Consider the following 72089-nt stretch of genomic DNA (forward strand, 5'->3'; position numbering starts at 1 on the left):
CTAGAGGCTTCTCTCTCTTGCATAGTAAAACCTTGAGTGGTTCGACCCACTCGCCCCTTAGATTCTATACTCTGGCCTTTGGGGCAGGAACTACAATGTAGAGAAAACTCTTGTAGACCAAGTTTGATGAAACGAAATGAAATTTTATTGCATATGGAAAAACAAATCAAATGCAAACAGATAAGAGAGTACATGGGAGGGAAAAACACAAACAAATCATAATGATACAACACTAACTAAGGCAAATACAGGCATCTTATACTCTACAAAAATCATCATGAAATAAGGAAACACACGGAATATCGAGGGACAACAACTCATGTTAATTGTATCCTTAAATCCACCCCCTTAAACCTATCTAGATCTGATTGTGAAGGGCCAGGAACATGCTCACCAATCCAACTAGGAAGTGCAAGGTTTTGAACCGGTCTGCATTTGGTCCTTTCAGGCATCTCGTCTCCACGTGGATCGTGGAGCCCCAGCGAGCTCCGCCACACCTCTCCTGAGGTGGGGGTCGGGAGCAGCTGGACACCGGCTGGTTCTGGATGTCGGCGGGGTCGAGGATCGTCGGCTCGACCCTGGTCAGAGGAGCCTTGGGCTGGCCTTCGTACAGGTTTCTTCAGTTTGTTTTAGTCTCTTCTCCCGAGTTGGGAGAAGGCCTCTCGTTTTCGTCAATGGCCCGGGGTTGGTCGATGATCTCCCGATGTTTGACCCCGGGGTGGGATGCCAGCTCGAACGGTCTTCTTGATGGCGGTTTGGTCTTCTTCTCCTTCCTCTCCATCGATGGAGAGGAGTCCCGCTGATCTTCTCCCGAAGCGACTCCTCTTCACCCAGCTCAAAAGCTGGGCAGGCCTGCAAGCTGGAAAGCTGGAAAGCCAACCAACTGGCTGAATTCCTCCCCGAGTGTCTTCCAATTATACTTTTCCTTCAGAAGCTTCCACTTCCCGGCCAAAATCAGGTTAGTCTTTGTTTAACTTTTGGCGGGCTGGGAGCACAGCGGGGTAGTTATTATATTTTAAAATATTTTAGATGGCCGGTAAAGGCCCATCTCTGGTCTGGAATGACCTTCATTGTTTTTAATGTCCTGCTGATCTCATTATCTAATCCTTGGTGCCGTTCTCATGAATATGAAATTGTCCCCTTTTGTCTGGGTCAACATTTAGATGGCCTCTGTCTCCAGGCCGATCTTGACTGTATATGTGGGGGTCTGGTTTCGTTCTCTCAGAAACGGCTTCCAGAACTTACTGTGGGTTGAATCCACAAAGCTGTCTGAGGTTTCGCAGCAACCATTTTAAAATGTCCCAATAAGCCGGTCACGTGGTATGGTGGCCATTTTGTATGCACCCTTTTCTGGGCTGCTTTTTAAAACAGTCTTTAAAAATCATGGCCTCTTCTGCCATTTGACCCTTTATAATATAAAGTTCAATTTTGCGAATCCTACAGGATTACAGCCCATATTGGGCCTGGCATTAGGAGCTCGCAAAAAAGCTGTGTAGGAGGGGCAAATTTAAAGGGATGTGGCTACTTAAAGGTAACTGGCCACATATTGTGGTAAAATTGTTGGTAAACTTTACAGGGCCTGGTAAAATTTTCAATGCATATTTCAGTCTTTGGGTAACAAAAGTGCCTGGAAAATCCCAGTGGCAGCAAAATACATTTGAAGGCAAGAATCCAAGTCTATGTTCAAGTGATGGAACAGCACAACACTCCAACCCCTCATTTGATGGCTGGCGAAGTGGGATGGTGCAAAATGAAGTGTTAGTGAGGTTGGTGCCCGATTTTCTGTCTAGGTCACCACCCCGATAGGACAGCATTGCAGCATCCATGGAAGAAGGCTCCAGCTGACCATTACTGCCATGAACACTGCTGCAATTTAGTTCTGCACCGGGCTCTCTGCTGACCCAGAGTCTGTGGAGCTGATTCAGCAAGGGAAGGTCAGCACTCCTCGGTGTCCAAATGTTGGTCGGAGGATATCAGCAGGCGGGCACATTCTGTCCGGCATCTCCCCATTACTCCACCTCTTCTTCCTCCAAAATCATTAATAAAGGAGAATTCCCATTGGGAAACCCACTGCCCCAATATTGGGGGATGCACCAAAGCAATGGCAGTGCCGGAAGTCTTGGCACAAAATTTCTTGACTAACTAAGTGGAAACGATAAAACAAGTTAAAGAAAGCGATTGAAAGGTTCAGCAATAGCCTCAAGATGCAGCTTATTAAATGCACATCTGCAAGCAGGACACCTTAGCAGGGGTGGCTCGTGAGATGGGGAAGTGATAATGTAGAGAGAGAGGGTTGGGTGGAGGTGCAAGGTAAGTTGGTAAGCAATCAACTGATGCTGCACAGGACACAGTGCATCAGCACCCGACCACATTGCAGCCCGGGACGCCAGGGATGGCCTCACCATAGCCAGATTTACTTCACTTGACACTGCAGTCCCTGGCTGCCACATGTTACAGCAGGTTGGCACCACCCCACACCAACACCATAAACCATCCCTACAATGCCCAAGCCATTCCTTTCACACTCATCGCCATTGTGGGGGGAGGGGGGGTACCGTTATGTCTCACCATTCACTGCAACTCACTAATCCACTTCCAAAGGTGCACACAAATCTGACAAGAAGGCAAAGTGTTGAAAATAAAGATTTCAATGTTTGACAGCACATTACCAGAAACTTCACATGAACATTAGCTAAACCGTCCAAATGCCTATCCTTGTGTGTTATTAGTTGGTATGCTTGCAGTAGGATGAGGGTGAGTGTGAGGGGTGGCTAGTGAAATGGGGAAGTGATAATGTAGAGAGAGAGGGATGGGTGGAGGTGCAAGGTAAGTTGGTGTGAGTAAGGGTGTGCAGGAGTAGGGTAGGGAAGGCAGAGTGATGGGGATGTGATGAGTGGCAGGGTGAGGTTGAGTATGGTATTGCAGTAACGTTTCGTGATCTGCTGAGATCATTTAAAGGTTGGGGCCGCTGCAGCCTTGTCCTCCTGATGGCATCCCTGCTTGTGCCCTCCTGTGCAACGTGCAACCAGACTGTGTTGGTCTCCTGGGGAAGAAACCGGCTGATCACACATCATCAAATGATGTCATCAGCACCGCTTCCTGTTAACTGGCTGAGAACCCCGCAGGGCGGCCTTAGCAACGCCAATCAAGGGAAAATCTTTTTGCGAGAGCGGCTGTGGATGGGAGTGGGTCCGGAACCCACCATCCAGCTCTCCCGCTGCCATCCCGCCTCCGCAGGGAATATCCTGCCCTTTGCGTCCTCCTCATATATTGTACCCAAAATACTGCTAGACTTCTCTACACATATAAAGCTGGATGTGACCCACTTGGAAACAACCTAGTGCATCCTACCCCACCATGTAATGTCCTCCCTCAAATTAGAGACTGCAGTCTGTTGCCCATTTCGGAATATCTCCCTGGTTATAATCTACATACACTTCACTTGGAATGTATGAGAGAACATTGAGCAACAGAAACTGTTACTCCATCCAACTCCTTACTAGATAGGGAGATGACTCAACTAATGATTGAAGATGTCCAGATAATGCTGTCAGTAATGAAAATTTCCTATGTCTCAGCAGGAGAAGGCTGCTTTTAACAGAAGGCAGGTCACCGATATCGGAAGTGGAGCTGCTACAGCTTGTACATGACCTGTGACCTTCGCAAAACCCAGAAATGAAAGCGTGGGTCATCGTGATGTCAGAGCACGACAAAAAGGATCGATTCATTTGAATGCAAATTAGATAGATATTTTTCTGGAAACAGTCATTTGGGATACAATATATAATTACGTATAGGAGTGTCAGCCAGTGGCTCAGTTGATAGCACCCTCGCCTCTGAGTCAAGAAGGTTGTGAGTTCAGGTCCCACTCCAGAGACTTGAGCACAATAAATCTAGGCTGCCGCTCCAGTGCAGTGCTGAGGGAGTGCTGCACTGTCGGAGGTGCCGTCCTTAGGATGAGATGTTAAACCGAGGCCCTGTCTGCCCTCTCCGGTGGAAGTAAAAGTTCCCATGGCACTATTTCAAAGAAGAGCAGGGGAGTTATCCCCGGTGTCCTGGCCAATATTTATCCCTCAACCAATGTCACTAAAGCAGATTATCTGGTCACTATCACATCGCTGTTTGTGGGAGCTTGCTGTCTGCAAATAGGCTGCCGCATTTCCTACATTACAACAGTGACTACACTTCAAAAAGTACTTCATTGGCTGTGAAGCACTTTGTTACGTCCGGAGGTCGTGAAAGGTGCTGTATAAATGCAAGTCTTCCCTTTCTGTCTTTTAATTTGAGACATGAGATGGTAAGTCTAGCATGCTTTGGGTGACTTTGGACTTCTGGGGTTAGAATATGGGCCGTGTTGCGCCTATTTTACGCCCATAAAGAGGACGCAACGAGGCCCAATTTTGGGGACCAATGTCCTGGGCCCCAAGGAGGGCTGGAAATCATCCCACCCAAACTTGGGCCAAGCCATTTCGCGGTCGTCCCTGGTTTCTGCCTGAAACTGGCGGTAAGCCCCATACGTAAGTCAATGAGGGCGAGACAGTCGTTGACAGCTCGCTCAGATTTTCCAGCTGAGGCCCGAGGGCTAATGAGTTTGTAAATGAAGTGTGCAATCAGAGCTAAAAAAACAGAAACAACAGAAAAAATGTTTGCAATACTTCTAGGTTTATTGTCTTTTTGCTTTTGCTGAGCTGCTGCAATCAAGAAATGAAAGTTCCCTCCAAAAAAGACAGAAAATACCTGACATACACCAACAAGGTGAAATCACGCTGCGTAATATTAGTAACAACACAATGGGGATAATTGTCACCTTCACTCTCTGGGCGGGTAAACTCCCACCCGCCATTTCTGCAAATCGGGCAGGTTCTATAGCGAAGGGCAATGCCGTACGCCAATCTACCACCCAAGCCGTGCAGGTGGAAAGTCCCCGCCATGTGCTCACGTGAAGATCCTTTATCTGCTACTTAAAGAGTGATTAACACGTCTGTTCATAATGGACAGAGGAATTTCATACAAACACATTCATGTGTTTTACTAACACCATACAGCGTGCTTTCCACCCACAAGTCTGGATTCACCACAGAGGCAAACACCTAAAATGGAGATGTCTTTTGACTCTGGAATGGACCATCACTCATACAATCAATTGCACATAGCAGTGAAAGGTTCAGTCCAACGCTCAGGCAGGTCCTCAATTAGGGTTCTAGGCAAGAGAAAGGAGAAAAAAATATTGGAGTGCATCTACAAAGCAGTTTGTCATCCAAGGTTGACTTTGCAAGATTATCAATTTAAAGCACATTTTGATGAGCCATTCATTGGATTTGTAGGTCAGTTTGGTCTGATTTAATTAAAAGATTTCAGTTCATTGACTTTATTCTAGGGATTTTTCTTTGCTGCATCTCATGCAAAATCAGATGAGCTTGAGTACTCTTTAACCAGAGGCTCGCCAGGGTTTTATTTGAATTCTTGTTACCTTATGGTCCAGTGCTTCAATCATGGCGGATGATTGAGCGAAGGCCACAAAATGGGATCTGAATGTGCCTCAAATGAATAAATGAAATCTTGGATGATCAAATTAGACAGCTTGGGCAAAGGCCATTCGGTTGTTTCCTCTGTCAAAGATGGAATAGTATGACCCAATGAAGACATCTCCCAGAATCCAGAGTTCTCCAGAAGAGGATGGAAGATAAAATCCTTCAAATCCACTTAAGCAGCCATATTGCTCCTGGAAGAAATGCAAAGTGTGAGAGTCAGTTCCCTAGAACTACTTTGTTGCCAATTCTGATTCTTCTGTGTGTATATTAATAAAAAATGAAAAGAATTTCCATGTTTTCCTCTTTAGTGATCACTATGCTATGTTAAATCACAAAATTCACAAAAATGTAAATTCTTTGCTCCATCAGTCTCTCAATCGGTCCACCGATGTGCCACAGACACTATTCTACATTACACATTCATGGGTGCAGTACTGTCAACAGTCAAGAAGTTCGACAGCATCCAGAACAAAGCATTCCGCATGATCGACAGGCCATCCAGCACCTTAAACACCCACTCCCTCCATCACCGGCACACCCGGACTGCAGTGTGTACTATCTACAGGATGCACTGCAGCAACTCGCCAACATTGCTTCAACAGCACCTCCCAATCCCGAATCCTCCACCACCTAGAAGGACGAGAGCAGCAGGTGCAAGGGGGAGGGATTCAAATTCCTGGGACATTGGAACCGGTTCTGGGGGAGGTGGGACCAGTACAAACTGGACGGTTTGCACCTGGGCAGGACCCGGACCGATATCCTAGGGGGAGTGCTTGCTAGTGCTGTTGGGGAGGGTTAAAAATGCAAACCTGAAGGCTTTGTGTCTTAATGCGAGGAGCATTCATAATAAGGTGGATGAATTAGCTGCAGAAATAGATGTAAATGGATATGATATGATGGGAATTATGGAAACATGGCTCCAGGGTGACCAAGGCTGGGAACTCAACCAAGGGTATTCAATATTCAAGAAAGACAGGCAAATAGGAAAAGGAGGTGGGGTAACATTGCTGGTTAAAGAGGAGATTAACACAATAGTAAGGAAGAATATTGCTCTGATGATGTGGTATCCGTATGAGTAGAGCTGGGAAATACCAAGGGGCAGAAAACGTTAGTGGGAGTTGTATACAGACCCCCAAACATTAATGCTGAGGTTGTGGATGGCACTAAATGGGAAATTAGAGATGCGTGCAATAAGGGCACAGCAATTATCATGGGTGACTTTAATCTACATATAGATTGGGCTAACCAAATTAGTAACAATACTGTGGAGGAGGAATTCCTGGCGTGTATACGGGATGGTTTCCTGGACCAATATGTCGAGGATTAGAATTTGTTCATCCCTGTTTGGCATAAAAATAAAACAAAGAAGGTGACTCAACCGTGGCTAACAAGGGAAATTAGGGATAGCTCAAGATCCAAGGAGAGGACATATAAATTGGCCAGAAAAAGCAGCAAACCTGAGGATTGGGAGCAGTTTAGGATTCAGCAAAGGAAGGCAAAGGGATTAATTAAGAGGGGGAAAAGAGAGTATGAGAGTAAGCTTGCGGGAACATAAAAACTGACTGTAAAAGCTTCTATAGATATGTGAAGAGAAAAAGATTGGTGAAGTCAAGCATAGGTCCCTTGCAGTCAGAATCAGGGGAATTTATAATGGGGAACAAAGAAATGACAGACCAATTAAATACATACTTTGGTTCTGTCTTCACAAAGGAGGACACAAATAACCTCCCAGAGATGTCGGGCAACATAGGCTCTAATGAGAGGGAGGAACTGAATGAAATCAGTATTTGTAGGGAAATGGTGTTAGGGAAATTGATGGGATTGAAGGCAGATAAATCCCCAGGGTCTGATAATCTACATCCTCGGGTACTTAAGGAAGTGGCCCTAGAAATAGTAGATGCATTGCTGGTCATCTTCCAAAATTCTATAGACTCTGGAACAGTTTCCATGGATTGGAGGGTGGCTAATGTAACCCCACTATTCAAAAAAGGTGGTAGAGAGAAAATGGGGAAGTATAGACCGGTAAGCCTGACATCGGCAGTGGGGAAAATGCTAGAGACCTGTGAGGGTGCCTGTCAGTTCCTTCAGTAACCCCTAGATGGCACCTTCACTTTTTTGTTCCTCTTTTTAAAGAACCAAATAATATCAACAAATAAAACTGTAAATAAACCATTAAAACTTCAACAGAACCCTTGGAAATCAAATTAAAATTTGGTTCTCCAGCCCAATTATGCACTCCAGTCCCCGCGGCGCCCACCGGTCACGGAAATGATCGAGCGCGCCGGCGGACACCGCGTGCTCCATCTCCAGGGCCACCCGGGCGCGAACATAGCCGCGGAAGAGAGGGAGGCAATCCGGCTGGACGTCCCCCTTGACCGCCCGCTGCCTGGACCAATTAATGACTTTCTTAGCCAGGCCCAGGAGCAGACCCACGAGGAGGTCCTCCAACCTGCCCGCTCCCCTCCGCACCGGGTGACCGTAGATCAAGAGCGTGGGACTGAAGTGCAGCCAAAACTTGAGGAGCAGCCCCTTCAAATAATGAAAGAGGGGCTGCAACCTCTCACACTCAATGTATACATGGAACACGGACTCCTCCAGACCGCAGAATAAACAGGCGGTCTGGGAGTCCGTGAACCTACTTAAGAACCTATTGCACGGGACTGCCCTGTGCAACACCCTCCAGGCCAAGTCCCCAATAGAACAAGGGAGGACTCCCGCATAGAGAGCCCCCCATTGGGGACCTCCGCCTCCGTCGGAAGGCAAAACGGCACGCCACGGCGTGTCCGTACGGCAGGCGAAGATGACAAAGTGGAAGGTGTGCAGGAGCAGCCCGTACAGGAAACCCCTCCATGCGGAATGAAAAGGCACGAAGGGTATTTCCTCGATGCGGCTCAAGTTGTGAGGCGCCGGTTCCCGAGGGGGGGCACGGGGCTGGGCGCCGACAAGGAATTCCGTCCGAACGGGGGAAAGCTCAGACGGGATCGCCCCACACGTTTGAGCCGCCTCGATACGCCTAGTGGTGCCCGGGGGCACTTTCACCTTTATCGACTCGATGGCATCGGCCGCGAACCGGACGTTGACCCAAGACATGCGCCTTGCCAACTCCTCCGGCGCCATCCAGCCCGCTCCTCCACCATCGAGCAGGTCCCCGACTCGAGTCACCTTGCCAGACACAGCTCTGCGCTCCGCCAGCCGCCCGAACCTGCGGACGCGGAGGTGCGGATTCCTGAACAGCGGCTCCCGAAGGACAGCCACCATTCCTATCGGAGGAGAGCTCCGCCTGGAGGCGACTACGTTCCAAACCCATAGCAGTTCCTGGTAGAAGACAGGCAGCCCCCGCAGGCTGGCATGCGTGTCACCCACTTTCACAAACAGGAGCTACGTGTCATAATTGAGGCCGCGCAGCTGGCGGAAAAAATACGTCGTCAGCACACACCATCTGGGAGGAATCTCAACGTACAGGTATCTCTGCAGCGTCTGAAGACGGAAAGTCGCAGCCTGGGTGCGAAGGCACACCAGCGCCTGACCGCCCTCCCTAAGCGGGAGACTCAGAACCGCGGCAGCGACCCAGTGCATCCTGTTGTCCCAGAAGAAGTCGACGAGCTTCTTCTGTATCTTGGCGACAAACGCAGGGGGAGGGATCAGAGTAACCAACCGGTACCACAACATGGCGGCCACCAGTTGGTTTATGACCAACGCCCGACCCCTGTAGGACAACACTCGGAGCAATCCTGTCCAGCGTCCTAAGCGAGCGGTGACCTTGGCCTCCAACTCGTGCCAGTTCGCCGGCCAGGCGTTCTCGGCAGGGCTGAGGTAGACTCCCAAGTAGAGGAGGTGCGTGGTGCTCCAGGTGAAAGGCCTGAACTCCTCCGGCAGGGAGTCCACCCGCCACTGACCCACCAGGAGTCCGGAACATTTCTCCCAGTTGATCCTGGCGGAGGATGCGTCCGAGTAAATCTGCTGGCATTCCCGCATCCTCCGCAAGTCAACGGGATCCATGTCCATGAGGAGCACGTCATCGGCGTAAGCCGAGAGGACCACCTCCACGCCCGGCCCTTGCAGAGCCAGTCCCGCCAACCTCTTCCGCAAGAGGCGCAGGAAAGGCTCTACGCAAATGGCATATAACTGGCCGGACATGGGGCATCCCTGACGCACCCCCCTCCCGAAGCGAAGGGGCGCCGTCAAGGACCCGTTAACCTTAATCAGACACTCTGCGGCAGCGTACAGAAGTCGGATCCGGGCGACAGCCTGCGTCCCGAACCCGAAAGCGCGCAGAGTCCCGAAGAGATACTCGTGATCCACCCTGTCGAACGCCTTCTCCTGATCCAGGGAAAGGAAGGCAACCGACAGACCAGCCCTCTGGGAATGGTGGACCAGGTCCCGGACCAGATGGACGTTGTCATGGATAGACCGGCCCGGGAACGTGTAGGACTGGTCGGGGTGGATCATGTGGGCCAGCACGGCGCCAAGGCGAGCAGACATAGCCCTGGCAAAGAGTTTGTAGTCCGTGCTGAGGAGGGAGACTGGGCGCCAGTTCTTAAGGAGGCGGAGATCGCCCTTCTTAGGCAGCAGGACAATCACCGCCCTGTGCCAAGAGAGGGGCATCTCCCCGGTCGCCAAACTTTCCCCCAGGACCCGCGCGTAGTCGCCCCCCAAGACGTCCCAGAACGCCCTGTGGAACTCCACGGTCAGCCCGTCCAGCCCCGGGGACTTTCCCCTGGAGAGCTGGCGGAGGGCGCCGGTCAGCTCCTCCAGACTCAGGGGAGCGTCCAATTTATCGGCGTCCTCCAGGCCGACCTTCGGCAGGTCCTCCCACAAAACTCTGCGCGCATCCTCGCTGGACGGATCCGGAGAGAACAGAGCCCCGTAATAAGCGCGGGTCTCCGCACGGATTCCCTCCGGATCCGAGACCAGAGATCCGTCATCGGCCAGCAGCCCCAAGAGCTGCTTACGGACCCCCCGTCTTTTTTCCAGCGAGTAGAAGAAGGGGGAGCCGCGGTCCAGGTCCCGCAGGAACTGGATCCGCGACCTCACGTACGTGCCTCGGGACCCGACAAGCTGCAGGTCCTTCAGCACGCCCTTCTTCTCTTCGTACACCTTCCGCAGGGCCGGGTCCTCGACAACTTGACCGAGGCGGGATTCCAGGTCGAGCACCTCCTTCTCCAACCGCCCGACCCGGGCCTCCCGCCTCTTGGTCGACCCCCTCGCATACTCCTGACAGAAGAGACGGACGTGAGCCTTGCCCACGTCCCACCATAGCCTCAAGGAGGGGAAGCCCCCCCGCTTCCTTCTCCAGCCGGCCCAGAACCGACTAAACGAATCCCGGAACCGCGCGTCCTCCAGCAGCAGGTTGTTAAAGTGCCAATACGCGGACCCCACCCCGTGCGCGCAGTGGAACGAGCTCCGCCCACACCAGATGGTGGTCCGTGCACGGTACCGGCCGCATGGAAGCCGCCGGAACGCAGGAGACGTATGCCCGGGAAATGTAGAGGCGGTCGATTCTGGACGCTCCTCTCCCAGACCTCACGCAAGGTGAAGGCGCTGGAGTTGGGATGGAGATTTCGCCAGACGTCCACCAAGTCGAGGGACCCGACCAGGTCCCTCAACTTCTCCATCGCCGCCGGGCATGGCAGGGTGCCCGTGCGGTCCCTTGCCTCGAGGGTGCAATTAAAATCCCCCCCGAGGATGACGCACTCGCCCGCGTCGATGGAGCCCAGAAGAGTGGACACTTCTTCAAAGAAGCGCGCTTGCTGCACACCGGCCCCAGGGGCGTACACGTTCACTAGATGGAGCGGCACGCCCCCCAGGCGAACAGTGACCTGGAGCAAGCGGCCCGGCACGAGCTCCTTGACCCCCAAGATCTCCGGCTGAAAATGCGGGGCCAGCAAGATAGCCACCCCACTGGAAGCACTGGAGAGGTGACTCATGCTGACCCCTCCTTGCCACTCCAGGAGCCACATGCCTCGTCTCCCAGAACGGTGTGGGTTTCTTGCAGGAAGCACACCGCATACTTCCCGTCCTGAAGGACCGAAAAGTTATTAAATCTGCGGCTAGCTTCCCTGCTGCCGTTGATGTTGAGGCTGGCTATGGTTATCTTCATTTCAGAAGCATAATTCACCCTCTACTTAAGACTAACGGGGGAAGGGAGAGGGCGGCCGCTGGTCAACCGCCACTCCCTTAGCAGCCCAGTGAGGAACGACCGGAGCTGACGCCGCCCGAGCAGGCTTACGGCCGCGTCCGCGCCCACGGCTCTGACGACGACGCGGGCCGACCCGATGAGCAGCGCCAGTCCCGACCATCTTTCGAGGGCCAGCCGGATCCTGTGACGACCCTGGCACGTGGCCACAAAGTCCCGGAGTTCCCCGATGGAAATGAGGGAGGTCCCAGCGAGGGGCACGAGGTCATCCATCGCCTGATCGGCGATGGATTCCCAGTCATCCTCCGCCCCCTCCACCGAGTCCCCGTCCTCCTCCGGGGGGTCGCCACCGGCAGCCGACCCGTCCGTCACGCAATGCGCAGTGAACGGCTCGGCCGCGGCGGCCTGCCCTGCCTCCGCCCGGATCCCACCCCCAGGATCGGTGGCGGAGGATTCCTCCCTGGGCTCCTCTAGGGGCACCGGGCCAGAAGACGGCGGCGGTTCAGAGGCCCCCTCCGCCCCAGGCGCCGGAACGACCAGAGAGACCGGAGAATGTGTAAAACCGAGCTCCTCCAAGTCGCCCGGCGCCGGAGACACAGACAGAGGGCCTTCCACTACCGCGCCACCGGCCTCCGCCCCAGCAGAAGGGGTATTTCTTGCTAAATCCTCGACGAAGTCGAGCAGCACCTGGGAAATGTCCGGGCCGCTTTGGGCGAGCTCATTTTCCGCGAGCTCGCCCGACCCAGACTCCAGGCCGCCCAACTCGTCGAGGGGTAACGCCACCGAAAGGGGATTGATTTCGTCCGTGGGTTGTTCCGCGAACCCCCCCACGGGCAGGGTCTCGTCCCCATCCCCGGGAGGCACGAGCTGGACAGACACCTCTGCCTCAGCCTCCCTAGGGACAGGCAACCCCTGCCGATCGCCCACGATGGTGACAGCGGTGGGGAGGGGTGCAGCACCCGTGGCAGGCGATGACTCCCCCTGTCCGGAGGGACCTTCCTCCTCCTGGTCCTCCTCCTCGTCCTGGGGGTCGCGCCTTCTTTTTAGAGCGGAGGAATAGTGGGAGAACTCCATTTCCGCAGGGGCCTCCCCCGCTCCCTCCGGTGGAGCAGGTTTGTTGGGTCCCCCGGGCCCGAGCCTGGCCGCAGGTTTTGATGCTCCCGCCTCGGCGGTCGCGGCCACAGGCTCGGGCACGGGGTCCCCCCCGCTCTCGCCCTCCCTGATCAACTCGGCGATGCCTTCGGGTGACAGGGGCGCCAAGTCCAGGGGCACGCCCTCCATGGGGGGACCCACCCCACGGTGTTTATTTTTCTGCGCCCTCTTCCCGACCGGACGCACTTCCTCCCCCTCGCCGGAGGCCTGGATGGCATCGACCTCCGACGACGACCGCACCTCGGTAGTATTTGTTTGGGGGGGGGGCGCGGCCAGACCCGGGGGGAGGAGCGGCGGCGGCGCCAGCCTCGGCCACGCCAGACGACCTGGCGGCCTTGGAGGCGGGGCAGTTTTTTCGTATATGCCCCACCTCCTTGCAGGCGTGGCACCGCACGCCGTCCGTCGTCCAGAAGACGCGGTGAGGGGTCCCCTCGTGGAGGACCGAGAAAACCCTGTCGGTCTCCCCCTCCCGCGCCAGCTGAACGAAGGCCTGGCGCCGGAAGGAGAAGACATGGCGAAGGCTGGCTTCCCGGAATCCGAGCAGGATCGGCGTGATCCCCGACCTCACCTCCCCAAGTTGGAGCAAGTGGGGGAGGAGGAGCTCACTCGAGATGTAGGGCAGGACGTTCGATAATACGACCCTCTGCGCGGTGGCCTCTAGAGGGTCCACTGGCAGGAAGGTCCCGCCCACGGTGAGCCCCTTGGTGATGGCCAGGGCCACCGCCCGCTCCGACTCCAGGAAGAACACAGCCTTCCCATACATTTTCGAGGTGGCGAGTATGGCTGGAGGGCCGACAACCCCAGCCATGGCCTTCACACACGCCTCAATGGTCATGTTGGGGTGGGTGTAGCTCTTCACCCCAAGCTTCTTTGTTGTAAGTCGGAACGGCGACGGGGCAGCAGAAGAAGCGGGAGCAGCTGTGGCGTTGGCTGCCACCGCCGCATAGGTTCTTGCTGGCCCCATCACCGCCGCAGATGTGGAAGCCATAATGGGGTGGTTCTTTAAAGAGCTACACACACCCCAAGTCACAGGCCCTACGGTGTCAATGGCCTTGGTAAGGTGAAAAGTCTTCCCTTGAGCAGAGGGAGTTTAAAGTAACTGGCCCGCCTCTCCCCTTGATGGAATTAATTGGGAGAGGGGCCTTCCTTCCCTCTGCTCAAGTGGCAATTAATAGATTTAAAAGGAGGTGCCTTTTCAGAGAGGCAAAGAGAGGACAAAGAGAGAGAGAGAGGGGGAGGGGTGGGAAGGAGGGGGGCCGCTCAAGGTGGTATTTGGTGGGTGGGTGTCAGCAGGGTGCACCCCCCGATGGAAAAACAAAGTCTTATGCAGATGGTCTTCGGGCAGGGGGAGAAGATGTCTTCGCCTGGGTAGGCTGGAGAAAGCCCAGGCTCAGCCCCACACCAGGTCTTCTCAATGTAAGGGAAAAAGCTTCTCCTGGGCAGCTCCAGCCGACCCAGGCCAGGCTTTCCGGCCCGTCTTCTTTTCTCCCCCCGCCTAGAATACAAAGTCTTTAGGGGAATGCACAAAAGACACCCACCTGCAGATGTTGAAGGATGCAGCTCCTCCCCTCCTTCCAAGTTGGAGCTGAGTGGTGTTCCTCTCCCCTCTCTCCCTCTCCTGGACTGGAGGCCAATTTGGGGAGGCAGTGATGGAAGGCCTCTCCAGTTGTAATGCTGGCCTCCTCTGTCCTCTCCTCCTCTCTCCCCAGGCACCTCGGTAGATGATGTTGAAGTTGTAGATGGTAGGTTGCTGGTAGTGGTGGCCTGGGGTCTCTCCTTCCCCTCCACTCCCAGGCCAAGGTGACCACCACTCTCCACACAGCAGCAGCAGCACAACCTGCTCCTCAGAGTGCAAGGTCTGGAATGGGGTCCTGTGAGGGTGCCAGTCAGTTCCTTCTGTAGCCTCTAGATGGCACCTTCACTTGTTTGTTTCCCATTGTTACTTGTTTCTCCTCTTTATTACTTAACTGCCTTTCATCTGGTTTATTGGTTCCACCTGTTTTTGCTTGTATTTAAGTTCTGTGGTTTCTTCCCTCTGGGCTCAGTCCTGACAAGGGAGTTAGTCTTGACTAGGTGCTCAGTCTCGACAAGCCTATTGCCTATGTGGTAGCTTGCCTTGACAAGCCGGTTGCCTTAGTGGTTGCTTGTCTTGAGCTCCTATGTCTATAACTTTTTATCTGTGTTATGTTTTGCTTGTATTTAAGTTCTGTGGTTTTTCCCTTTGTTCTCGGTCTTGACAAGGTGCTGACAAGTTGCTCAGTCTTGAGAGGGTGCTCAGTTTGGACAAGCCTGTTGCCCTGTGGTAGCTTGACTTGAGCTCAGCCTTGACGAGCCGGTTGCCCTGGGGTAGCTTGTCTTGAGCTCTTATGTTTTGTAACTGTTTCCCTGTGTGATTCTAGTAAAGTACTGTTATTTAAGGCTGCATATCTGCTTCTCGCCTCGTCTGTCTGCACTTGGGTCCAGAACCAGCCTCGCCCAGACAGCACGGCCCCATGTCTACACGGCCCCTGCGACCTCAACCCTGACAGAGTCCATTATAAAAGATGTAATAGCAGAGCAGTTGGAAAACAGTGACAGAATCGGACAAAGCCAACATGGATTTACAAAAGGTAAATCGTGCTTCACTAATCTATAGGAATTTTTTGAGGATGTAACTGGTAGAATAGATAAGGGAGAACCAGTGGAGGTGGTGTATTTAGACTTTCAGAAAGCTTTCGATAAGGTCCCGCATAAGAGATTAGCGTGTAATTTAAAGCACATTGGATTGCGGGTAAGATACTAACTTGGATAGAGAACTGTTTGCCAGACAGGAAGCAAAGAGTTGGAATAAACGGGCCTTTTTCCGAGTGGCAGGCAGTGACTAGTGGGGTACCGCAGGGATCGGTGCTAGGACCCCAGCTATTCACAATATATATTAATGACCTAGACGAGGGAACTAGATGTAATATCTCCAAGTTTGCAGACAACACAAAGCTGGGTGGGCGTGTGTGCTGTGAGGAGGATGCCGAGAAACTCCATTATGATTTGGACAAGTTAGGTGATTGGGCAGATGCATGGCAGATGCAGTATAATGTGGATAAATGCAAGGTTATCCACTTTGGTGGCAAAAACAGGAAGACAGATAATTATCTGAACGCAATAGATTGTGAGAAGGGGAAGTGCATCGAGACCTGGGTGTCCTTGTGCACCAGTTGCTGAAGGTAAGCATACAAGTGCAGCAGGCGGTTAAGAAGGCAAATGGTATGTTGCCCTTCGTAGCGAGATGATTCGAGTGCAGGAGCAAGGATGTCTTGCTGCAGTTGTACAGGGCCTTGGTGAGACCACACCTTGAGTATTCTGTGCAGTTTTGGTCGCCTTCTGAGGAAGGATGTTCTTGCCATAGAGGGAGTGCAGCGAAGATTCACCAGACTGATATCTGAGATGGCAGGAATGACGTATGAGGAGAGATTGGGTTGACTGGGCTTATACTTGCTAGAGTTTTAGAAGAATGAGAGGGGATCTCATTGAAACTTTTAAAATTCTAACAGGACTAGACAGACTAGGTGCAGGAAGGATGTTCCCAATTGCGGGGGGAGTCCACAACCAGGGGTCACAGTCTAAAGATAAGGGGTAAGCCATTTAGGACTGAGATGAGGAGGAATTTCTTCACCCAGAGAGTGGTGAACCTGTGGAATTCTCTACCACAGAAGGCAGTTGAGGCCAACTTATTAAATATTTTCAAGGAGTTAGATATATTTCTTAAGGCTAAAGGGATATGGGGAGAAAGCAGGGACAGGGTACTGAATTTGGATGATCAGCCATGATCTCATTAAATGGCGGAGCAGACTCGAGGGGCTGAATGGCCTACTCCTGCTCCTATCTTCTATGTTTCTTGGTCCATGGAACACCATCACTTCCAAGTTCCCCTACAAGTCACATACCATTTGGACATGGACATATATCACCACTACTTCATTGTTGCTGGGTCAAAATCTTGGAACTTCTTTCCTAACAGAATTGTGGGTGTACGTTCACCTCACGGACAGCAGCGATTCAAGAAGTTGGCTCACCACCACCTTCTCAAGAGCAACTAGGGATAGGCAATAAATGCTGGCCTTGATAGTGACGCCCATATCCAAAGAATGAATAAATAAAACATTAAAATCTTCTCTTGCCTTATTAATTGATATGGAAGTTCATTTTTTAACTAAATGTAGTATAGTTACTCAATCTTACCACTTTGTACATTTTCATTAATTTTCTGCTCATTTTCTTATCTTAGTTCGCTGAGAAGTAATCTTACTGGATACTGAAGTCAGAGAACATAGTCAAACCATTCAAAGTCAGGTTTATCAAATTAAAACAAAAACATACCTTGACTGTGTACTCAGATGGAGAAAGGGGATAGTCAATTCCATTGATTGTGAAGACCACATCAGGCATGTTGGACAGATTGTTGCAGTTGATTAAGTACTGTAAAAAGGGTGAAGTATTTAACAATGGTCGTCAGTAGAATGTTCAGAGAAGCATTGCAGGAAATACTTGTATAAATAATAAAATCAATGATGTAATCATTGGATGTACAGTTGGTCACGTTTAAAAGCAGCTGTGGCTACATTCCAACACAAGTGCCAAGATGGTCCCGCGAGGAACCTGCGTCATCGATCCCGGTGGATATTCCGAGGTTTGTGGGGAGGTTCCCTGCAACCTAAGAGTGTATGGAGGCCATCTACCTGCCCCCAGAGGCTGTAAAAATGGCCGTTAATTGCTGGGCTTGTGGAGGAGAAACTGATGGGGGAACCCCCCAGGATGAGGGTTAAAATGCCTCCACTGGCCCCATTCGTAAGGGGGTCAAATTAAAAAAATATATTTTTACCCTTTCTTTGGGGGTGCAGGCTGCAACCCAGTTCCCTCGGTGGGACTCACATCCACCATTTAGCAGCCTGGTTTCACCAGGTGTCCCGGCATTGATGATCCGTTGGGCCTTTGAGAGGCTGGGCTTACCAGGCACACAGGAACTCTCAGGATTGAGAATCTCCAGCCCTCCTACATCAGTAGTCTTGTTTGGAGCTGGTGGAAGCTCCACCCTTCACAAGATGCCCGGGAAACCCTAACCCAAATCCGGGACCAGCCTAATTTGTAGCCCTACAGGCGCTCTTCCACCTGACTTAGTGGGAGTGCAGTGGAAGCCCCATAGACTCCTGGTTTAACAGGCCTTAAATTTAGTCATTTTGATGGGAGCTAAGCTTGATTCCTGAGATTCATTTGGATCTTGCAGCTAGCTAGGAAAGTCAGAAACAAGTGCTTGTAAGGGTGTTCTGTAATACAGAGCAATAACAGAAGAGAAATGACAATATACGCTACTGATTGATTCAGTTAGCTTTTTAATTTTTTAAGAACAAAACTCTTAAATAAAGCATCACTTTACAAATACTACAAAATGAAAAATATATAACTGCAACCTCCTTTCGTTCATTGTGAAGTCTGATCTGTACCATAGAGGCTTACCTCGCCATAGTATCCTTCTGTCGCACCAATGTATTGCTGGATCTTGCTGATGGGCCCACGGGGACCAGTGAGCAGAGGAGTACCAGTGTCAACAATGGCCTGACAGCCCTCACTGCAGCCCACAACCTGCCCATTGATTGTCACTCTGAAAGAGGAAAAGGTGGTTACAGTTGATTGAATTCTTTCCCTCCCTAAACCTCTCCGCCTCTCTAACTCTCGCTCTCCTTCTTTAAGACGCTCCTTAAAGCCTACCTTTTTGACCAAGCTTTTGGGCATCTGCACGAATACCTCCTCATGTGGTTTGATGGCAAATTCCGTTTGATAAAGCTCCTGTAAAGCACCTTGGGACACATTACTACATTGAAGGCGCTATATAAATGCAAGTTGTTGTTGTTAACCCTGAAACTAAGATATTTGTGAAAAACACAAGCAGAGCTGAACCAAAGAGGTGAATCTAAAGTTAAATATTCCAATATTGGGTCAGACATTTTCCAGGCATCCTATGGGCATGGGACGTTGGCCCCTGAGAATGGCCTGTTGTGACGCCTTTTACCTCCGTTAAAACAGGTGCAACGAGGTCCAATTTTTACTCTCGCATGTCTAATGAGCAGCTGGCCCTATTTGTCATTCATTAATTTTAATCAATCAGTTTTAATGGACAGTAAATCATGCAGGATGGATTCTTGGCACATGATTCTCCAAGTACTCCGAGGGTGTGCTCTCGGCGAGCAATGGTCTGCAATAACTTTACCCTTAGATGGATTGAGCGTCTGTTTGCTCAGGCTGGACTTAAACAATGGTTCAATTGTGGCCTGGAAGCTATCTTGAGTTAGCTCGTTCCCTGTGTTTATTCCTGATCATTGAAAGGGGTTGCAGTATTATCACACTAACGCAACTGCTATCCCATTGTATTTATTATTTCCACTTGCAATGTTGAGTGCAACTTGATTGTTACAGAATGCGTGCCAATTGTGAAATGGGTCAGTCATTTACCTGTCCAGGCGGATTTGCCAGTAAGTTTGGTGAGTGACGGGCACCCAGTTAATTTGACCTGTGTAGTGGTTTGGATCAATTCCACCAAATACAACTTCACTTCCGGACTGACCAGTCTCTCTGTAAAACAATTTAACCAGAATGTTATTGAAATGAGCATAAACAGAGATTCAGAAATTCCTGATTAACAATATGTTTTACTGGCTGGCCCAATGTGGCTTCATTAACCAGTGGAAATTAGACCCAAGCCAATATTTTGCGAAATAAAGAAGAAAAGAGAACTTGATCGTCACTGTGCTGGTTGGAATGAAACATTGTTCTTTCCATAATCCCTGAAAGAGATTGCAATTATCCAATTTCCCATCTTGGATCTATAAATCAATTAAAACATCTAAAGGAGTTGAATTTGTCCATTGGGATCCAGTTGGATGTGCTTCGGACTTTGCTAGAAGGTGAAGAGGTCACCTGACATGAAAACAATTCATCCAGGTGAGAGAACAAACACAAGGAAGGGCGAGAAAAGGCCCATCGGCTTTATAGAAAGAAGGTTCTGTGGTGACCTTAACTAAATACCCTATTTTCAGCAGGGAGCTACAGAGATGGAAGTATAAGAAGGTAAGAAAACCGACCTGCTCAGGTAAAAAGCAAACAGGTCCTGTTGCACCAGGTCATCAGACATCATGTTATCAAACACAGGTGTGGCACTTGCTGCTGCAATGCTTGGATAGGCCAATCCGAGAATCCCATCAAATGAAGCGTAGTAGAATGAACTCCCAAGTTCAGACTGACTTAAACCAAATTCCTGCTGACTGATAGCTATGTTCGACACCTAGACAAAAGAAAAAAGCTAACTTGTTCTGAAGAATTATTGTACTGAGAGACATCAACAAACACATTAGCGCATTGTTGTCCAGGTCACACATTACTTACATGTTACGACAAAATGTTTGTTGTTCATCGGGCTGATACTTTACCAAATAACAAAATTCAGTATTGACTGGGCAACAGTTTAGAACATAACATAAGAATTAGGAGCAGGAGTAGGCCATACGGCCCCTCGGGCCCACTCCACCATTCAATAAGATCCCCATATCTCTTGATTCCTCTAGAGTCCAAAAATCTATCTGACTGCGCCTTCAATATACTCAACAATTCAGCATCCACAGCCCTTTGAGGTAGAGAATTTCAAAGATTCACAACCTCTGAGTGAAAAAATTCCTCCTCATCTCAGTCTTAAATGGCCAACCCCTTATCTTGAGACTATGCTGTTGTATCCGTGTGTTAATGAAGACACGGAATGCAGGAGTTGGTTTACAGGTGTTTACTAGACAAAGTCTGGAGGGGAACTAACAGATACAAGACACTATACAGGCTTATATAGCCCGAGTGGCCACTACTGGCATTACAGTACACAGGGGCTCTTAAAGGCACATACACCACAATTCCTCCCCTTTTAGATAACCAGTACATAACATTTTAAGTAATTGTTATTAACATGTGTACAAGAACAATAACCTAAACATTTGCTGCAGTTAATCAATTATAAGTCAGGCTCTCTGGAGGCTTCCTGAGTCGGTCCGGATAACGCCTCGGTGGTGTAGTAGTTTTCGGTGGTGTTGTAGTTTTCGGTGGTGTAGAAGGTTCTTTTGGCAAGGTCGATTCGGCTTGAATGCCAGTGTCGGGTTCATCTGGTTCCAGTATCACCGGATCGGAGGTAGATACTATGGGTATCTCTACTTCATCATTAGGCGTATAGAGTGGTGGTGTAGGTTGTCCCTTTTTGGATGGCTCTATGATCTGGTCAGCATGGCGCCTTATTATGCTTTCTCCAATGTCCACGGTATACATCAGTGGTCCTAGTCGTGTGCAAATAGTTCCAGGCTGCCATTTCTCGGTACGGTAGTCCCGGGCCAAAACTTGTTGACCTATCTGGAAGGTTCTAGTTGGCCTTTCATTCATGCCTTGAAATTGCCGGTTCTCTATGTCCCTTCTGATGTTTGGCTTGATCAAATCCAGCCGGCATCTTAGTCTTCTATTGAAAAACATCATGGCGGGAGTTTGGTTTGTAACCATATGTGTTGCATTCCGGTAGGCAAACAAGAAGTTATCTACCTTATGCTGTAGATTAATGCCTTCATTACCCATAGCCTTTATGGCCTTCTTGAAGGTCTGGACAAACCTTTCAGCCAATCCATTGGTGGCGGGATGGTATGGGGCGGATATATAGTGCTTAACCCCATTGTTTTTTAAGAACGTTTTGAATTCTTCGGGCACAAATTGTGGTCCATTATCAGAACAGATCTGTTCAGGCAGCCCATTCCTGGCAAATATGGTCCTTAATACTGTGATGGTTTTTTCCGTGGTGGTGGAGGACATCTTTATTACCTCCGGCCACTTGGAGTGTGCATCCACCGCGATTAAGAACATTGAGTCCATAAATGGACCAGCAAAGTCGATATGTACCCTTTGCCATGGAGATGAGGGCCACTCCCATGGATGTAGAGGGGCTTGTGGTGGGGCGTTTTGGACCTTCTGGCATCCTAGACAGCTCTTGGTCATTTCTTCGATGTCTCCATCGACACCTGGCCACCACACAAACGCTCTGGCTAGGTTCTTCATTTTCACTCCACCCAGATGCCCCTCGTGAAGCTCCTTTAGCACTTTATACTGGAGTTTGGGTGGAATCACCACTCTGGATCCACACATCAAGGTTCCTCGGCACACTGACAGCTGTTCTCTTCTTTGCGAGAATGCTGGCAACAGTGGTTCGCCATGTGCTGGCCATCCCTTCACTGTTAAATCGTAGACTCGAGAGAGAGAGAGAGTCGGGTCATTTCTCGTTTCCTTTTCAATGGTAGCATTTGTTACTGGTAGACATTCGACTATGGTTGAGTGGAACATCTCCACTGGGTCCACTGTAGGTGCCTCTTCTACCGTTGGCAACAGTAGGCGCGATAAACTGTCAGCATTTCCCTGCTGTTTTGACCCTTTGTATTCTATGTCATATCGATGTGCCCCTAGGAAAAGGGACCACCTCTGTAGCCTTTGTGCTGTCATAATGGGAACGCCCATTTTAGGGTTGAATATGGAGACGAGGGGTTGATGGTCAGTCAACAAGGTAAATTTTTGTCCGTGTAGGTAATGGTTGAATTTCTTCACTCCCCATACCAGGCTGAGTGCTTCCCTGTCAATCTGGGCATAGTTACGCTCAGCTGAGTTCAATGAGCGTGAAGCAAAAGCTATCGGCCGCTCCGAGCCATCAGGGAATCTATGTGATAATACCGCTCCTATGCCGTAAGGGGATGCATCACACGCCAGTGTGATTGGCAGTGATGGGTTGTAATGAGCCAAAACTTCCTTGGACGTGATCAAGCCTTTACATTTATGGAAGGCACGTTTACAGTCCTCGCTCCATTCCCAAATTACTCCCGTTTGTAGCAGTTCGTTAAGAGGGTGCAGAACAGTTGACAAGTTCGGTAAAAATTTATGATAGTAATTTATCAATCCCAGGAACGACCTTAATTGTGAGACATTTTCAGGTGCTGGGGCTTTTATGACCGCTTCAATTTTTTCAGGGGACTTATGCAACCCTTCTTCGTTAATTATGTGGCCACAATATGATATTTGTTTCTGGAAAAATTCACACTTGGGGCGGTTTGCTCGTAGGCCCCGTTCTCTCAGCCTAGTGAGCACCTGCTCCAAATTGGCAAGGTGCTCGTTGTCATTTTCTCCTGTTACAAGGATGTCGTCTAGGTAGCATTGAGTCCCCGGAATCCCTTGCAGGACTTGTTCCATAGCTCTTTGCCAGATAGCTGGAGCTGATGCTACTCCGAAAACGAGTCGATTGTCCTGGTACAGGCCTTTGTGTGTGTTTATTGTGAGATACTTTTTAGAGGTCTCCTCAACCTCCATCTGTAGATATGCCTGTGCCAAGTAAATTTTTGTGAAACGTTTCCCTCCGGATAGCGAGGCGAAAATATCTTCTATCCTCAGAAGAGGATACTGTACCGTGTGAAGGACCGGGTTTACAGTCACCTTGAAGTCCCCACAGATGCGAATTTTTCTCTGTTCTTCAGATTTATCATTATTCAAAGTTTTCTTCATGACCGGGACGATGGGTGTTGCCCACTCGCTCCAATCTATCTTGGATAACACGTCTGTCCTTTCCAAATTCTCCAGCTCTGCCTCGACTGCTGGATGAATTGCGTATGGCACCGGCCTTGCCTTAAAAAACTTGGGAATTGCCGCATCTTCCACCTTTATTGAGGCGGTGACGCCTTTCAAGGTTCCTAGTTCCTGTTGGAACACTTCTTTGGCGTTGGCCAAGATGTCTTTCAATCGTTCAGGTATGAAGTCATCATCATTTTTTTTCTTACTGGTCACCGTCAGTGCCTGAATGGAGTGCCAGTCTAAACGTATCTTTCTGATCCATTCACGTCCCAACAGCGGTGGACCACCATTTTGCAGAACGTATAAATACAACTTCTGTATTTCCTTGCCGTTGTATACAACAGGCACTCTTATTTTCCCTCTGGGGTATACTTTCTGCCCCGTATATGTTTTTAAGATAATGGATGTGTCTTTCAAGGGTATATGCGGAAATAGCCGCTCGTAATCCTGTTGACTTATGACGGTCAGAGCTGATTCTGTATCTAGCTCCATTTTAACTGAGGACCCTGCTATCGTGAGGGTAACCCAAATGGTCTGGTAATCTTCTTTGGCAATTACATTATGTAATTTGAGACAGCTTAGTCTCTTGTTTCCGGAGTTGCTATCGCTCTTCTGGTCTTCGGAGCTACTGTCCGTCATCATTTGTACCTTTTTGTACTTTTCTTTATTGATTTTTTTTTTGTCAGTGGATTTTTTGTTTCCAGATCGGCATACACGTGCAATGTGTCCCATCTTTCCGCATTGCCTGCATGCTTTGTCCTTGAACCAGCAGTCCCTTTGGTCATGGGTGGATCTGCCGCACCGATAACATCTCTCGAAACCCTGTGTCATTTCATGGGTGCCGAAATCCTGTGGCTTTTGCTTTATCTCTGCAGCTCCTCTCGCTGCTGCTTCATATGATACAGCCATTCTGAAAGCCTTGTCCAGTGTTAAATCTTTCTCAGAAAGTAGCCTTTTCTGTGTTCCTTCACTTAGGAGACTGCAGACGAATTTACCTCGAAGAGAGTCTGCCAGTCCTGCTCCGAATTGGCAGTGCTTTGATAGCTTCCTTAATTCGGTGAGGTAATCAGTGTTACTTTCATTCTTGTGCTGATTCCTCCTGAAGAATTTGAACCGTTCCGCTATCAGCAGGGTTTAAGTGCTCCTGTAGGGTATCAACAATTTCCTTAAAATTCTTGTCCATTGGTTTGGCTGGAGTGATTAAGTTTCGTAATAGCCCGTATGTCTTTGCGCCCATTAGATTTAGGAGTATCGATGCCTTTTCATCATCCTCTATTTCATTTGCTGTGCAATATACCTCCACTCTTTCCACATATGTGGTCCAATCCTCTACATCATTATCGAAAGCAGTAATATTGCCAGTCTTAGGCATCCTGAAAAAAAATGGCGCCTCCCGCGCTTTCCTTTCTTCCTTGCTGAAAAAAATGGCGCCTCCTGCACTTTCCCGCCGCTGTTGCTGCTGACAACGCTGTTCTCCGCGGTTTTTATTTATACAAATATTTTTAATAGTCGGAGACTTGTTCCCGCCGGGCTCTCTGGGACTTTCCCCGCCCTCTGCGTGGTCTGAACGCCGACCTGCTTTGCAGAGCTGGCCATCTCCCGAGTGCTCCACCCTTCGTCTTTGTTTGCCTGTGCCTTCACTGCTTGGCCCCGCTGTAGAGCCAGCCGATCGAGCCCCAGCCCGCCGCCCAGGAAGGATTATTGCAGTACCTGCCACCAGCCCGGCTAGCTGGTGAAACCACAGTTTTTTTTTCGTTTTTTTTCTTCTTCCTTCGTCTGAGGAATCGATCTCCTTGAGGTGCTGCCGAATTGCAGGTAAGTCCGTTTCCAATTCATCGCCACTGTTGTATCCGTGTGTTAATGAAGACACGGAATGCAGGAGTTGGTTTACAAGTGTTTACTAGACAAAGTCTGGAGGTGAACTAACAGATACAAGACACTATAAAGACTTATATAGCCCGAGTGGCCACTACCGGCATTACAGTACACAGGGGCTCTTAAAGGCACATACACCACATATGCCCCCTAGTTCTGGACTCTCCCGCCAGGGAAAACAGCCTCTGTCAATCCCCCTCAGAGTCTTATATGTTTCGATGAGGTCCCCTCTCATTCTTCTAAACTCCAGAGAGTATAGGCCCAATCTGATCAATCTCTCCTCATAGGACAATCCTCTCATCTCAGGAATCAATCCAGCTTTATTGATACAGGGTTCTGAAAATCCACAGCTGTTCCTGAGCACTCCTGACCTCACAGGAACCTGGCGTATCATTGGCTGTGGTTTCACTGACCTGGTCAGAGGTCAGCAACAGTGCGTGTGGGCCCCATTTGGGGTCCAGGGTGAGGTTGTGACACGGACCCCTGAAGATTTGAGAATATATTTCTTTTAACTGTTGATAGCAACTTCCAAGTATATTGAAATCCTCCTGTATATTTTCCTGTTCAGCTTTGGAGTCTACCACTTTCGTTAGCTTTGTATCATTGGCAATTTCAGAAATACTAAAAGTGAACGGCCAATGATTTTTAGTTCTTTGTTGTAGGACATGTTACTGCTGAACGATAAGGAATTGTGATAATGCTTGACTTTAATTTAAAAAATGAGATAATAGGAACACTACATTTCTAAATATCTTTGATTGAATTCTATCCATTGTTATGAACCTATAAATTAGCCTAAAAAGTATACATATTGACTCCTGTTACCATGCTGAAGCCCTTCACCCAACAACAACAGCAATTCGCATTTATACAGCGCCTTTAATGCAGTAAAAATTCCCAAGGGGCTTCACAGGAACGTTATCAGACAAAATTTGACACCGATGCATATAAGGAGATATTTGGACAGATGACCAAAAGCTTGGTGAAAGAGGTAGGATTTAAGGAGCATATTAAAGAGGGAGAGAGAGGTAGAGAACTGGATAGGCTTAGGGCGGGAACTCCTGAGCTTAGGGCCTATGCAACGGAAAGCATGGCCACCAATGGTGGGGTGAAGGAAATCGGCGATGCAGAAGAGGCCTCTAACATTACAAAGCTCCCTATTGGCTTGTTGCAACATGATCTATTCAACTAACCAATGCTCTATGCCTGCATTTGAAGAATGTATTGGATCTGATAGTAGGAGATATTAATATTCAGGGAACTCTGACTTGAATGGGCAATTTAAGAATTTTGACATTGTTTTGTCATAACGTTGTTACTAAAAGTTACATTATACTTACAGTGACTGTGTCATAGCCCAGGACCCCAGCCATACTGCCTCCACCATACTGAATGGAGAACGGTTGGTTTCTTGTCTGATATGTTGAGGACTTGCTTGGCGAATATCTCTTGTGGTTCACTGCAAAAATAGTACATGCTTCATAACACTCAATTTAATGCTTTGGTTGTTTTATTCCACTAATGAGTTAAGGATAGATCCGACCAAAAATATTCTTTCTAATTCTTTATTTGTAGTCCCATTTGTTTCTGTTGAATTTTGCGCTCATTTAGGTGAGGGATGTTGGTGCTGGCTATTGAACCACTTTACATATCAGGCAACTAGCAGTAGCATCAAGAGCTCACAGGGTCAAGTACAGCATGGGTTAGATTTAGAGGAAAGCTACCTTTGTGCTGTCCCAACAATGGGCCTCTGCTGTAACCCACCAATGTAATATTTTCCGTTTCTCCGTACAACCATCGTATGGCTTCTCTGAGTCAGATTGCCAGTTCGTGTCACAGTAGGACACAGTTCGTGTCCTGTGGGCCCATGATCACGAGGAACTAGGTTACGATGGCCCAAGTTGATTTTATGTAGGAGACCTTTGGCCCATCAACGCGAAAGGACAAAAAAGTAAGGCTTGTATTTCTATAGCACCTTTCATAGCCTCAGGACATCCCAAAGTGCTCTACAGCCAATGAAGTACTTTTGAAGTGTAGTCACTGTTTTAATGTAGGATACATGGCAGCCAATTTGCACACAGCAAGCTCCCACAAACAGCAACATGATAATGACCCGATAATCTGTTTAGTGATATTGAATAATGGTTAATATTGGCTAGGACAGCGGGGTGAGCTCCCCAGCTCTGCTTTGAAATAGTGCCATGGGATTTATTATGTCCACCTGAGAGAGCAGATGTGGCCTCGATTTAACGTCTCATCTGCAAGATGGCACACTCTGACAGTGTAGCACTCCCTCAGTACTGCACTGGAGTGTCAGCCTAGATGTTGGTGTTTAATCTCTGGATTGGGACTTGAGCCCACAACCTTCTGACTCAGAAGGACGAGTGTGCTACCAACTGAGCCATGGCTGACGCAGTATGGGCTGGATTTTAACCCAATTCTCTGAGTGAAATGCCACTGCACTACCTTGTCCCAGAGCACCTTTTTCTAGCATTATTTTCTTTTATTAAGCATCCTTCCTAACTGGCATGACACTGTAGTAATGTGATTAAATTCCATTATCCAATTATCTCACAAACTCATCGAACAGAAATCATAACCGTGTGTGTTATAATTAGAATAAGTAGTCAGTTGGTTATATGGCTTTAATTTACAGCATTGATGATTACTATGTGGATTAAAAGTTTGACCTAGTTGGTTTTACATTTGCTAAATTGGATCAACTTTTAGGAGTATGTTTTGTGCTAGTGGCACTTGTACATCGACTGTCACCGTCCCTGTCGACAAATGTGGGCTTCTGTAAGTCAAATCTTTGAAGAAACAAAGCACCAGGCCTCACAACTCTAACAAATGTATTTTCATATACATTGACATATTGAATCAATGGGCTGTATTTTCAGAAGGTCTGGATCCACCGAATACTTTTACCCTTAACACTCTTAGCCACCTTCTGTAAGTTTATGTGTCCTTTAATTGGTGATCAATTGATTGTGCCCTTGGAACACTTTCCCAATCAATGCCCAGATCACTCAGCGGAAAATGCCAACGAAATCTTGGGAAGTCTAATACTGTATCTGTATACGTATACTTACTGCATACTTGGCTGTTACAGTAAACTGATGTGACCCAAAGGTTGGAGGAGCCAGTATCAAAGAGGACGGTGAAGCTCTGTGGTGGGGTTCCAATGCTGATTGCTCCAAAATAATACATCTGTCAGAATATTTTATAGATGAAACAAGGTAAGTTATAATTTACCAAGTGTTGCCGTACTAAATTTCAGTGCATATAGACACACACTGAGGCAGATGTTCAAGTTCCTGTGCTCAGGTGTATTGGACTGTCTAGGCGCAGCTCATAGAAGCAAATTAGGTTGGAAGGAGCATGTGCCTGTATAGGAGTTTGCCCGATTTTCCTCCCCACACTGCACCCCTGCAAACCAGTGCACCTCGTCACAGGAACAGAAAGACCTGTATGATTGGGAACAAAGGGTGTTTTGGACTAACCCTAACTCTAACCCTAACCCTAGATGTTGTTACAAGCACAGCATCAGTATTCACTTGTACACCAACAACACGTATCTCTCTGGCACCACTCTCATCTTCAGGCTGTTGCTGTCTTGTGTGACTGCTCGCCGCACCATCAAGTCATGGATTTGGGTTGTGGTCGGCTTTGACCTGACGTTGTTATCACCAAGACTGCTCATGTTGCTCACTTCACCCTACCTGTCTCGCATCGGTACAAAATCCTTAATCCATGCCTTCATCACCTCAAGTATCGATTTCTCAAATGCATCCCCTCCTCCAATCTTCACAAGCTTCAGTTAGTTCCCCACTCCGCGGTCGAGTTATTGCTCCAAAGTTCCTGAGTGCTCATCACTCCTGTCCTTGTCACTGTTACCCTGCCTCCCAGCTTGTTGGCTCCCTCATCCTCATTTTCAAATCCCTTCAGTCACACTGCACTTTATCTGAGTGATCTTCTCCAGTTGTATATCCCAGCCCACAAACTCCACTCCTGGAGAGAGTGAAGAACCAGCTCTACTTTAGAGTTCAAATCCATCCGGCCTCCGACTCAAACCACCCAGGCGGGAACGCCGCCTGTTCCCACTGGCTTCTTGCCAAGAGTTACAATCAGCCCTGAAAACTCTTCTTTCACTCACTTTGCTCCTGTTTTCTGACGTTCTCTCCACAAACTACTTCACCTCACTACCCCTCTCCCCCCATTCAAAGACTACCGAAAGGCTTAGCTGCCCCATTGTGTTTTTTGACCCCCTGCTTGATCTTTGCTGTTTCCCCCCTACCAAAATTATTCATAGATGTTCTTCTACATCAGGGGTGCTATATAAATGCAAATTCTTGTAACTGCATTGATTTTCCTTTCTTGAGAAAATTTTACAGATCTAGATTAATGCTCACCTATCTCGTAGAAACAGAATGCCTTGCTGCTAAAATTAAAAACATCTTACCTACTCTTATTTTCTTTAGGTATATTTCAATGCTAAATATAATTTCTAATTATATTAATGCAGTATATTCTCCAGCAAGTCACATAACCTAGACTCTGTGATCCTGGAGATCTAGGGCAGGATTTTCATTGGGCCGTGGAGGCGGGATTGGAGGCGTGTGGGGGGTTAAATTCCCGAAATCGGGGGCACGAACCCATCCCGCCCCTAACCCGCCTCCATGCCAGCTTCAAAGGAGACGGATACCCGACCCGCACTGGGACCCGCCTCCCCGAGGCGGGAAGGGGATTAGTGCCAATTAACTGCCTGTTAACAGGTAGTTAACAGGCAGTTTTTAGCCTAATCCCTATTTTTATTGTTGAAATGTGAGATTCCCGATGGCTCCAAATCATGCCAAGTTAGCGAGGTGGGCCGTCGGGATGAAGGGCTTGGAGGGGTCGAGATGTCCGGTGAGTGATGGGTGCATGAGTGCAGAGGTAAGTGTGTTTGGTGTGTTTAAAGTGTTTAAAAGTTTTACTTACATTTACTTACCTTTACAGCTTTCCTTCCTTCAGTTCTCGGGAGTCCCTCATCTCACCAGCACAGAAAGCAGAATGGCCGCAAACTGTCAAAAGTTCCAGCATTCAGCTTTCTGTTCCGGGGAGATCTCTAAATCATCCTGACAGGAAGGAATTAACTTGGAGTACAGATTGTCAATGTTTGACAGCTTCAAACAGCTGTGAAACACTGATGTTTCATCTATCAAAAGGTCTTGACAGATGAAATATCAATCTGTGACATCACCTGTTGCCGGGTGGCCCTTAATTGGCCTACTGAGCCCACTGGGCAGGCTCAACAAGGTCAATCAAGTCAAAATCGCGTGGGTTGGCTAGAACTCAATGGAGGCAGGACTACAACCCCGAAAGTTGTAGTCCCGCCTCCTACCCAACTCCTCAATGAAAATTCAGCCCTGTGATTCTGGAGATCTACTCTTTAATAACACATTCCTTGAATAACACAAGGGGTGAGGGGCTAATGTTAACATTGGGCGATAGTGTAAAATGGGGGAAATCGAATCAGCCAGCCATTGTACAGCTGACCTGATTTTAATTTCCTTTGACTTCAGTGGAAGCCGAAATTGGGAGAGGTGCATAACGGGTGGCCAGTCCGATATCGCCTGTTTTACACTACCTCCAAATGTCGAAATTAACCCCATGTGCCCAATAACCGGTGTAAAGCTATGGAGGTCTACTGCAATAAATACAACTGACATGGAACTTGAGGGTAGATTCACCAATGCTGCACTCCCAGTGGGGTACCATGCTCGGAAGATAGGGCTACTACTTTGCAGCATTGGATCTGTAAGCTTCCTTCGACCTCAACTCTCCCCCGGGATCAGTGAAGTTGCCCTTAAATTTCCTCAGCAAAAATGACAGCAATTACTTACGTCCAAATAGTTTGCAAGTGGCTCGCCTGAAGCCAGGGACTGGCTGTTGAAGAGTCCTGCATATTTGGAGTATGGATTGCGTGGGTGATTCTTCAGAAATTCCCCAAGTAACCCATGTTCTTCAAGAGCCTTACGGGTAGATTTACCTTTTATCAAGGGAACTCTGTGAAGATAAACATGACACACAGTAGGGGATGAATCAAAGTTGTGAGCAACATGTCCTAGTCTTTTAATTAAACTCTGCAGATTGCGGGACTAGCATTGTAACAATGGTTGAAAGTTAGGTCAATCAGAGATACAAAAACCTACATCAAAACAGCAGTTGCTTGAATGTTAATTGAAATAGGTGTAGAAAGAAAAAAGAAAAGGAACTTGGGGCCTCGATTTTAACTTGGGGAGGGATCCGGGGAGCACAACAAACACGCATGCATAGGCCTGGAGAGATTTTAACTCTTGGGCTCATTTCCATATTCAGGCTCGGACTGCCACTCAAACCCGGCAGGAATCACTGCCTGGCCAGCAGGCGGGAGCAGGAATTCAGGCAGCAAGAGGCCGTGGCCGGGAACACGCGGGAACGGTCCTCCGACAGTCGGTTAAATGGTGAGGCGGTGTGGCGGTGTGGTGAGTGGGGGTAGGCGGTCCAGTGGTGGTCGCAATCAGAGGAAGGGGGGCGGGGAATCCCAGGGCAAGGGAGGCTCAAGGTTTATTTGTAGGGCTCAGAAGAGCAATCCTGCTCCTGGCCCACATGGAAACTTAACACTGAAAAGGTAAGAACTTACCTTGCCTGGGCCTCTTCTGGCCCTCGATCCAGCCCTCAGCAGGTTTGTTCTGGCGGGAAAGTCACCACTGCTCCCCGGCTCAGGCCTCAGGTTAAAATCGCAGATCGGGGCACCGATGATGTCATCGGGACCCAATATGCATATTTTAAGAGGACCCCAGCAGATTCAGGAGGGTGTCCTTGCCGCCTGCAATTTAAAATGACATTGGGTCAGATTGGGGTGGGAACGAAGTGGGTAGGTTCTCCGCTCCATTTTAACAGCCCCCCACCACCCAGTTTCCGCCAGGCTGGAGGGAGGAGTTAAAATCGAGGCCCTTGTGTTTATGTAATGCTTTTTAACTTTTCTCAGAAATATCCCAAAGCAGTTCACTAGGAATGAATTGGTTTGTGAAGCGCCATCACTGTTATTAATTATTACACTGTTGTTAAGCAAACACAAGTCATTCTGCACACAGCAAAGTCCCTCAAACAGCAATCAGAAAAATAAACGGTCAACTTGTTTTTGATGCTGATGATCGAAGGAAAATTACCAAAAGAACTCACTGCCAGGACACCATAGTGCCCATTCTATCATGTTAAAGGTGCAACCTCTTGTTGCATACGTTGGTTACAACTCATGGATACTAGGAAATGATGGACTATTTCAGATTGTACTATAAAAATTATGCAATCCTATATTAATAGGTATTCAGAATCTACTCCAAGGTAAAGTATAGAAAGTTTGGATTAGCCAAGAAAACATCAAAAGCTTAAGTTGCTCAAATGCAAGTCATAAGACTCAAAATGACTGGGGACGGTTTTGATACTTTAGCACAGATGCTATATTGTTCTCTGTAATATGCTTGGAAGGAGATGGTCAGAAGCAGGTAAATAATTAGTAGATAGAGGTATGTTAATAAATGTACGTTGAATTATCTCATGGAACCTGATGACGATGGAAGAAATATTTCATGTGCAAATGTTTAAAAGGAAAGAGAACCTAAAACTATCTCCTACTGATCCTGTTAGAGAGAAACTGCAGTGCAAAGAAACACTACACAGGAATGGAAATTTAGATACATAGATACAGCTAAAATGATAATTTCCTGCCTGATTAAACACTCAGAAAGCTGAATGCAAGCGAGTGCAATGAGTAGCCACTTCATCTTGTCCGGCACTTCTCAGGACGTTGGTGAGATTTGTGAAATGTCTGGCTACTTTTATACAGGTCTGTACCAACCAGTTCTATTGTCCATAAAGTCAAATAATGTAGGTCATCAAAAAAATCACGTTTGTATCGTCCTTGTGGAAGGACACACTCGGACTATAGGTGTTATTTAATAATTATCAGCTGATATTTTTGACAATCAAACATTTTACATGTCAAGTTTAAGAACTTAGACCTGATAAGAGAACCACATGCATATTTGTTAAAGAAGATAAGATTTGGTTCTTGCGGTTGAACTTGCGTTATAGTTGATCAAATGTAAGTGTTTAGCTCTTTGAGGACAGTATGATTATAGAAACCTAGAGCATGTTTCAGGGGTAAGGAACGCATGCGGCACATTGTTGCTTTATATGAGATCTCAAGCTCAGGGGAAACTCATTTATTTTGCTTTCTCTGAATTACCTAAAACTTTCAAACTAAGGTCACACAAGGAACCTGGAAGCTGAGGGAGTACGTGGCCAAATCCTAGATTTTACCTGGGCTGTGTAGCAGCCTTAGGATCTACTTAAGGATAGATGGGAGACTCAGTGAGCCCATCTCAAAAGTGGAGCCAGGCAAAGTTGTCCACGATCGCAAATTCTGTTCAATGTCTTAACCAATGACGCGTTAGATGACATTTTAATGGAAATGTCTGTGTCAAAGAATATTTGGCATTTATTTTCACAGCTGGTGTGTGTGTGCTAAGCCATTGTAGCAGAGCCTGGTCTCCAATCGTCTTGGATCCCCTTGCCATTGGACCAAGACCTTGCTCTGTCAAGCCCGTGTGGTAGCTGGTGTGCAACGGCCACCCCACGTTAAAAGAATTCACGAACAGGCATCTTCCATCTTTTAAAATGAATTTCAGGACCTGGAACGTCTGGACCCTCATGGACAACCCCAACAGCGACAGACCGGAATGCCATACTGCTACCGTTGTCCAGGAGCTCAGATGTTTCAACATTGACATCACCGTCCTAAGTGAGACCTGGCGGGCAGGGGAAGGCCAGCTCAAGGAGCATGGTGGTGGCTACACCTTCTTCTGGAAAGGCAAACCTGAAGAAGAACGCCGCCTCCAGGGGGTAGGCTTCGCCATAAAAAATGAACTAGTTGGGCATCTCAGAGACTCTCCTAGCGGTATAAACTAGTGCCTCATGAATCTTCGGCTCACCCTAGCCCAGTACCAGTGCACTATGGTCATCAGTGTGTACGCCCCAACATTGGAAGCCACAGACGAAACGAAAGAAGAAGTCTACTCCAGCCTCAAACAATCCCTGTCCCAAGTCCCAACGGGCGACAAGCTTATCCTCCTTGGCAACTTTAACCCCAGAGTTGGAAAGGACACAGACCTCTGGGGAGGTGTGATCGGCAGAGAGCGGGTAGGGAAAGCCAACTCCAACGGTACCCTCCTCCTGTCGAAATGCTTAGACCATGGCATTTTCATAACCAACACCTTGCTCCGTCAGAGAGACAAGTATAAGACTTCATGGCAGCACCGTCGCTCCAAGCACTGGCATCTGCTGGACTACATCATCGTCCGAGCGATATACCTCAAGGACGTCCGCATCACCTGCGCCATGTGTAGGGGGTTTCTCTTGCTTGCTCTGGTCTCCTGCCAGGCTTCTTGCAATAATTACCCGTGAGTGGTTCGACCCACTCGCCCCTACGGTTCTAGACCTTGGACTTAGGTGCAGGAAGCTGTAGTGCAGAGAAAAACTCAATAGACCAGGTCGAATAGCACGAAATGGATGCCTTTATTGAACAGTTTGCAGCATTATAAAATACATGTCATATGCACAGATTAAAGCAACTACAAGCATGCACACATCTATAAACTTAACTCTATAGAAATGGGGAACACACGGCACATCGTAAAAGGGGTAACACATTACAATTACCCTTAACCCCCTCCTCTAAACCTAACTAAGTTTCGATTTGAGGGACTCGGGATTATGCTCACCACTTTAAGAATTGCAAAAAAAAGGCTTTGCAGCCTTTCGACACAGCTTTCCGTCGTCACGTGGGTTTGGAAGCTTCTGGCGCAGCTTGTTTTCCTCTTGGTTCTCCTGCGATGGAGGCAGCCGATACAGCCTTGGTGAGCACTCGCCACGGATGGATCCGTTACCGATGTGATGTTGAAGAACTGGATGCACACTCCGGGACCTGAGTGTCTTCTTCTCCGGCCTGGGTCGTCGATGATCTCCCGACAAAAGTACCCGGGCCTCCCTCGTCGTCTTCCCATCGTGGCCGGGTCTTGCCTGGCCAAACCTCCCAAAGTCGCGGAACACACAGCTGAACACCCCGCTGGACACCGTTTACCGAACCACGAACCGAACACGTTCCGAACCGAAGTACCGATGGACTTTACTCAATCCACAGTTATACTTTTTTTGGAACATTCTTATCTCCCGCCAAATCATAGTCCTGTCTTTGTAATAATTTTGACGGGCAGAACTCTCTGCAGGGGTGTTTTGTCTTCATAACGGGAGTTGGTGATAGCTTAACTGGCCTTCCTGGGCCGATAATGTCTTTGCTTTGTTACCGTAACTTGGTTTGTATATTGATCGGTCTGGAGACTGCCCTGGATGGCTGTTAAACGGCTTCTCTTTGTACAGTGTAATGGGTTAAAGCGTTCGTTCAATTGTCCGCCCATTTCTTGATGGGTCTCATCCTGCCACCCAAATCTGTCCTGTACTTATAATCTAATCAACATGTATGCTCAGTTCCATGAATTTCGGCTTCCCGAAACTGGTTTTCGCGGGCTTTTAATGCCCTCAATCCACAAGCCTGTCTGGCTTGCAGTAACAGAAATTCAAATGGTCCCAGAAGCTGGTCACGAGGTCTGGTGGCCATTTTGTGTGCCCTTTTATCAAAGGTTTCTCTGTATAAGCTTCTTTTGGTCAATAAAGCTGTTTTATTAACCCTATTTTCCTACGTGATTATTTAATGAAAATTTCACGAATCTTACAGTCCCTCCTGTGATACTGATAGCTTGCTTAAAGTATCAATAACCCTTGGTGAGCAAATTTTCCCTGATTCCCCACATCCAAACATTCCTGGTAATTAACTATCTATGACCCCCACGACACATGCAGTTCCCATTTCAGAAAAATTACATTGTGTACAGTTGGACAACCATAGGCAGTACTACCTCAAACTATAACACATTCATCTTTCAGATGTGAAGGGGCCGATACCCCTTACACCACCTGCATACACATTTTATTAATCAAAAATAGAAAACCGATCAACGGTTATAACACAACAGTATTCATACACTTAAATCATATAGTAACCAAAACCAAGAGTGGAGGGACGCTTTATCCTTTAATACATAGCAGCTTAAGCGGGGGTCTCTTCACCCACTCGTACATAGCGGTCTCTCCATTCTCCTGTGTTCTCGTGCCTCTGGAGGCATTTGCCTCTCTTGCAATGCACGAACAGTAAATATATTACAATCAAAACCTGACACACTACTAGGATGTGGGATGCTATTCTAATCCAGGGCGGGATCTCTATATTAGTAAACAGGTCCCACCATGGTGGGGTGACTACGTCTAATATGTCTTTCCCTATCTCCAATGTCTTCTGCTCTAATGTGTAAAAATGCTTCTGTGAGACTATTATGGCTTTTAAAATCTTGGTGAGGTGTTCGGGGAGAGGGGGAATGATATAACCAAAATGCGCAACGAATCGCTACAAATCCGTGAAATACTCTTTTACAGTGAGGTGAACGGTGGAAGGTACAGGAATGGGGACAATTCGCTTTTGTGCCACTTGAACTTCAGCCCTGGGTTTGAAACAGAAACTGCTGTCACTGACCGGACACCACCCGTGCTGTCCGTGGTGGTAGTGAGGCGCTGCAGTGGTAACACAGTATGTTCCACCTCCGATATATGCCACCTGCGGGGGCACATGGGCCTAGAAATTCAGTTTGGGCCCGCCAGCTCGCTTGCGCCCAGAAGTTACCGCTGCGCGCAGAGCCACTTGCGCCCGACGGAAATTCAGTTTCTGCGCCCCAAGTCGAAGCCGGCCGCTATTCAAGGGTGTGGCCGCCCCCGCTTGGGGCGCTGAAACTGAATTTCGGCGCGCTAGGTGCCGCAGCGCCACCCACTGCGGAGCGGCAGGCTGCGGTACTGCAGGCCTTCCTCCCTCTCTTAAGGGGGAGGTGCCTGCAACAGCGAGATCACCGCTCGCTCGTGCCGGCAAATGAGCCCGGCACCACGGAGAAGTGCCGGGCTCCCGGAAAACAGCCGGCAATCCCGCGGGGGGGGTGGAGGAGGCCGGGGAAGGAGGTGCGGGGCCGCACCTCCGCCTTAACTCGCCCCACTAAGGCTGCAGGACGGCCCCGTTTTCAGATCGCTGTTTGCGGCCGCTGCGGAAGAGGCGGCCGCAACTAAATATGGCGGTCGGGCCGGTAGCGGGGCGGTAGCGGGGCAGTGCGCACACCGATGATGTCATCGGTGGCGGCGCAGCGCTACTGGCTAACGCCGCCATTACCGCAGCGCTGAATATCGGCGCAATCTCAGCAAGTGGCGCAAAAGCCCTCTTTGGGCGAAAACTGGGTGCACAGCCTACTGAATTTCTAGCCCATGGTCTTTTGCCATTGCCTCCATGGTGCAATTTACCGGCTTCGCGCTAGCGGCTCTGAACCCGCACTGTGGTTTTAAAAAGGCATTCAAGTGCTGGGGACACAGGATGATGTGTGCTCCCCGGCTTCGACACCCCGAGAGGTCGGTGCCTGTCATCGTACGCTCCCATCTGATGACATAAGGCGGGACCACTGCGTAACGGATGTGCGCACCCCCCTGAATGACTCCAATGTTCTCCACCCTGTATACCGGGGCGGGTTTTGCTGTGGGACCCAACACCGGCATCCTCACCACTATTCCCATGATAGTGTGATTCGAGCGTCCGCAGTCCACTGGGACTGGGTACGCCTCTGCAGCTAGTCTGAGCTGGCACGGAGTTAATGCATTCTCAAAAGGGTGGAGCGCTTGCAAGTGCTTATTGCTGATCCAGGGCGGGACCAAACCTTGTTTTAAATCCTCCAGATTACTGCGGCCCTCGCCCAGTAACCACGCCCCATATAGCACACAAGCCTCGTTCTGTGCAACCTGATCGGACGCATTCCGATCCTCCCTAATGAGTGCATTTACCGTTCTAGCGTGTTTCTCCAGCTCAGCGATTATTTCTTTTAAGTGTAGTGTCATGGCCTGGTCCTCATGTAGCTCAGAACCCACTACCTTATTTTCGTTTGTCAGTATGTTCCTTAACTGGGCCTTTAGACCATTAATCTGTGTCTGCAGCTCCACGTTGTCTAGAGCGTTGACAACAGACGTCCCGGTACTAAAAGCAGTGAAGATGTCATTTACAGTGCCCCTTCTTTGCCTCCCTACCCGATCCAAAACTTCCTGTGGTGTGGTGTACAATTCGGCTTTGTCGATGTCGGCAAAGTCAAACTCATAAAATTGTCTGAACATCCGGGTTAACAGGACCTGGTACAATTGCTCCGTTTCCTTGGGACACCACTCCGGCAATCGTACCTCAGTGAGGTTTAAAATCACTGAGGCCACCGCGTAGTGTACCCCTTGGTACAGCATCTGACCGGTGGGTACCAATACTAAACCGTTCCCGGGTCCCTTTGTGGTAGTGGGGCACCCTTCCTTCTGGGCTAGTGCTACCGGAATCGTGGGCAGGGGCTTGCGTGGGCGGGTGATGAGTTCAGTGGCGTTTACCGGAATCGGGGAGAATGGGACTCCGCACGCCTGGGTGCTGACGCCCCACCTCATCCCTTTCCCGGCATCCTGCCACTGCCTCTGGAAAAAGGTGGATATGCCTTTGGGGCAAACGTACTTCGAACCCCACATGCAGACATATATCTCTTCATCTGGTTCCCACCACTTGTCCCAACACACACGTAATTGTCCGTGAGTCCCTGTAATTGTCCGATGGGTATTGTTACCCAGTCGCTCCCACTCAATTGTAGAGTTCTTCATATTCTTTCCCAGCTTTCGAAGCCACCACCATCTACTTAGCGGTACGTTCCCATTACACACCAAACAGATCCTCTTTCCCACGGTAACGCTGACTCTGGGTGTAATGATCCTCACCCGAGGGCACAGTAACGAAGTCTCTTGGTAGGCAAACCCGGATTTGCTGGAGTATTCTGTAGAATTCGACCCCAGCCATCCTGGCCATCTCCCTTGGTGGAAGTAGGTGGCGGTTTCCTCAACCTCTCGCTTCCCCGTCCCATCTGTCGCGATGGGGGCTGTGTCCCTGGAGCATCCGAACACGACGACGTCCTTGGTGCGGCCTCGGTAGGCCAGCCCGCACCCGATCGCCGCGAGCACCACGAGAATCCTCTCCATTGTATTCCTGGTTTCTGTAACCGATAAGATGATGTCGCCAGGCTCCCAATAGGCGCTGGCCTAATTAAACGAACGCTCGGGTCCCTTGACCCCGCTTCCAAACAAACACACATACTGGGCAGACTTCGAAAACTACCTTTTAAAACATCCCCATCATCTTAAACTTTACATGCCTTAAACTAACATTAAAATTACTTAACTTAACTTATCATTACCTAAACTTAACACACCTAAACTTATGTACAACGCCGCCCTCCTTCGGGCGGCCTACCTAATTCCTGTGAGGGCTGCAGCGTGCCGCTCCCTGTGGCGGGGCTGCACTGACCTTCGGCTTTGATCCCCCGCAGCCTGTCGCTGCTGAACGGGAATCGTGTCTTTCCTGGGCTACCCTGGATCGATGATGGGGGAAGTAAGGAGAATCTGGCCAAAACTTTCTGGGCTGAGGCGTCCGAGCCAACCTACGAGGGGGCACCTTGGGCGAGGCTCCCAGGGCTAACGGACCGGGGATTGGGACCTCCACCGTCGCAGCCTGTGGTCCCACCACAGCTGCCGGCTCCGGCTCCCTTCCCTCAGGCTCCGCCCCCCTGGGGCTTGGATCCGTGGCATCGGACTCTGTGGTGTATGTAACCGTTCCACCTTTAAGAGAACTATTTTAAGAGTTGCACTACTTTATCTTGGCTGCTGTATACTGTAATACCGGTGGTGACCACACCAGTATATAAGTGCTGTGTAATGATTTATTGGGCAGTTCAGCCCGGACCTTCGACTAGTAAAGACCTGTTAAAAGTTACTCTTGTGGTCTGTGTAGTAATTCTCATTATAACACACAGACTTAACAGTGGCGACGAGTACGATCTTACCCTGCGGCAGAGATACATCCAAGGCAGTTTAACGGGCGTCGAGAGGACGCATCCGCCCTCATCATTCTGCTGAGAAAAGACTCGGGTCTGCAGAGCAAAGGAAGAATTCTGACACGAAGCCTTCCATCAGCAACAGGCAGTGATCATCCCTTCTATCACGGTGGTGGGTAAGCTGATCAGCGACGAGCAGCAAGCCGGCCACGTAGGCGTGAAGTAGGGGAGGGAAAAACGGAGGATATAAGGGCGGAGAACTCGACCACGGCCGGGGAAAAGAGCCGGACAGAAGTCGGGGCCAGAGACGCTGAGACTGGGGCAGCGTAAGGCACGGGAGCCGCGGTGAATGCAGACGCAGCCGGTGTAAAAGACCGGGCTGCAAGCGGGCTGGGAGACGCAACAGCGTCGAGAAAGAGCTCGACCGCGACCGGTGAGAAAGGCCGGGCAGCTACTGAGGCCGCGAGGCGCAGCGACCGGGTCAGCGTAAGGCGTGGGAGAAAATTAAAAAAAAAAAAAAAAACGCGGAGAACTCAGCCGCAGCCGGGGGGGAAAGGACCGGACTGCAAGAGGGGCTGGGAGGCACGATTGAAAACCGCTGGGGAGGGCGAACGCAGCAATACGGCAATCGCCATTACAGCCAGCGGGGGAGAAAGGCAAACGCGGGAAGCTGCCATTTTCGTAGGCGGGGGAAGAAGACAAGCGCGGGAAACCGCCATTTTGAAATAAAAAAAATAAAAGAAAAATTTCTTTTTGTTTCTCAAGAAGATTGCGAGGATGCCTAAGCGTGGTAACATCAACGATTTCGATCCCGATGTTGAAGATTGGGCCACGTATGTAGAACGCATAGAGATATATTGTAAGGCAAATAAAATATCAGATGAAGATAAAGCACTAACCTTACTAAACTCAATGGGTGCGAAGACATACGGGCTATTGAAGCATCTTCTATCACCAGCTAAACCGGCGGATCAGACTTTCGCTAAAATTGTTGCTGTCCTGAAAAATCATTTGAACCCCACACCGCTGATGTTAGCGGAATGATTTAAATTTTATGCGAGAACACAACTGAAAGAGGAAAGCAACGCGGAGTATTTAATTGAACTGCGTAAGCTAGCGAAATACTGTCAGTTTGGGGAAAGTCTGACAGAGGCACTGAGAGACAAATTCGTGTGTGGATTGTCGAAAGAAGGAACACAAAAGCGGCTGCTTGAAGAGAATGATCTTACACTTGATAAGGCGGTCACTATTGCAGCATCGCACGAAGCCGCAGCGAGAGGCACTGCGGAAATGCAGCTGAAGGCAGCGGTACTCAGCGTAGATCAAATGGCTTTGGGTACAACGAAATGTTATCGTTGTGGAAAGACAACACACGATCAGAACCAATGCTGGTTTAAAAACCAGGAATGTAGAAAATGTGGCAAGCTTGGTCACATAGCTAAAGTATGCCAGTCAGGAAAGAAGACCAGCAACAAAAAGTCACCGCAGGAAAAGTGCAGAAAGGTACATAAGGTGGCTGAGAAGAGTTCGGATGAACAGAATTCGGATTCAGACTCTAACAGCAAGGAACTGGGTAGTCTGAGAATTCACAATGTGAGTAAGGAAGCTGATTTACAAACTATCTGGGTCACACTGCAGATAGCAGGAGTCCAAGTGAAGATGGAATTGGACACCGGATCGGCGTTGACGGTCATGAATAAGCAAGATTACAAAAAGTTATTCAAACATATTCCCCTACGGGATACGGAGATAATATTGCAGACATACACGGGGCAAAGAGTATACCCCATCAGAAAGATAAAAGTCAAGGTGGTACACAAGGGCAAAGAACACCAACGAATGGACTTATATGTACTACCTGAGGGAGGCCCACCACTTCTGAGACGGGAGTGGATCAGGAAAATAAATATGGACTGGCACTCCCTAAACGCAATAACAGTAGATTCTGGAAAAAAAGATGTCAAACCTGAACGATTGTCCAGAATATTGGATGAGGCTAAAGAGGTGTTCCAACAGGGACTGGGAACACTGAGAGGAATTAAGGCAAAAATCAAGATTGCAGAACATGCAAACCCAAAATTTTTCAAAGCCAGACCGGTACCTTATGCGATACGACCTGCTGTGGAAGCTGAGCTGGAAGGGCTAGAACGTTCAGGAGTACTGTCTAAGGTGGACTGGAGTGAATGGGCCGCGCCCATTGTTCCCTTCATGAAGCGTTCATCGAGTAACAAGCCAGGGGAACCGGGGAAGGTCCGCATCTGTGGAGACTTCAAGATCACAGTTAATCCGGTGCTTCACACGGTGCAATATCCGCTTCCGCGGATTGAGGATATCTTTGCTTCATTGTCTGGCGGGAAACACTTCACCAAGATAGACCTGGCGCAAGCGTACTTACAGATGGAAGTTGAGGAAGAGTCGCGCCAGTATCTCACAATCAACACGCACAGAGGCTTGTATCGATATAATAGACTGGTTTTTGGAGTGGCTTCGGCTCCAGCAATTTGGCAGAGGGCCATGGAGCAGGTATTACAGGGAATTCCAAGCACTCAATGTTACTTGGACGATATCCTGATTACAGGAGATGACGATGAGGAACACCTTGCAAATTTGAAACTGGTGCTCACCAGGTTGAAGGAATATGGCCTTCGAGTTAATCGCCAGAAATGTGAGTTCTTTCAGAAACGGATCTCGTACTGTGGTCATGTCATTGACCAGGAGGGGCTGCACAAGTCACCTGACAAGATCGAAGCTGTTGTGAAGGCTCCCGCTCCGGAAAATGTATCCCAGTTGAGGTCGTTCCTAGAGTTGATTAACTATTACCATAAGTTTCTGCCAAATCTATCCACGGTGCTGCACCCGCTGAATGCTCTTTTGCAGAAAGAAGTACCATGGAAGTGGAGCGAGGACTGTAAGAAGGCCTTTCACAAAAGCAAGGCATTGATCACCTCAGAGGAAGTGTTGGCTCACTTCAACCCAACGCTACCTATTCGTTTAGCTTGTGATGCTTCTCCTTATGGTATTGGAGCAGTACTCTCACACAAGTTGCCAAATGGCTCGGAAAGGCCAGTCGCATTTGCATCCAGATCATTGACCTCCGCTGAGCGCAACTATGCTCAGATAGATAGGGAGGCTCTCAGCCTGGTGTGGGGAGTAAAGAAGTTTAATCATTACCTGCAGGGCCAGAAGTTTACACTGCTGACAGACCACCAGCCGTTGGTATCCATATTCAACCCTAAAAAGGGCGTTTCCATTATGACAGCGCAAAGGCTACAGAGGTGGTCCCTTTTCCTAGGGGCACACCAATATGACATAGAATACAAAGGATCAAAACAGCATGGGAATGCTGACGGTTTATCGCGCCTACCGTTGCCAACGGTAGAAGAGGCGCCTACAGTGGACCCAGTGGAGATGTTCCACTCAACCATAGTGGAATGTCTACCAGTAACAAATTCTACGATCGAAAAGGAAACAAGAAATGACCCGACTCTCTCACGAGTCTACGATTTAACGGTGAAGGGATGGCCAGCACATGGCAAACCACTGTTGCCAGCATTTTCGCAAAGAAGAGAACAGCTGTCAGTGTGCCGAGGAACTTTGATGTGTGGATCCAGAGTGGTGATTCCACCCAAACTCCAGCATAAAGTGCTAAAGGAGCTTCACGAGGGGCATCTGGGTGGAGTGAAAATGAAGAACCTAGCCAGAGCGTTTGTGTGGTGGCCAGGTATCGATGGAGACATCGAAGAAATGACCAAGAGCTGTCTAGGATGCCAGAAGGTCCAAAACGCCCCACCACAAGCTCCTCTACATCCATGGGAGTGGCCCTCATCTCCATGGCAAAGGGTACATATCGACTTTGCTGGTCCATTTATGGACTCAATGTTCTTAATCGCGGTGGATGCACACTCCAAGTAGCCGGAGGTAATAAAGATGTCCTCCACCACCACAGAAAAAACCATCACAGTATTAAGGACCATATTTGCCAGGAATGGGCTGCCGGAACAGATCTGTTCTGATAATGGACCGCAATTTGTGTCCGAAGAATTCAGGAAGTTCTTAAAAAACAATGGGGTTAAGCACTACACGTCCGCCCCATACCATCCCGCCACCAATGGATTAGCTGAAAGGTTTGTCCAGACCTTCAAGAAGGCCATAAAGGCCATGGGTAAGGAAGACATAAATCTACAACATAAGGTAGATAACTTCTTGTTGGCGTACAGGAATGCAACACATGCGGTTACAAACCAAACTCCCGCCATGATGTTTTTCAATAGGAGACTAAGATGCCGGCTGGATTTGATCAAGCCAAACATCAGAAGGGACGTAGAGAACTGGCAATTTCAAGGCATGAATGAAAGGCCAACTAGAACCTTCCAGATAGGTCAACAAGTTTTGGCCCGGGACTACCGTACCGAGAAATGGCAGCCTGGAACTATTTGCACACGACTAGGACCGCTGATGTATACCGTGGACATTGGTGAAAGCATAATAAGGCGCCATGTTGACCAGATCATAGAGCCATCCGAAAAGGGACAACCTACTCCACAACTCTATACGCCTAATGATGAAGCAGAGATACCCATAGGATCTACCTCCGATTCGGTGATACTGGAATCAGATGAACCCGACACTGGCATTCAAGCCGAATCGACCTTGCCAAAAGAACCTACTACACCACCGAAAACTACTACACCACCGAGGCGTTATCCGGACTGAGTCAGGAAGCCTCCAGAGAGACTGAATCTGTGAACTGTTTTTGCATGAAGTTGTGTATATATGTTATTATGTTATGTTAATGGGGAATATATACTGTTAAGCTAAAAAGGGAGGATTGTGGTGTATGTAACCGTTCCACCTTTAAGAGAACTATTTTAAGAGTTGCACTACTTTATCTTGGCTGCTGTATACTGTAATACCGGTGGTGACCACACCGGTATATAAGTGCTGTGTAATGATTTATTGGGCAGTTCAGCCCGGACCTTCGACTAGTAAAGACCTGTTAAAAGTTACTCTTGTGGTCTGTGTAGTAATTCTCGTTATAACACACAGACTTAACAGACTCCACCCCACCTGTCCCCACAGGTGGTGAGTCTCCGCCCCCAATCCCTACCTCCCCTATGCTCGAGTCGGGGGCGGGACCTTCGTCTTCCGACTCCTCCTCCTCCGTGATCGGGTCAGGGGCGGGGCCGAGCTGTTCGGGCTCTCCCTCGTCCGAATCCCAAACTAACGGGGAGACCTCCCACTCCGATGGGATGACTCCTCCCCTCACGCAGGCTACAGTTCCAGCCTGTGTGGTCTGTGACCCTGTCTCAGGCTGAGGATTTCTGTCCTCAGACCTGGCCCCTGTTGTTGGCCCTTGTGCACCGGGCTTAAACAGTTTACACTGGTTAATGTGGAACCATTTAATACGTTGGGGCACCTTCACTGCGTACACCATGGGGCTGGCCTTGTCTACAATGCTGTAGGGCCCCATGTACAGTGGTTCTAGACTCCCTACTCGGGCATAGTTCCTAACCATGACCTGGTCTCCGATTTCCCACTCTTGCTTCTTACGGGGTTCCAGCAACAGTCGATTGCCCTGATGCTGTCTCCCCATGTTCCCAGCCGCTTGCTCATAAACCTGTTTCAGGCGCTCCAAAAGGGTATGGACGAACTTGTCCCAATTCACCTCTTGGAGCTGGCCCTCAGTGAGCACCGGGACTAGTACATGGGTGGGTGTTCGCATGATCCTCCCAGTCATTAACTCGTGCGGGGAGTGCCCCGTACTTTTGGACTGGCTGGCCCGGATCCCCATGAGGACTAGAGGCAGGATCTCCGCCCACTTCTGGGGCGAGCCCATTGCCTCTTTCCTCAGCTTTTCCTTGAGGGTCCGGTTCATGCGTTCAACAATCCCGGATGACTGGGGATTGTGCGCTACGTGCCACTTCCCTTCAATGCCCAACAGCATGAGGGTGTTCTGCATCACTTGGCCGGTGAAATGACTCCCTCGGTCGGACTCAACAAACCAGGGGAGCCCCCACCGTGAGAACACTTCCCGGACCAAGATCTTGGCTGTACCCAGCGCCATAGCTGTTCTACACGGGAAGGCTTCTACCCACTTGGTAAACACATCCACCAGGACAAGGCAGTACTTATAACCTCCCTGGGCGGTGGGCAGGGGCCCTATGTAGTCGACCTGTATTGACTGCCATGGTCCCTCTACCCTCCTGATGTGCCCCATGGGCACCTTCCTTTTCTGGGGGTCTGGGTTGTTTGCAGCGCACACAAGACAGCTTGCACAGAACTCGCGGACATCGTCTCGAAGTCCCGGCCACCATCCCGCCTGCTCTACCCGTTGCCAGGTAACCTCAGGCCCGGGGTGTCCTGCCCCTGGACCCTCATGGGCCAGTTGAAGGAATTCCCTCCGGTGCTGCTGCGGCACAACCCACTGTTCCTCCCGGAACAACATGCCTTCCTTGACGGAGAGGGCTGTCGTACTGTACGGACCCTCTACCTGCTTGCCCTCAGCAATAGCATTGAGGACTGTTTTCAGGGCGGGATCCAGGGTTTGGACGGTCTTTAGGTCTAGGGGCGGTGTCACCCCTGTGTTCCCTGGAGTCCCCTCCCTGCCTCGGATCGCTGCCACGGGTCCGGGTCCATAGGGGTCCCAGAAAATGCCATTGCGGGCACCCTCCCTGGCTAGCGCATCCGCCTGCTGGTTACCCTGACTGCGGGGTTCTGTGGTGGAATGAGCCTTCACCTTGTGGATGAACACCTCCCCTTCCAGGATCTTTTCCAGCAAGGGCTTAACTGTTAAAGGTCATCCGTCGGCGGAGATATATCCGCGACGAGACCAAATGGCCAGGTATTCCGTACACGAATTGCATGTGAACATGCTGTCCGAGCAAATCGTGTATGGGGTTGGGAAGATCTCGGGGTGGGTAACCACGTACGCCACCGCGGACAGTTCAGCCTGCTGTGCGCTCATAGTGCTGGGGAGCCTAATCGCCAGGGCAATGTTTGCCGCGGGGTCATAAACTCCACACCCTGTGAGTCGTTCGCCAGCAGATACCGTGCTGGAACCGTCTACGTAGATCTCGCGGCCTGTGGGGTGTATCCCGGCCCGTAAACCTATGTTGACCTCCCATACCCCTTCGATGGAACACCGATGGGCTGTTCCGGGATATACCATGTTGGCAGCGAGCTTCGGCTCGCAAAGGCCTTTAACCTTGAGATCCATCTGGGAAAGGAGGAGGGTCCAGCGCGCAATCCGAGCACTGCTTACGGTCCCATCCTTAATCCTTCCATCCAGAAGCATCTTTGTGGGTGTGTGATGGGTGAGGAGAGTGATGGGAGAGGTTCCTGTGAAGATCGCTGATCTGTTCACAGCCCAATGCGTGGCCAGGAGATGCCGTTCGCAATTGGAAAAACTCCTCTCCACATCCGTAAGCACCCTGGAGGAGTAGACCACCGGCCTCAGCTTGCCGTGTCGCTCCTGGAGCAGCACGGCGCTCAGGCTGTCTCCACTGGCGGCTACTTCCAGGAAAAACTCCTGCCCCCCATCTATGGCCCCTAGGGCTGGTGCGGTCTGCAGGTCCCTTTTCAACTTCTCGAATGCTGCCTGACAGCCCTCATCCCAAGACCACTCGACTCCCTTGTGTAAGAGTCGGAGTAGCGGGGCTGCTGTGGCTGCATAGTCCTCGATGAAGTCTCTGCAGTACTCGGTCAGTCCCAAAAAGGACCTCACACCAAAAATAATCTTCGGGGGCTGTAGAAATTTTCCAAAATTCTTTCGAACCTTACAGGCTCTCGATCCTTTACAATGGTTCCTAAATTGCTCAATCAACATACATCATAAATGGCATACAGCTAGCTGTCCTGTGTCTTCTGTATGTTGGGGAAGGGGATTCCGTTTCAGTTTGGGTTTACTTCCATTCGTGGTTAACTTAATCTGGTGGATTTTCCAATCAGGTCTCTGATTGCATGCTACTTGAGTAATGCGTATTAAAACATGCACTGACCCCATTTGAGTTTGTGGAGTCAGTCCCATTTGCTTAATGTGGGGCAGGATTAGAACATAAGAACATAAGAACATAAGAAATAGGAGCAGGAGTAGGCCATTCGGCCCTTCGAGCCTGCTCCGCCATTCAATGAGATCATGGCTGATCTCCTGCCTCAACTCCATTCACCGGCCCTATCGTCATACACCTTGATGCCCTTATGAGTCGGAAATCTATTGACTTGTGTTTTGAATATACCCAATGACTGAGCCTCCATAGCCCTCTGCGGTAGAGAATTGCAAAGATTCACCACCCTCTGTGTGAAGAAATTTCTTCTCATCTCAGTCCTGAATGGCGTACCCTTTATCTTGAGGCTGTGGCCCCTGGTTCTAGACTCCCCAGCCAAGGGAAACATTCTCCCAGCATCCATCCTATCAAGCCCTGTAATAATTTTGTATGCTTCAATGAGATCCCCTCTCATTCTTCTGAATTCAAGAGAATACAGAACTAGTTTACTCAATCTCTTCTCATACGACAGTCCCGCCATCACAGCCCATATTGGGCCTGGCATTGGGAGCTCGCAAAAAAGCTGTGTAGGAGGGGTAAGTTGAAAGGGATGTGGCTACTTAAAGGTAACTGGCCACATATTGTGGTAAAAATGTTGGTAAACTTTACAGGGCCTGGTAAAATTTTCAATGCATATTTCAGTCTTTGGTGGTTCAGTGTGAGGATAAGGAGGTACGAGCTTGGGATATTATCCAAGCGGTACATGAGGGCTGTGGCGAGGGAAGCTGCTTTGCCTGCTGACCAAAGCCGAATGTTGGGTTCGAGGTGATGGTCAGTGGCCGAGAGGAGGTGGAAAGACTTTTACTCAGTTTGAAGGTTGGTGATAAGTTCTTGGAGTTATCTTTGCTTTATTCAGAAGATGTCGTGCTCTCATTCTTAAACTTGCCAGTTTATATTGAGGACGATGTGCTAATCAAAAAGTTGGAGTCGTGCGACATTAAAATTTGCTCAGCAATAAAGAGGAGATACTATCCAGGAACACGGGTAGCAGATGGAATCCGTTACGTGAAGGTGTGATTCCCAGAGGGGGTGAAGTCATTACTGTACAGCATGAAATTCGAGACAATGGAAGGAGTGCAGTACTTCTGAGTACTGCATGATAAGCAAGTGAAGGTTTGTTATTATTGTCTTGGACACGACCATCTTGTAAGAAACTGTCTGGACTTGTACTGTTATAATTGCGGCGAGTCTGGACACATTGCTCAGAGCAGCAAGGCGGAGAGCTGTGGGGTGTGTTATCAAGGCCCCACCCGCTGTGACTGTGAGGCAGGAGGAAGCTCGATGAGTGATGGGGAGATGGGAGAAGGAGCAGGAGGTGTGAGTGGAATGTCCAGAGGAGCGGAGCAGTCGGAGGACACAGCTGGTGAATTAAAGGAGAAAAGAGCGCAGGAAGAGGTAGAAAATTGCGGAGCAAAGAACAGGATGGAGATGGTGGAAAACACACCAAGTACAGTGGAAAATAACAAAGACGGCAGAGGGCAGCACATGTCGAGGGTAGAGTCGAGCCATAATACGGTTCAGCTCTCCCTAAAGAATCTGGTGTTCACGGGGGGAGAGGAGGCGAGAGCAGGGTGCGTGGTAAATGTAAGTGGTAAATCAAGGGAACGGTAGCGTAGTGGTAATGTCACTGGGCTAGTAATCCAGAGGCCTGGACTAATGATCCAGAAACGTGAGTTCAAATCCCACCATGACAGCTGGGGAATTTAAATACAGTTAATTAAATAAATCCGGAATAAAAAAAAGCTAGTATCAGTAATGGTAACCATGAAACTGTCGGATTGTCGTAAAACCACAGCTGCTTCACTAATGCCCTTAAGGGAAGCAAATCTGCTGTCCTTACGTGGTCTGGCCTATATGTGACTCCAGACCCACAACAATGTGGTTGATCTTAACTGGCCTCTCAAATGGTCTAGCAAGTCACTCAGCTCTAACTAAATGCTACGAAACAAAATAATAAGAATGAAACCGGCACCCAGCACCGACCTCGGCACCGGCTACGGACACGGCAACAGTACACCCAGCCCAGTCCACCCTGCAAAATCCTCCCCACCAACATCTGGGGACGTGTGCCAAAATTGGGAGAGCTGTCCCACCGACTAGTCAAGCAACAGCCTGACATAGTTGTACTTATAGAATCATACCTTTCAGCCAATGTCCCGAACTCCTCCATCACCATCCCTGGGTATGTCCTGTCCCACCGGCAGGACAGACCCACCGGGGTGGAGGCACAGTGGTATACAGTCGGGAGGGAGTGGCCCTGAGCATCCTCAACATTGACTCCGGACCCCATGAAGTATCATGGCTTCAGGCCAAGCATGGGAAAGGAAACCCCCTGCTGATAACTGTAGTGTCCGAGTATCAATAATACACGGACTGCAGGAGAACAATAATAACAGGTATTTACTGAACAGAGAGTAAGCTTAAACTGAAAGTACAGAAGCCTGCTATGGCTTTATATACAGGTGTGGTCACTGCCGGTACTACAGTATAAACTCAGTTCTCTCTTAAAGGTACATACACAACAATTCCTCCCCTTTTAGATAAACAGTACATAACATTCATTTAACAATTAAATAATAACTAATTACAATTACAATTTTCTCTGTACTATATACATCAACTGAAATAATCATTTATAAGTTCAGTCTTTGAGGAGGCTTCCTGATCCTGACTGGATAGCGCCTTTCTCAAGTATCCTGTTCTTGCGGCGGAGTCGATTCTGGCTCATTGTCATTGGTTGGTTCGTCAGCTTCCAATACCACTGATTCTGAGGTAGACGCAATCTGTACTTTGGGTTCATTACCAGGTGCACATGCTCGTGATATGGGTTTGGCTTGTTCCTGTGACTCTAGAATCTGGTCAGCATGGCGTCTCACGATGCTCTCTCCAATGTCCACTGTGTACATTAGTGGTCCCTGCTGTGTGCATATCGTTCCTGGCTGCCATTTTTCTGTTCGGTAGTCGCGGGCCAAGACTGGTTGCCCTATCTTGAAGCTCCTGGTTGGCTTCTCATTGATGTGCTGGAATTGCTTATCCTCAACATCTCGTCTTATGTTTGGTTTGAGCAAATCCAGGCGACATCTTAGCCTTCGGTTGAAGAACATTATGGCTGGAGCTTGGTTGGTGACTGCGTGTGTCGCATTCCAGTAAGCAAACAAGAAATTATCCACCTTGTGTTGTAGTGGTATGTCGTCGTTATACATTGCCTTTATTGCCTTTTTAAAGGTCTGAACAAACCTCTCAGCCATTGCATTTGTGGCTGGATGATATGGGGCAGATGTGTAATGTTTCACCCCATTATTCCTCAGGAACCTCCGGAAATCCTCGGACACAAACTGTGGTCCATTGTCGGAGCAAATCTGTTCTGGCAAGCCATTCCTGGCGAAGATGGTCTGTAGGACTGCAATAGTTTTCTCCGTGGTGGTGGAGGACATTTTGATGACCTCTGGCCATTTCGAATGTGCATCCACGGCGATTAAAAACATTGAGTCCATAAATGGACCAGCAAAATTAATGTGCACCCGTTGCCATGGAGATGAGGGCCACTCCCATGGGTGTAGCGGGGCCTGTGGTGGAGCGTTTTGGACCTCCTGGCATCCTGTGCATCTCTTGGTCACATCCTCGATTTCTTTATCGATTCCCGGCCACCACTCAAACACCCTGGCTAGGTTCTTCATTTTTACCCCTCCCAGATGACCCTCATGAAGCTCATTGAGCACTCTATCTCTCAACTTGGGTGGAATTACCACTCGGGATCCACACATCAAGGTCCCACGGCACACTGACAGCTGTTCTCTCCTTGGCGAGAATGCTGGTAACAGTGAGTCGCCATGTGCTGGCCATCCCTTCAGCGTCAAATCATAGACCCGAGAGAGTGTCGGGTCATTTCGGGTTTCCTTCTCTATACTTGAGTTTGTAACAGGTAGACATTCGACTATGGTCGAATGGAATTTCTCAACAGGGTCCACTGCAGGTGCTTCCTCCACCGTAGGCAACGGTAGGCGCGACAGCCCATCAGCGTTTCCATGCTGTTTCGTACCCTTGTACTCTATGTCGTACTGATGTGCCCCTAGAAAAAGTGACCATCCTTGCAGCCGTTGCGCTGTCATCACCGGAACGCCCTTCTTTGTGTTAAAAATGGAGACCAGAGGCTGATGATCAGTCAGTAGGGTGAATTTCTGCCTGTGCAGATAGTGATTCAACTTCTTTACCCCTCACACCAGGCTGAGGGCCTCCTTGTCAATCTGGGCATAGTTACGCTCGGCTGAGGTTAACGAGCGCGACGCAAAGGCTATTGGCCTCTCTGAACCGTCAAGGAATTTGTGTGACAGTACCGCTCCAATGCCGTAGGGAGACGCATCACACGCCAACCAAATCGGTAGTGTTGGATTGTAGTGGGCCAATACTTCTTTTGAAGTGATTAGGCATTTACATTTCTGAAAGGCACGCTTACACTCATCACTCCATTTCCATGTTACTCCAGTTTGCAGCAGGGCATTCAGTGGGTGCAGAATTGTAGATAAATTCGGCAAGAACTTATGGTAGTAGTTCACCAACCCGAGGAACGACCTCAGTTGCGACACATTTTCCGGTGCTGGAGCCTTGACTACTGCCTCAATCTTGTCTGGGGCCTTATGCAACCCTTCCTCATCAATCATGTGGCCACAATACGAGATTTGTCTCCTGAAGAACTCGCATTTGGGGCGGTTGGCTCGTAGCCCATATTCTTGTAATCTAGTGAGCACCTGCTCCAGGTTGGCAAGGTGTTCACTGTCATTTTCGCCCTTAACCAGGATGTCGTCCAAATAACACTGGGTCCCCGGGATCCCTTGCAGGACTTGTTCCATCGCCCTCTGCCAAATAGCCGGGGCTGATGCTACCCCGAATACCAGTCGGTTGTACCGGTAAAGACCTTTGTGAGTGTTTATCGTGAGGTATTTCGTAGATGCTTCTTCCACCTCCATTTGTAGATTCGCTTGGGCCAGATCAATCTTCGTAAAGCATTTCCCTCCAGATAGTGAGGTGAAAATATCTTCTATCCATGACAGTGGATATTGTACTGTGTGCAGGACTGGGTTCACAGTTACCTTAAAGTCCCCACAGATGCGAACCTTCTTCGGCTCCCCAGGCGTGCTGCTCAATGATTTCTTCATTACAGGAACGATGGGTGTGGCCCACTCGCTCCAGTCCACCTTGGACAGCACACCCGAATGCTCCAGACTCTCCAGCTCTGCTTCAACGGCTGGGCAGATCACGTACGGTACCGGTCTGGCCGTAAAAAATTTTGGGTTTGCGTTATCTTCGATTTTTATCGTTGCTGTTACTCCTTTCAGAGTCCCAAGTCTTTGTTGGAACACCTCTTTCACGTCAGTTAGAATTTTTGACAGTCGTCCAGGTGTGACGTAGTCATCCTTTTTGTCAGTCACAGTTAGCGCCTGAATGGAATGCCAATCCAATTGTATTTTTCGGATCCATTCACGTCCCAGTAATGGTGGTCCTCCATCTTGTAGTATATGTAGATACAGTTTCTGTGTTTCCTTGCTGTTGTATTTAACGGGCACCCTTATTTTTCCTCTGGGGTAGACTTTTTGCCCCGTGTATGTCTTCAATACAATGGACGTGTCCTTCAAGGGTATGTGTGAGAATAGCCGCTCATAGTCTCGTCGATTCATGGCAGTTAGGGCTGATCCTGTGTCCAATTCCATCTTTACTTGGGACCCTGCTATCATGAGGGTGACCCAAATGGTTCGGTGATCCTCCTTTGCGATCACGTTGTGTAACTTTAAACAACTTAGTCTCCTGTTCCCGGAGTCATTATCACTCTCCTGATCATCTGAACTACTGTCTGTCATTTTATTTACTTGCTTGTACTTTTCCTTAGTAGTTCTTTTAGTGTTGGTTTTCTTTCCCGACCTGCAGACTCTTGCTATGTGTCCCATTTTCCCACATTGCCTGCATACTTTGTCCTTAAACCAGCAGTCCTTCTGATCATGGGTTGTTCTGCCGCAGCGATAGCACTTTTCTGCTCCATATGCCATTTCGTTAGCGCTGTATTCTTGTGGTTTCTGTTGTATTTCCGCAGCTCCCCGTGCTGCTGCTTCGTAGGATACTGCCACGCTGAAAGCCTGTTCTAGCGTCAGGTCCTTTTCCAAAAGTAGTCGTTTCTGGGTTCCTTCACTCTGGAGCCCGCAGACAATCTTATCCCTTAGGGTGTCTGCCAGTCCTGCTCCGAACTGGCAGTGCTTCGATAACTTGCGTAGTTCCGTAAGATAGTCAGCATTGCTCTCATCTTTGTGCTGATTTCTTTTATGGAACTTGAATCTTTCTGCTATCAGCAGCGGTGTAGGGTTTAGGTGTTCCTGTAAGACATTAACAATCTCTTCAAAACGTTTCTCCATTGGTTTAGCTGGGGTAATTAAATTCCGCAATAGGCCGTACGTTCTCACGCCCATCAAATTTAATAATACCGACGCCTTCTTTCCATCGGCCACCTCATTTGCCTTGCAGTGCACTTCAATTCTTTCCACATACGTGGTCCAGTCTTCTACCTCGTTGTCAAAAGCAGTGATACTGCCACTCTTCGGCATCTTGGGTGGTTTAAAATGGTGCCTCCCGCGCTTTTTCTTCTTCCCCAATGGAATAAAATGGCACCTCCCGCGCTTTTCCTTCTTCCCCTTGCTGCCACGCTGCTCCTAGCATTCTACAGGGTAATGGGAGCGACCCGCGGCTTCGGCGCGTCTCACTTTTCCTTCCCCTCGTTTTATTTTCTCTACGCTGCCCGGTTCTTGAGCACCGACTGCGCCCTGTGTGCTCCACCCTCTCTCTCTCTTTTTTCCTCCCGACGACGCTGCACAGCCCCTTTGCAGAGCCGCTCGATCGAGCTCGAGCCCGCCGCAGTCCGGAAGGGTCAGCGCACTACCTGCTACCAGCACGATTTGCTGGAACACCTCGACTGGGGAGCCAAGCCCAGCTCTCCACAGCCTCCCCTGCAATTCTCTGAACTCCGATGGATCCCTGGGCGGTTGCCCACAGTCGACGCCCGTTGCTCTGACTTCAACCTCCAAGAAGCTTCTTTTCAGGGAAAGTTCCCCGTGAGGTGATGCAGTACTGCAGGTGAGTTCGAACCTGCTCGTCGCCAGTGTAGTGTCCTAGTATCAATAATACACGGACTGCAGGAGAACAATAATAACAGGTATTTACTGAACAGAGGGTAAGCTTAAACTGAAAGTACAGAAGCCTGCTATGGCTTTATATACAGGTGTGGTCACTGCCGGTACTACAGTATAAAATCAGTTCTCTCTTAAAGGTACATACACAACAATTACCACCTACTACCCTCCCTTAGCTGAGGAATCAGCACTCCTCCATGTTGAACACCACTTGGAAGAAGCACTGAGAGTAGCAAGGGCACAGAATGTACTCTGGGTGGGGGACTTCAATGTCCATCACCAAGAGTGGCTCGGTAGCACCACTGCTGGTCGAGTCCTGAAGTACATAACTACCAGTTTGGGCCTGCGACAGGTGGTGAGTGAACCAACATGAGGGAAAAACCTACTTGACCTCGTCCTCATCAATCTACCTGTCGCAGATTCATCTGTCCATGACAGCATTGGCAGCAGTGACCACTGCACAGTCATTGTGGAGACAAAGTCCCGTCTTCACACTGAGGACACCCTCCATCATTTTGTGTGGCACTACCACCGTGCTAAATGAGATAGGTTCAGTACAGATCTAGCAGCTCAAAACTGGGCATCCATGACGTGATGTGGACCATCAGCAGCAGCAGAATTGTATTCCACCACAATCTGTAACCTCATGGCCCGGCCTATCACTCACTCTACCCTTACCACCAACCCTGGTTCAACAACGAGTGCAGAAGAGCATGCCAGGAGCAGCACCAGGTGTACGAAAAAATGAGGTGCCAACCTGGGGAAGCTGCAACACAGGACTACATGCATGCGAAAAAGCTAAAGCAGCATTCTATAGACAGGGCTAAGCGATCCCACAATCAGCGGATTAGGTCAAAGCTCTGCAGTCCTACCACATCCAGTCCTGAATGGTGGTGGACCATTAAACAACTAACGGAAGGAGGAGGAGGTTCCAAGAATATCCCCATCCTCAATGATGGTGGAACCCAGCACGTGAGTGCAAAAGACAAGGCTGAAGTGTTTGCAACCAAGTTCAGCCAGAGGTGCCGAGTTGATAATCCATATCAGCATACTCCTGAGGTCCCCACCAGCACAGAAGCCAGTCTTCAGCCAATTCGATTCACTCCACGTGATATCAAGAAACGGCTGAGCGCACTGGATACAGCAAAGGCTATGGGCCTTGACAACATCCCGGCTATTGTGCTGAAGACTTGTGCTCCAGAACTAGCCGCGCCTCGAGCCAAGCTGTTCCAGTACAGCTACAGCACTGGCATCTATCCGACAATGTGGAAAACTGCCCAGGTATGTCCTGTCCACAAAAAGCAGGACAAATCCAACCTGGCCAATTACCGCCCCATCAGTCTACTCTCAATCAACAGCAAAGTGATGGAAGGTGTCATCGACAGTGCTATCAAGCGGCACTTACTCACCAATAACCTGCTCACTGATGCCCAGTTTGGGTTCCGCCAAGACCACTCGGCTCCCGACCTCATTACAGCCTTGATCCAAACATGGACAAAGGAGCTGAATTCCAGAGGTGAGGTGACCGTGACTGCCCTTGACATCAAGGCAGTGTAAGATCTGCAAAATTAATATTGTACTATAAGGGTCCTTTGGCAGAAGAGGCCGTGTTTTAAAGACTGTTTTAAAAGAAGCCCAGAAAAAGGGGCATATAAAATGGCCGCCAGATCCCGTGACCGACTTGTTGGGACACTTTAAAATGGTTCCTGCAGTCCCCAGACAGCTTTTGTGGATTCAACCCACAGTAAGTTCTGGAAGCCGTTCCTGAGAAAACAAAACCAGACACAGCCACATACATATAGATTGGATGCAGATCCTGTCAGATCGGCCTGTAGATAAAGGCCATCAAAATTTTTACCCGGACAAAGGGGAACAGTTTCATATTCATGAGAAGAGCATAAAAGACACCAAGAAGACATTAAAACATTACCAGGTCATTCCAGACCAGAGATGGCCGTCACCGGCCATCCCGAAAGCAGTTTAAATATAATAACTACCCCGCTGTGCTATAAGCCCACCAAAAGTTAAACAAAGACAAACCTTGATTTGGGCGGGAGAAAGAGGCTTCTCCTGAGAAGTATATCTGGGGGAGCCCGGGGTAGCAAGGTATGCGGAGATCATCGTGGTGCTATCATCGTATTGGTGGCATCATCGCTTAAAGAAGTAGAAGAAGGTGATTCAAGTCTGCATCCCGCCCCAGGGTAACCATTGGGAGATCGTCGACAAACCCCGGGCCGTTTGATGAGACAAAGAGGCAAAAAACTACAGAAGAAACTTATATGAAAGCCAGCTAGAGGCTTCCAACCGTGGTCAAGCAGATGGTCTCTGTCCCCGCCGACATCCAGGCCCGCCAGTATCCAGCCTGTCCGTGACCTTCACCTCGAGGAAGAGAAGGCGTGTCACAGCTCGCAGCCCGCAGCGCTGACCATGAGGAGACAGGACGCCTGAAAGGATCAAAACGCAAACCTGTTTCAAAATCTTGCAATTCCTAGTTGGATTTGTGAGCATGTTTCTGGCCCTACATAATCGGATCTAGATAGGTTTAAGGGGGTGGGCATTTTGGGTATAATTAACATGAGTTGTTGTCCCTCGATGTTCCGTGTATTTCCCCATTTCATGATGACTTTTGTAAAATATAATGGCCTAGAAATTCACTATGGCCCCGCCAGCTGGCTAACGGCCAAAAGTTAGCGCTGGGCGCAGAGCCATGTGCGACCGTCAAATATTCACTTTTTGCACCCCAAGTCGGAACCGGGCGCTATTCCAGGGTGTGCCCGCCCCCGCTTGGGGCGCTGAAACTGAATATCAGCGCTCTAAGTGCCGCTGCGCCACCCGATGCGGTGCGGCAGGCTGCGGTACTGCAGGCCTCCTCCTTCTCTTAAGGTGGAGGTACCTGCAACGGGGAGATCGCCGCTGGATTGTGCCGGCAAATGAGCCCGGCACCACGGAGAAGTGCCGGACTCGCGAAAAGCAGCCGGCAATGCCGCGGGGGGGTGGTGGAGGAGGCCGGGGAAGGAGGTGCGGGCAGGCGGCCGCCGAAAAAGCGGCCAGCTGCACCTCCACCTTTATGCGCCCCACTAAGGCTGCAGTAAGGCCCTGGTCTCCGGATGTTAGTAGCGGCCGCCACGGAGGAGGCGGCGGCAACTGAATATGGGCATCGGGCCGGCATCGGGGCAGAAACGGGGCACTGCGCACACCGATGACGTCATCGGTGCCGGCGCAGCGCTACCGGCTACCGCCGCCATTACCGCCGATCTCAATATCAGCGCAACCTCCTATACTGGCGCAGAAGCCCTCTTTAGGCGGAAACTGGGCGCAAAGCTTGCAGCGCCTTACTGAATTTCTAGGCCAATATGCCTGTATCTATTTTAGTTAGTACTGTATTGTTATGATTTGTTTTCCCCTCCCATGTACCCTCTTATTTGCTTGCATTTGATTTGTTTTTCCTTATGCAATAAAATTCCATTTTGTTTCATTAAACTTGGTCTATAAGAGTATTCTCTGCATTGTAGTTCCTGCACCTAAGTCCAGTGTCTAGAACCTAAGGGGTGAGTGGGTCGAACCACTCAAGGTTTTACTGTGCAAGAGAGAGAGAGAGGCCTCTGGCGAGAGAAACCTCTGCGATCTCGGAGAGAAAACCCCTTACAGCAGCATTTGACCGAGCGTGGCAAGGAGCCCTAGTAAAACTGAACTCAATGGGAATCAGGGGGAAAACGCTCTACTGGCTGGAGTCATACCTAGCATAAAGGAAGATGGTTGTGGTGGTTGAAGGTCAATCATCACAGACCCAGGACATTGCTGCAGGAGTTCCTCAGAGCAGTGTCCTGGGCCCAACCATCTTCAGCTGCTTCATCAATGACCTTCCCTTCAACATAAGGTCAGAAATGGAGATGTTCGCTGATGACTGCACAGTTTTCTGCGCCATTCACAACTCCACAGATAATGATGCAGTCCATCCCCACATGCAACAAGACCTGGACGACATTCAGGCTTGGGCTGATAAGTTGCAGATAACATTCGCGCCACAGAAGTGCCAGGCAATGATTATCTCCAACAAGCAAGAGTCTAACCACCCCCCCCTTGACATTCAATGGCATTACCATCACCGAATACCCCACTATCAACATCCTGGGGGTCACCATTAACCAGAAACTTAACTGGACCAGCCACATAAATACTATGGCAACAAGAACAGGCAGATACTAGGTATTCTGTGGTGAGTGTCTCACCTCCTGACGACCCAATGCCTTTCCACCATCTACAAGGCACAAGTAAGGAGTGTGATGGAATACTCTCCACTTAGCTGGATGAGTGCAGCTCCAACAACACTCAAGAAGCTCGACACCATCCAGGACAGAGCAGCCCGCTTGATTGGCACCCTATCCACCACCTTAAACATTCACTCCATCCACCACCGGCGTACCGTGGCTGCAGTGTGTACCATCTACAAGATGCACTGCAGCAACCCGCCAAGGCTTCTTCAGCAGCACCTCCCAAACCTGCGACCTCTTCCACCTAGAAGTACAAGAGCAGCAGGCGCATGGGAACACCACCCCCCCCAGGTCACACAACATCCTGACTTAGAAGTATATCGCCGACCCTTCATCGTCGCTGGGTCAAAATCCTGGAAGTCCCTACCTAACAGCACTGTGGGAGCACATTCATCACACAGACTGCAGGGGTTCAAGAAGGGCGGCTCACCACCACCTTCTCAAGGGCAACTAGGGATGGGCAATAAATGCTGGCATTGCCAGCAATGCCCTGATCTCATAAACGAATAAAACATTTTTTTTTCAATGTACTCCAAAGAAGATGGGGAGTTGAACATCTCGGTGAGCAAGAGGGGGGCAAGACAAAGAGAGGGTGCAAGAGGCAGGAGCCTTAAAGGGGCAGCAGGACTGGAGCAGCGAGACAAAGATGCTAGAAGGGAGCAATATAGGTGCGCCATTGTCCCAGAGAGAAGGATCAGGGAGGAAGGGTCAGCGGTGGAGATGAGGTCGAAGGGAACGGCGCTGTTGGTGAAGCCGCAATAGCAGGAAGACACTCTATGGGAAATGATGGACTGGATTTTTATTGAGCAGTCGGGTAGGAGGCGTGACTACAACTTTTGGGGTTGTAGTCGCGCCTCCATCGAGTTCTAGCCAACCCACGCGATTTTGACTTGATTGACCTTGTTGAGCCTGCCCAGCGGGCTCAGCAGGCCAATGAAGGGCCACCCGGCAACAGGTGACGTCATAGATTGATATTTCATCGGTCAAGACCTTTTGACAGATGAAATATCAGCATTTCACAGCTGTTTGAAGCTGTCAACCACTGACTATCTGTACTCCAGGTTAATTCCTTCCTCTCAGGATGATTTAGAGATCTCCCCGGAACAGAAAGCTGAATGCTGAAATTTTTGACAGCTCGCGGCCATTCTGCTTTCCGTGCCGGTGAGATGAGGGACTCCCAAGACCTGAAGGAAGGAAGGCTGTAAAGGTAAGTAAAGGTATGTAAAACTTCTTTAAACACTTTACACACACCAAACACACTTACCTTTGCACTCAAGCACCCATCACTCACCTGAACACCGGACATCTCGACCCCTCCAAGCCCCTCAACCCGACGGTCCGCCTCCTCTAACTTGGCGTGCTTTGGGGCCGTCGGGAATCCCACACTTCAACATTAAAAATAGGGATTAGGCTAAAAACTGCCTGTTAACTACCTGTTAACAGGCAGTTCATTGGCACTAATCCCCTTCCCGCCTCGGGGAGGCGGGTCCCAGCACAGGTCGGGTATCCGCCTCCTTTGAAACTGGCATGGAGACGGGTTGGGGCGGGATGGGTTCGTGTCCCCCGATTTCGGGATTTTAACCCCCCACACGCCTCCAATCCTGCCTCCACGGCCCAATGAAAATCCAGCCCGATGTATCTGACGGGGAACAGGATTATGTATCTGACGGGAAGCAGGAGCAGAAGGTTACAGAAGAGCTCGAGAGTGTGGAGTCAGAGGGGGACAGAGACATGGAAGTGGGGGGTGGGGTGGCATCATGTGGAAAGGGAAAGGTTAGTGAGGGGCAGAAGGATGGAGAAGGGGCAGCTCCTTGGCCCAAACTTAATGCAAGGAAGAGGCTGAAACCGCACGGAAGGTTCAAACAGGAGGTGAAAAAGAGCCGGAGGCTGCAGGAAAAAGCAACAGCTGGCCGAAAAGTTGGGAAGGAGCATGAGAGGAGGGAAGGGCCAGAGATTTAATGATGGTGTGGAGATGCCGGAGTTGGACTGGGGTGGACAAATGTAAGAAGTCACACAACACCAGGTTATAGTCCAACAGCTTTATTTGAAATCACAAGCTTTCGGAGCGCTGCTCCTTCTTCAGGTGAAGTGGAGAAATGCATAAAGACACAGCTTATATAGTCAGAGAATCATGTCAGATGTTTACAGGTAACCTTTCCAACTGCCATTTATCACACCTCCCAAAGATACACAAAGCCAACACACCTGGACGTCCTATCACATCAGGCAACGGAACCCTGTGTGAGAACCTCTCTGGATATGTCGAGGGCATCCTGAAACCCATCGTACAGGGAACCCCCAGCTTCTGTCACGACACTACAGACTTCTTACAGAAGCTCAGCACCCACGGACCAGTTGAACCAGGAACACTCCTCGCCACGGTGGACGCCTCGGCACTCTACACCAGTATCCCCCACGATGACGGCATCGCTGCGACAGCCTCAGTACTCAACACCAACAACAGCCAATCTCCAGACGCCATCCTACAACTTATCCGCTTCATCCTTGACCACAATGTCTTCACCTTCGACAACCAGTTCTTTACCCAAACACACGGAACAGCCATGGGGACCAAATTCGCACCCCAATACGCAAACATCTTCATGCACAAGTTCGAGCAAGACTTCTTCGCTGCACAGGATCTCCAACCAATGCTATACACCAGATACATCGACGACATTTTCTTCCTATGGACCCACGGCGAAGAATCACTGAAAAGACTACACGATAACATCAACAAGTTCCATCCCACCATCAAACTCACCATGGACTACTCCTCAGAATCAGTCTCATTCCTGGACACACGAATCTCCATCAAAGACGGACACCTCAGCACTTCACTCTACCGCAAGCCCACGGACAACCTCACGATGCTTCACTTCTCCAGCTTCCACCCTAACCACGTTAAAGAAGCCATCCCCTATGGACAAGCCCTGCGAATACACAGGATCTGCTCAGACGAGGAGGAACGCGATGGACACCTACAGACACTGAAAGACGCCCTTGTAAGAACGGGATATGACGCTCGACTCGTCGATCGACAGTTCCGATGGGCCACAGCGAAAAATCGCATAGACCTCCTCAGAAGACAAACACGGGACACAAACAACAGAGTACCCTTCGTCGTCCAGTACTTCCCCGGAGCGGAGAAACTACGCCATGTTTTTCGCAGCCTTCAACATGTCATCGATGACGATGAACACCTCGCTAAGGCCATCCCCACGCCTCCACTACTCGCTTTCAAACAGCCGCCTAACCTCAAACAGACCATCGTTCGCAGAAAATTACCCAGCTTCCAGGAGAACAGTGACCACGACACCACACAACCCTGCCACAGCAACCTCTGCAAGACATGCCAGATCATCAACACAGATACCATCATCACACGTGAGGACACCACCCACCAGGTACATGGTACATACTCATGTGACTCGGCCAACATTGTCTACCTCATACGTTGCAGGAAAGGATGCCCCGGAGCATGGTACATCGGCGAGACCATGCAGACACTGCGACAACGGATGAACGGACACCACGCAACAATCACCAGGCAGGAGTGTTCCCTCCCAGTCGGGGAACACTTCAGCAGTCAAGGACATTCAGCCTCCGATCTTCGGGTAAGCATTCTCCAAGGTGGCCTTCGAGACACACGACAACGCAAAATCGTCGAGCAGAAACTGATAGCCAAGTTCCGCACCCATGAGGACGGCCTCAACCGAGATCTTGGGTTCATGTCACGCTACATGTAACCCCACCTGATGCAGGGTCATCCAGACTCGAGTCGGCATTGGCTTGTTCTCTCTACACAGATGCGGCCGGACCTGCTGTGATTTCCAGCCAAAAAAAATGTTTTTTGTCTGTTTTTTTGTTTTTCATACAGACCCCAGCATCTGCAATATTTGACCCCTTGTGACCCCACCTCATTGTTCTTTGATGTAATGTTTCCCTGACTGACCTGTTTGGACACCATTCACACCTTTGACTGCTGTGATTACCTCTCTGCCGAGGTGTGATAAATGGCAGTTGGAAAGGTTACCTGTAAACATCTGACATGATTCTCTGACTATATAAGCTGTGTCTTTATGCATTTCTCCACTTCACCTGAAGAAGGAGCAGCGCTCCGGAAGCTTGTGATTTCAAATAAAGCTGTTGGACTATAACCTGGTGTTGAGAGATTTAATGATGGGAGATTATCAGGCATACTTCCCTTATTCAGAGCCATGATTACATTGGTCTCGATTAATGTGAACGGATTGAGGGGTGAGAAAAAATTGTAGAAGTTGTTGCAGTTGTCCGCAGTTAAATGATTTTAAGTACTATGTTCGACAGTTGTGTGAAGTTTTTTTGCTGGGTATGGACTGAAGAGCGAGAATGGGAATCCCGTGGGACTCAATTTTGAGATGGGGATTGCAGGAGAGTCTGCCTGAGTCTAATGCAGCGGCATTTAATTTAATGTTCAGTTTGGCTAGATTCGTGATTGTGCAAAGAAGGAATGCTCTGTTTGTTAAGGGGAGGAGAATCAATCTAAAAGTGTATTTTAAATATAAGCTAAAAGATCATTATAAGGCTCTGTGGATGCTTTATTCAGACAGGAATTTAAAGATAGTATTTTACAATCAATTTTTAAAGTACAATCAATTAATATATGTTACGGGAGACAAATTAAACTTCAGGTTTTGATGTTAATATGTGGTGGAGGAATGGCTGTGCAGAGTGGCGGAATTGATTTGTGTGATACAATGGAATAATCATGATGTTGTAAATGTTCATAATGTTCAATAAAAAATTTTAAAAATAAAAAGTTGGTAGCACCCTCACATCTGAGACAAGAAGGGTTGTGGGTTCAAGTCCCACTCCAGGACTTGAGCACAATAAATCTAGGCTGACACTCCAGTGCAGTACTTCGGCTACACGGCCGGAGGTGCCGTCTTTCGAATGAGACATTAAACCTGCTCTCTCAGGTGGACGTAAAAGATCCCATGGCACTATTTCGAAGAAGAGCAGGGGAGATTTCCCCGGTGTCCTGGCCAGTATTTATCCCTCAACCAACATCACTAAAGCAGATTATCTGGTCATTATCACATTGCTGCTTGCGGGACCTTGCTGTGTGCAAATTGGCTGCCGTGTTTCCTACATTACAACAGTGACTACACTTCAAAAAGTACTTCGTTGGCTGTGAAGCACTTTGGGACGTCCGGTGGTCGTGAAAGGTGCTGTATAAATGCAAGTCTTCCCTTTCTGTCCTTTAATTTGAGACATGACATGGTAAGTCTAGCATGCTTTGGGTGACTTGGGACTTCTGGGGTTAGAAATTCAGCCATGTTGCGCCTAATTTACGCCCATAAAGAGGATGCAACGAGGCCCAATTTTGGGGACCAATGTCCTGGGCCCCAAGGATGCCTGAAAAAATGTCCCATCCAAACTTGGGCCAAGCCATCTCGCGGTCGTCCCTGGTGTCCACCTGAAACAGGCGGTAAGCCCCATACGTATGTAAATGAGGCCGAGACAGTTGCTGGCAGCTCGCTCAGATTATTCAGATGAGGCCCGAGGGCTAATGAGTTTGTAACTGAAGTGCAGTGCAGCCCACATCCCCACCCCAATCAGAGCTATCAAAAACAGAAACAACAGAAAAAATGGTTGCAATACTTCTAAGTTTATTGTCTTTTTGTTTTTGCTGAGCTGCTGTAATAAAGAAATGAAAGTTCCCCCCAAAAGAGACAGAAAATACCTGACATACACCAACAAGGTGAAATCACGCTGCGTGATATTAGTAACAAACACAATGGGGATAATTGTCACCTTCACTCTCTGGGCGGGTAAAGTCCCACCCGCCATTTCTGCAAATCGGGCGGGTTCTGTAGCGAAGGGCAATGCCGTACGCCAATCTACCGCCCAAGCCGTGCAGGTGGAAAATCCCCACCATGTGTTTGTGTGAAGATCCTTTATCTGCTGCTTTAAGAGTGATTAACAGGTCTGCTCATAATGGACAGAGGAATTTCATACAAACACATTCATGTGTTTTACTAACACCATACAGTGTGCTTTCCACCCACAAGTCTGGATTCACCACAGAGGCAAACACCTAAAATGGAGATGTCTTTTGACTCTGGAATAGACCATCGCTCATACAATCAACTGCACATAGCAGTGAAAGGTTCAGTCCAACATTCAGGCAGGTCTTCAATTAGGGTTCTAGGCAAGAGAAAGGACAAAAAATATAGGAGTGCATCTACAAAGCGGTTTGTCATCCGAGGTTGACTTTGCAAAATTATCAATTTAAAGCACATTTTGATGAGCCATTCATTGGATTTGTAGGTCAGTTTTGTAGTGTCCGTGTATAAATAACACACGGACTGCAGGAGAACGGTAATAACAGGTGTTTACTGAACAGAGGGTATGCTGGAACTAACTGTACAAATTACTACATGGTGTTATATACAGGTGTGGTCACTACTGGTACTGCAGTATAAAGGGGCTGTAAAAGATAGCTCCTCTCTTAATGGTACATACATTACAATTCCTCCCCTTTTAGATAAACAGTGCATAACATTCATTTAACAATTAAATAATAACTAATTACAATTACAATTTTCTTTGTACTATATACATCAGCTGAAAGTAATCATTTATAAATTGAGCCTTTGAGGAGGCTTCCTGATCCTGTCTGGATAGCGCCTTTCTTGAGTATCCTGTTCTTGCGGCGGAGTCGATTCTGGCTCATTGTCATTGGTTGATTCGTCAGCTTCCAATACCACTGATTCTGAGGTAGACGCAATCTGTACTTCGGGTTCATCACCAGGTGCGTATGATCGTGGCATGGCTTTGACTTGTTCCTGTGACTCTAGAATCTGGTCAGCATGGCGTCTCATGATGCTCTCTCCAACGTCCACTGTGTACATTAGTGTTCCCTGCCGTGTGCATATCGTTCCTGGCTGCCATTTTTCTGTTCGGTAGTCGCGGGCCAAGACTACTTGCCCTATCTTGAAGCTCCTGGTTGGCTTCTCATTGATGTGCTGGAATTGCATATTCTCAACATCTCGTCTTATGTTTGGTTTGAGCAAATCCAGGTGACATCTTAACCTTCGGTTAAAGAACATCATGGCTGGAGCTTGGTTGGTGACTGCATGTGTCGCATTCCGGTAAGCAAACAAGAAATTATCCATCTTGTGTTGCAGTGGTATGTTGTCATTATACATCGCCTTTTTTGCTTTTTTAAAGGTTTGAACAAACCTCTCAGCCAATGCATTTGTGGCTGGATGATATGGGGCGGATGTGTAAGGCTTTACCCCATTATTCCTCAAAAACCTCCGGAAATCCTCGGACACAAACTGTGGTCCATTGTCGGAGCAAATCTGTTCTGGCAAGCCATTCCTGGCGAAGATGGTCCGCAGGACTGCAATAGTTTTCTCCGTGGTGGTGGAGGACATTTTGATGACCTCTGGCCATTTCGAATGTGCATCCACGGCGATTAAAAACATTGAGTCCATAAATGGACCAGCAAAATCAATGTGTACCCGTTGCCATGGAGATGAGGGCCACTCCCATGGGTGTAGCGGGGCCTGTGGTGGAGCGTTTTGGACTTTCTGGCATCCTGTGCAGCTCTTGGTCATTTCCTCGATTTCTTTATCGATTCCCGGCCACCACACAAATGCCCTGGCTAGGCTTTTCATTTTTACCCCTCCCAGATGACCCTCATGAAGCTCATTGAGCACTCTATCTCTCAACTTGGGTGGAATTACCACTCGGGATCCACACATCAAGGTCCCCCGGCACACTGACAGCTGTTCACTCCTTGGCGAGAATGCTGGCAACAGTGAGCCGCCATGTGCTGGCCATCCCTTCAGCGTCAAATCATAGACCCGAGAGAGTGTCGGGTCATTTCGGGTTTCCTTCTCTATACTTGAGTTTGTAACAGGTAGACATTCGACTATGGTCAAATGGAATATCTCAACAGGGTCCACTGCAGGTGCTTCCTCCACTGTAGGCAGCGGCAGGCGCGACAGCCCATCAGCGTTTCCATGCTGTTTCCTGCCCTTATACTCTATTTCGTATTGATGTGCCCCTAGAAAAAGGGACCATCTTTGCAGCCGTTGCGCCATCATCACCGGAACGCCCTTCTTTGGGTTAAAAATGGAGACAAGAGGCTGGTGATCAGTCAGTAAGGTGAATTTCTGCCCGTGCAGATAGTGATTGAACTTCTTCACCCCCCACACCAGGCTGAGGGCCTCCCTGTCAATCTGGGCGTAGTTACGCTCGGCTGAGGTTAACGAGCATGACGCAAAGGCTATTGGCCTCTCTGAACCGTCAAGGAATTTGTGCGACAGCACCACTCCGATGCCGTAGGAAGACGCATCACATGCCAACTGAATCGGTAGTGTTGGATTGTAGTAGGCCAATACTTCTTTTGAAGTGATTAGGCATTTACATTTCTGAAAGGCACGCTTACACTCATCACTCCATTTCCATGCTACTCCAGCTTGCAGCAGGGCGTTCAGTGGGCACAGAATTGTAGACAAATTTGGCAAGAACTTATGGTAGTAGTTCACCAACCCGAGGAACGACCTCAGTTGCGACACATTTTCCGGTGCTGGAGCCTTGACTACTGCCTCAATCTTGTCTGGGGACTTTTGTAACCCCTCTTCATCAATCACGTGGCCACAATACGAGATTTGTTTCCTGAAAAACTCGCATTTGGGGCGGTTGGCTCGTAGCCCATATTCTTGTAATCTAGTGAGCACCTGCTCCAGGTTGGCAAGGTGTTCACTGTCATTTTTGCCCGTAACCAGGATGTCGTCCAAATAACATTGGGTCCCCGGGATCCCTTGCAGGACTTGTTCCATCGCCCTCTGCCAAATAGCCGGAGCTGATGCTACCCCGAATACCAGTCGGTTGTACTGGTAAAGACCTTTGTGAGTGTTTATCGTGAGGCATTTTCTAGATGCTTCTTCTACCTCCATTTGTAGATACGCTTGGGCCAGATCAATCTTCGTAAAGCGTTTCCCTCCAGATAGTGAGGCGAAAATATCTTCTATCCGCGGAAGTGGATATTGTACTGTGTGAAGGACTGGGTTCACAGTTACCTTAAAGTCCCCACAGATGCGAACCTTCTTCGGCTCCCCAGGCATGCTGCTCAATGATTTCTTCATTACAGGAACGATGGGTGTGGCCCACTCGCTCCAGTCCACCTTGGACAGCACACCCGAACGCTCCAGACTCTCCAGCTCTGCTTCGACGTCTGGGCGGATCGCATACGGTACCGGTCTGGCCTTAAAAATTTTTGGGTTTGCGTTATCTTCAATTTTTATCGTTGCCGTTACGGCTTTTAGAGTCCCAAGTCCTTGCTGGAACACCTCTTTCGCGTCAGTTAGAATTTTTGACAGTCGTCCAGGTGTGACGTCATCATCCTTTTTGTCAGCCACAGTTAGCGCCTGAATGGAATGCCAATCCAATTGTATTTTTCGGATCCATTCACATCCCAATAATGGTGGTCCTCCATCTTGTAGTATATATAGATACAGTTTCTGTGTTTCCTTGCCGTTGTATTTAACGGGCACCCTTATTTTTCCTCTGGGGTAGACTTTTTGCCCCGTATATGTCTTCAAGACAATGGACGTGTCCTTCAAGAGTATGTGTGAGAATAGCCGCTCGTAGTCTCGTCGATTCATGACTGTTAGGGCTGATCCTGTGTCCGATTCCATCTTTACTTGGGACCCTGCTATCATGAGGGTGACCCAAATGGTTCAGTGATCCTCCTTTGCGATCATGTTGTGTAACTTTAAACAACTTATTCTCCTGCTCCCGGAGTCATTATCACTCTTCTGATCTTCTGAACTACTGTCCGTCATCTTTTGTACTTTCTTGTACTTTTCCTTAGTAGTTCTTTTAGTGTTAGTTTTCTTTCCCGACCTGCAGACTCTTGCTATGTGTCCCACTTTTCCACATTGCCTGCATACTTTGTCCTTAAACCAGCAATCCTTCTGGTCATGGGTTGTTCTGCCGCAGCGATAGCACTTTTCTGTTCCATATGCCATTTCATTGGTGCTATATTCTTGCGGTTTCTGTTGTATTTCCGCAGCTCCCCGTGCTGCTGCTTCGTAGGATACTGCAACGCTGAAAGCCTTTTCTAGCGTAAGGTCCTTTTCCGAAAGTAGTCGTTTCTGGGTTCCTTCACTCTGGATCCCGCAGACAAACTTATCCCTTAAGGTATCTGCCAGTCCTGCTCCGAACTGGCAGTGTTTCGATAACTTGCGTAGTTCCATAAGATAGTCAGCATTACTTTCGTATTTGTGCTGGTTTCTTTTATGGAACTTGAATCTTTCTGCTATCAGCAGCGGTGTAGGGTTTAGATGTTCCTGTGAGATATTGACAATCTCTTCAAAGCTTTTCTCCATTGGTTTAGCTGGGGTAATTAAATTCCGCAATAGGCCGTACGTTCTCGCGCCCATCAAATTCAATAATACCGACGCCTTCTTTTCATCGGCCACCTCATTTGCCTTGCAGTACACTTCAATTCTTTCCACATACGTGGTCCAGTCTTTTATTTCGTTGTCGAAAGCAGTGATGCTGCCACTCTTCGGCATCTTGGGTGGTTTAAAATGGCGCCTCCTGCGCTTTTCTTTCTTCCCCAATGAAATAAAATGGCACCTCCCGTGCTTTTCCTTCTTCCCCCGCTGCTGCCAACGCTGCTCCTAGTGTTCTAAATAGTAATGGCAGCACCCTGTGGATTTTGCGCGCTTCCCTTGCGCATCTCTCTTTTGTTAATTAATTTTCTTAGTTTTATTCTTCTTCGACGCTGTCCACTGCACGTCTCTTTTCCATCCCCATTTTTAATTTTCTTTAACGCTGCCCGGCTCTTGAGCACCGGCCGCGCCCTGTGCGCTCCACCCTCTCTCTCTCTTTTTCTTCCCGACGACGCTGCTCGGCCCCCTTGCAGAGCCGCTCGATCGAGCTCTAGCCCGCCACAGTCCGGAAAGGGTCAGCGCACTACCTGCTACCAGCCCGATTTGCTGGAACACCTTGACTGGAGAACCAAGCCCAGCTCTCAACAGCCTCCCCTGCGATTCTCTGAACTCCGATGGATCACTGGGCGGTTGCCCGCGGTCGACGCCCGTTGCTCTGGCTTCGACCTCCAAGAAGCTTCTTTTCAGGTATGGATCCCCGTGAGGTGATGCAGTACTGCAGGGAGTTCGAACCTGCTCGTCGCCACTGTAGTGTCCGCGTATAAATAACACACGGACTGCAGGAGAATGGTAATAACAGGTTTTTACTGAACAGAGGGTATGCTGGAACTAACTGTACAAATTACTACACAGTGTTATATACAGGTGTGGTCACTACTGGTACTGCAGTATACAGGTGCTGTAAAAGATAGTTCCTCTCTTAAAGGTACATACATTACAATTAGCACATCAATTTCACGAGATTCAAAATCATGTGCTACATGAAAATTCCTTTTAAGTCATCCTAAGACAATGATTTGCCTTATTTTAAATTGAACACACTTTAAAAGGATGATAGGTAGATAGTCATGCAATTAGCAAAACAACATGTACTTAGAATGTCCAATTGGTAGATGTACATTCCGTAGAAGTGAGTTATTCATACGAGTCAAGGAGACGTCATTTGGAACTAGCTGAAGCTTGACACGCTGTTCCTTCGATCCAGCGTGTGGACAGATTCTTGTTTTCGTAAAGGCCTTGCCAGGAGCTCAGTTGATTCCGTCTTCATCTGCGGTGTTTTCCTCCTTCATTGAAGTAACTTGTTGATCTTTACTTGTTTCGGTTGTTGCTTTTCGCGAATCCAATTCCTGAGGCATTGCCAAGCATCATGTGGAGGAGTCGGCGACAACGTCTGACTGACCATCATCAGTAATTCGATCGCATCCATTTCCTGTGTCGTGCTCCAAGCTGGGTCTCGAAAGACAGTGTACAACTGCACCTTGTATTGTTCCTCCATTTCAGTATCCCGCAGGACATCTTTTGAGATTGTCTATGGAGACAGTTTTAAGAATATGCTTGCCATTCGGCTGGTTAATATGTATTATATGACTATAACCTGGTGTTGTGTGACTTCTTACATTTGTCCACCCCAGTCCAACTCCGGCATCTCCACACCATAATATGTATTTTAACTGTTCTTTCGTTAATAACAGAATGTATTTGAACAGGTTTTTTCCACTTCGGTCTTAAACCAGGT

The 72089-nt window shown here is 48.9% G+C and overlaps 1 protein-coding gene across 1 annotated transcript; it reads right to left on the reverse strand.

Moving 5' to 3' along the window:
- Positions 1 to 4694: 4694 nt before the first annotated feature.
- Positions 4695 to 33152, reverse strand: LOC147105103 (pepsin A-like). Its single transcript, XM_086011745.1, has 10 exons — positions 33097 to 33152; positions 31230 to 31392; positions 28437 to 28554; positions 26685 to 26803; positions 19929 to 20128; positions 19300 to 19419; positions 18307 to 18451; positions 17173 to 17271; positions 9834 to 9848; positions 4695 to 5719 (listed from the first exon to the last, which is right to left on the reverse strand). Exons 1-10 carry the CDS (start codon positions 33150 to 33152, stop codon positions 5573 to 5575), a joined length of 1182 nt encoding a protein of 393 aa, XP_085867871.1. The 3' UTR covers positions 4695 to 5572.
- Positions 33153 to 72089: the final 38937 nt, after the last annotated feature.

The sequence above is a fragment of the Somniosus microcephalus genome, chromosome 18 (genome assembly GCF_052327205.1).
Source record: "Somniosus microcephalus isolate GS21.2 chromosome 18, FLI_Smic_1.0, whole genome shotgun sequence".
Taxonomy (NCBI): Eukaryota; Metazoa; Chordata; class Chondrichthyes; order Squaliformes; family Somniosidae; genus Somniosus; species Somniosus microcephalus.

Excerpts from the sequence above, each read along its gene's own strand:
- LOC147105103 (XM_086011745.1), bottom strand. The coding sequence starts at position 33,152 with ATGAAGTGGCTACTCATTGCACTCGCTTGCATTCAGCTTTCTGAGTGT. Across the intron at positions 26,804-28,436 it reads CTGTAACAGCCAAGTATGCA|TGAACCACAAGAGATATTCG; the intron begins GTAAGTATACGT and ends CTATTTTTGCAG. Across the intron at positions 20,129-26,684 it reads TGGGCTATGACACAGTCACT|GTGTCGAACATAGCTATCAG; the intron begins GTAAGTATAATG and ends TCTTTTGTCTAG.